The sequence below is a fragment of the Cannabis sativa genome, chromosome 9 (genome assembly GCF_029168945.1).
Source record: "Cannabis sativa cultivar Pink pepper isolate KNU-18-1 chromosome 9, ASM2916894v1, whole genome shotgun sequence".
NCBI lineage: Eukaryota > Viridiplantae > Streptophyta > Magnoliopsida > Rosales > Cannabaceae > Cannabis > Cannabis sativa.
The window spans coordinates 49,712,280-49,784,368 of NC_083609.1; the positions used below are offsets into that span (position 1 = coordinate 49,712,280).

Genomic DNA, 72,089 nt, shown 5'->3' on the forward strand with positions numbered 1-72,089 from the left:
TAATTTTTCTTGTAAAATGAATAAATAACACATGTTTTATTAAAAAGTAATCTCAGCCAAATAAACTCTATAAAATTACATTATTAAACTTAATTAAACCCACATAAAGACGAATCACAAATAGGCAAAATGACCATTTTGCCCTTCCCACACGAAAATCATAAAAGGTCACTTAGGGGTATTTTTGTCAACTCTAAAATCTTGACTATTCCCAACATTCCAATGTCTAACTATAATGTCCCACTAAACTAGAAATACGAAGATGTGATTCTAATAGCCAAACACCGCGTTCCAATGTTGTCGGACACAAAACATGTAAAATTATGAAATTTTATATATGACATATAAAATGCATTCTGAATTCAAATAAATCATCGTAAATTAATAATTCACAACTAACATGCAAGTTTCGTAATTAAACCCTAATTATCAACTAATTTCCAAATTAAAGTTAAGCGATCTTTACACCCACAAAGTTAATCAAAGTGACTCTGCCAGCCTTAGAAAGCATCTTGGCCTTCCAACCTTGTAGTTTTGATATGAGGTTGTTCAGAACAAAGTTAATGTTTGCATCTTTCTATCTTGTTTTGAACATCCTGAGGCTAAATAATTGATCTTGCCCTCAGGACCCTTTACCCCTAAAATCTCTTGGATACCTCTCCTTATACCTTGATTGGTATTGTTACTAAAATAAATATTAGTTTTGAGCTTATTAACCTATTGGCCTAACCATAAGCAAAACTTGTCAGTTCAATCCAAAAGCTCTTTGGCCTTAGCAATAGTAGCTCTCCCCACTAGAATAAGGTCATCAACAAAAAGCATATGGAAAAATTTTGGGGCCCCTACTCAACTTGATCCCAGAGATCAGACCCTCATTTATAGCATTATCGAGCAATCTAAACACCATATTGATTGCCCAAATAAATAAGTAGGGAGAAAAGGGGTCACCCTGCCTTATACCGCATTTAGGCTCAATAGAGTTCACTGGGATACCATTCAGGTAGATAGCCAATGACGAAGTAGAAATACACTAGGATACAAGTCTACGAAAATAGGATGAGACACTAAAAGCTTTAAGCACCTTCTCCACAAACTGCCAACTAAGTTTATCATAGACTTTCACTAGATCAATCTTAATAGCAAAGAAACACTCGTTTTCTTTTTTGGCCTTAAATGAGTGAATAGTCTCTTGGAGAATGACATTATTATCTTGAATATTTTTCCAAGAATAAACACAGCTTGAGCAGGACAAATTATTCTCAGGAGAACATGCTTGATCTTATTAGCAATAATCTTAGAGATCGCCTTATAAAGCACATTGCATAACGAAATCGATCTAAAATGTGATACTCTTTGAGGATTAGGGATTTTAGGAATAAGGACAACATTTGAAGCGTTAATACCCCTATTCATCTTACCGGACTCGAAGAAATCACACACAGATTCATAAAAATATCTCCCCAACACTTGCACAGTAATGCTTAAAGAAAATGTTTGACAAGCCATACGGGCCAGGAGCCTTAAGACTACTCATAGTGTTTAAAGTCTGCTTAACTTGTTAGCGTGAAGAAGAAATATTGATAACTTGTTGTTAACACTTATGGATTTTAGTTTCATTCAAATAGAAGAGAAGATATAGTTATTCTAGCTCTAAATTTTTGGTCAATTTCTAAACGACAATGTATGAAACTAATTTCTATACTTTTACTTATATACATTGTGTAATGACCGTTTTAGTAAATTGGATTAGTAAAGGCAATTAGCACTAAATTCTGTTATTTTTATAATTATTTGTGAAATTATTTATTTGTGGACCCCCATTGTTAGAAATAGACATTAGAGTTATAATTTCTCAATTCTAGAGATTTTATTAAACTCTAGGGGTATTATTTGTCTTATATGTGAAATATGCTATTTTTATAATTTTTACTCGGGGACAACGGAAAATGCGATGGATGGCTTGTTTGATCACATGAGTAAGTTTAGAATCTTATTTCATAGTGGGAAAGATATTGATAAAAATAAAATACCGAGGTTGATTAGGGTTATGGAATTTGACCATTTTACCCCTAGTTTTGGAAAATACCTTAGTTTTAAGTTAATGGGCATTTTGGTAATTGTCTAAGATTTGGGGTTAGGTGGCTTCCTTGTACGGTGACACCTAGCAAGTTAATTCAGCAAGGATTAAGTTGAATTAACTCTTTTCAATTAGGGAAAAATCAAGAAAAGGAAAACTAGAAAAAAAAAAAAAAAAGACATTTCCCTTGAAAGCTCTCTCTCTCTCTCTCTCTCTCTCTCTCTCTCTCTCTCTCTCTCTCTCTCTCTCTCTCTCTCTCTCTCTCTCTCTCTCTCTCTCTCTCTCTCTCTCTCTCTCTCTCTCTCTCTCTCTCTCTCTCTCTCTCTCTCTCTCTCTCTCTCTCTCTCTCTCTCTCTCTCTCTCTCTCTCTCTCTCTCTCTCTCTCTCTCTCTCTTTCGGCTGAGACAAAACCAGAGGAAAGGCCAGCTTTTCTCCTCAATTTTCTGAAATTAAGCTAAGGATTAAGTGCTCTTGAAGTGGAGGTAAACGCTGGAACCCATGAATATGTATTTTGAAGTTTTTTCTTTAGTTGAGTATGTGATTTTGTGAAATGGGGGCTGTTAGGGTTAAGTTATGTTGCAATTCAAATTCTAAGCTTATTTTGAGTTGAATTTAGTTTCTAGCAGCTGGTTTTGATGTTTGGATTATGTTTTCTACAAGTTTGAGCATAGAAACCTTAACTTTGGTCTTTAATGGCATGTTTGTTGATATTGAGTTTTTCTGGGAAATACCGGTTGGATTATGTTGCATATGCATTGTATAGGTGTTCTGGAAGGTATGGATGCATTTGGCGGGGTTTTGAGCAAGAAATGGATTTTTTTGGGTGAAAATGTGCAAACCAGGTAACCGGTTTTACCAGTACTTGTAAAATCGATTAGCCGATTCTTCTAGGGTTCCCCGGATGCTCCATTTTCTTAATTCTCGTGCATTCCAGTGTCGTAGTTGGGTGCTTCCCTATTTCCTAAGTTAGTGTGACCCATAGAGGTTATAACAGAACCTAGAGTTATAGTTTTGGATTTCTCGGGATTAAGGTTTTAATCATGTAATTTACTCGGTTTCATTATGTGATTAGGGCATCCATCTAGCACGAGACTTTCCGTTCAAGTCAGCCAGCACACTTGAATCTGGAAAGAAGGTAAGAACTGTATATAATGTGTGATATGGATATGCAAATGTATGTATATGTTTAGTGTATATGCATGCTTATATGTTGTGATTCATACACTACCAACACTTGTACAGTTGCGGTACAAAGTGCATTGGTAAAGTGTATGATGTGTGAAAGTACATCGTGGTGTTACCAGCACTTGTACAGAAAGGTACAAGGTGTCTGTGGTACAACACTTACCAGTACTCAAGGTGCAGTCCATACCCTACCTACACTAGTACGAAGATATACTGAGTGCATGTGGTACATGTTACATGGTCGTATCCTTAGTATGACGTTCTTACTCATTTGTTAAGCCTTGTAAATAGGTGTATGGGCGCCTATATACAAGTCGGTATTATATGATATATTATATGCTTTTCTTACTAAGTGTGTCGACTCAGAGTTATGCTTCCATGTTTAGGTAAAGGAAAGGCAAAAGTTGAACAGGAGTGAGCCTGGCTAGGATGGGATTGTACATGTCGTGGTTTCGTGACCTGGAGTGTTCAGTCTCGGGACATCTGGGAGTATTATTTTGTAATCGCTATGCGACTGATTATGTATTTTGGTATATTTTGGATAAAAGTTTAAAAATAGGATCCAGGTACTTGTAAATAGTTTGTAAATTATATAGTGTAATATTTATTATAAAAGTTTTAATTTGACATATTTTTCGAGAAAAATCTTTAATTAGCAAGGATAGAACTGTAATTGAAAAAGCACTGTAGCGTGCCTTAACATTAGGTCGTTAAAATTTTGGTATCAGAGCCGCCAGGTTTCTCTACTGAAGCTAGCCAAGACATGTACAATCTTCATCAGAGAAAGCTCGGTTCACGGTTGAGTAAGCACGTACATGTTTAGTAATTTTAATGATTATTAAAGCATGATAGGAAGCATATTAGATTATAATTATTTATTTTAAGTGTGTTTCCTTTAAGTCCATAAGAGCGGTATTAAGTTTTATGAATGCTGTCTAACCTGCTTGGCTTATGGGTTCGCAGGCTAAGTCCTATAAAATGGACTCCCAGCAAAATACAAGAAGTCAGGGTAATATGGTTAAGACTGGAGGCAGTCAGGGAAATCAAATTCCCCAGAATCCCTGTGGTCGCGGCCATGGTAGAGCTCAGGGTGGTCATTCTGTAGATCCACCACAAGCTCCTCCAGATTGGGAGCAGAGGTTTGCAGAAATGCAAGATCGAATCCGCCAACAAGATGAAGAAATTCTAAGGTTAAGACGGCAGGGTCTTCCTGCCATGCCTCCTCAATAAGATGATCAGGCCGTTGCAGCTCTAATGGTGACAGTAGAACAGCCTGTTGCTTGCAACTGCATGGAGGCGTTATACGAAAGATTCCATAAGCAAGCACCTCCAATGTTTCTGGGAGGTCCTGATGTGATGAAGGCTAAGTAGTGGCTCACTGTGATTGAATGAATCTTGAATTTTATGGGTGTGGTTGGTAATGATCGAGTGACCTACAACACATTTCAGTTCCTAGAGGACGCTCTCGTGTGGTAGGAGTTGGTGTCCCTCACCCGGGACGTCACTGTTATGACCTAGGAAGAGTTCCGAGAGTTATTCAACTCCAAGTATTATAATGAAGCCGTCCGCAGTGCTAAGCGGAAAGAGTTCACTGAGTTAGTGCAAACTAAGGGTGTGTCAGTTACCGAGTATAGCACAAAGTTTGATCGATTGGCCAAGCTCGTCGTGGGTATCGTGCCAACTGACTTCAGTAAGAAAGAAAAATACCTGGCCGATTTGAATGTGAATATTAGACATGATCTAGTGATTACTACCAAAGAAGCAACCACCTATGCGGAAATGGTAGAAAAAGCTTTGGTGGAACCCCCACTTTTCCTACTCCTGCCTATGGTAGGGATGGTAGTGATTCTGTTGGGTTTTATGCCCTAAATAAAACTCATTTCAATATAATCAGATTTGTTTATTAATATAGATCAGAAATAACATTTAATGTTGCATGGTTCACATGATTTATTTCATGATTATATGTACATAATGTATAAATTCATCTGAAACCCTTTTCACATACTTGATCCTGTTTATTGTGCCGTCAACACATTGGAAAGTAAACATGACTATGTGAATAAAGTTTCCTAGATTTATCAGACACAGGGTTTTACTGATATGATAATCTACAACAGAGTTTACTTGTATTTGGAGAAATACTATGTTCTTTCCAGAACATTGGTTAAAGTAAAGCTCAGGTTGGATGCATGGAGTATGCATCGGAAGGGACCGATATTGAACTTTGACTTAGATTTATTAAACTTACCGTAATATCTATTCAAGTCAATATCGCCTAAGTTGATCCTAGATCAAATGATCTTAATCCTGATATGATTAGGCTCAATCTTGAAAGGCTATTCGTGTTCTTTGATTTGTTAGTTAAGCCTACTTTTAGGTCAGGGTGATACGTACATTTTGGGAACACGGTAGTGCAATTGAGTGGGAGCGCTAGCATAAACATGGAATCTATAGCTTCTATCTGGCGAATAGTAAGCAAAGGATGATCTCCTTCGAGCTTGACCAAACGAACATAAATGGTGGAGTACTCATTTCACATAAGCTGAAATATCATTTATACGGGGTCAAGTGTTTTAAGGAATAAATACATTGTAGGGTGTAACGGTAATTTAATCCCTTTACAGTGTAGATCATTCATATAGAGGATCATTGATCACATTAGGATTATAACAATGGATAACTAATGATGTGTCTATATGGTGGAACATATAGAGCATTCTATATACCGAGAGTGCAATTCGAGTTCTATGCGTGGATTCAACGAAGAATTAATAAGTTAGTGAATTTTAGTGCTAAATTCTTGATCTACTTATTGGAAGCTCGGTTATATAGACCCATGGTCCCCCCACTAGTTGAGATAATATTGCTTGTAAGACTCATGTAATTGGTTTTGATTAATCAATTATAATTCACAAATTAGACTATGTCTATTTGTGAAATTTTCACTAAGTAAGTGGCGAAATTGTAAAGAAAGAGTTTATAGGGGCATATTTGTTAATTATGATACTTTGTATGGTTCAATTAATAAATATGATAAATGACAATATTATTTAATAATTATTTATAGTTATTAAATAGTTAGAATTGGCATTTAAATGATTGAATTAGGAAATTGGCATTTTTGAGAAAATCAGATACAAAAGTGGTAAAATTGCAAAATTGCAAAAATCAAGGCCCAAATCCACCTAGCATAGGGCGGCCACTTGTGTTATCTTTTTAAATGATTTTTTCATTATTTTAATGCCATATAATTCAAATCAAGCCCTAGAGGAATGCTATAAATAGATAGTGAAGGCTTCAGGAAAATTACACTTTCTGAATCAGAAAAACCTGAGCCTCCACTCTCTTCTCTAGCCGCCACTCTCTCTCTCTTTTCTTCCTCAATATTTCGAACCTCTCTTAGTGATTAGAGTAGTGCCCACACACATCAAGTGATACCTCAATCATAGTGAGGAAGATCGTGAAGAAAGATCATCAGCAAAGGAGATTCAGCATCAAAGATTCAGAGAAAGAGATCCAGGTTCAGATATTGATAATGCTCTGCTACAGAAAGGAATCAAGGGCTAGATATCTGAACGGAAGGAGTCATATTATTCCGCTGCACCCAATGTAAGGTTTCTTAAACTTTATATGTGTTTAATTTATCGTTTTAGAAAGTTCATATTTAGGATGTTAATAAACATACTTGTGAGTAGATCTAAGATCCTGGTAAAATAATTTCCAACAACTGGCCTCAGAGCCATGGTAATTGATTTACTTACTTGTAATTTGGACTTTAAAACGATTGTTTGTATGTTCTTTGGATGGTATCATGTTGTATTGAGTGTTATTTGATGATTGATTGATGATTGTGAAATTTTTGTGAAAAAATAATTGTTATTTCGGTTCTGGCATTATTTTTATTGGATAGTATGGAAAAAATTAAGCAAGTTAGCCTTTTACAGAACTCAATTTGGATTTTATTTGAATTAGTTATGATTTTTTGAAGATTTGACAAAATCGGAAATTTTGTCTTGATAGTTTCATGATCGCAGAACTGTCCGTACAGTTTCGAATTTTTTCAATTTTCTTCAATTTTTCATACTTTTTCATGGAATTAACTTCCAATTTTTTGTATGGTTTTGTATATATACTATTACTATTCCTAATTCAATTCTAATTATCATTTTGAATTAATTTAAATTTTTTTTAATTTAATTCAAGATATTAGTGTAATTTGAATTTGAATAGAATTAGTATTTATCTTTTTGCTTAAAAATCTATCTTATTTTTAAATTTGATTATATTTTTTTTAAATTTAAGGTCAGATATTTTAAGATATTTATAATATCTTTTAAAGATATTTATAATATCTTTTAAGATATTTTAAAAATATCTTATCTTTTAAGATTTTTTAATTAAATCTTTTTAGATATTTTGACCATATTTAAATTTAAAATAAGATATTTATAATCATGTAATTTTAAATAGATATAAGATATTTTGCTAATTTTTTAAATTTTGTTATTTTATTTATTTAAATTACATTTAAAAATTTGAAAAAGATATTTATTTATCTTTTCTAATTTTTTATTTAATTTTTATTTATAAAATAACATTTAAAATTTAAAAGTAGTTAGCAAATTTTTGAAATGATATTTAGGTTGGTTGAAACCTAATTTTTCAAAAATTGTAGGTTTAATTTTAAATTTTTTTAAATTTCGAATTTTTTTTTAAATTTTTAAAAATTTTCGAAATTTTTTTATTTTTTTTATTTATTTAATTAATTATTTTCGAAATTAAATCTTTATTTAAAATTAAATAAATCCTACATCCAACTATCCAACTAACCTTGTTGCAGGAGTATGTGTTTTAGCTTATGTGTAAGTTTTTAAAACCTATTATTACTTGATTGCAAATAGCCATGGTTACTTTTTGCCAGATCTAATGATCTGATGGCTCCCTTGGTCAAGTTAATAATTTGTAACGAGTAAATTTTACAATCTTCTTTCATCTGTGTATGACCTAGCAACATGATAGGACCCATCCAAAGTGTGCCTGTGTGAGCCTATGTGTTTAATTTTATTATAGATGCATATAGGTTAATGTTGCTAAATAAAATGTCATAGTCATTGATAGATTTTATTTAGGCCCATTTAGTTTTGGGCTTATTCAATTAATAACAGTTGTTCTTATTAAGGTTAAATTCCTCTCTTTTGGGCCTTGTGTGAGAGTTGGGAGCCATAGAAGTGGGTACGACATACTGAACCCAAGACTCCCCCTCACACAAACCACCCCAATTGTGAAGGCCCATTTGCCTGATTTGAATGACTGTACTAGGTTAATTACACTAGTTTAACCTAATAAAATTGATTAGCAACATAATTAATTTCATTTATTTTGAAATTAATTTAAGAAAAATATAGTTTAAGGAATTTTATATTCTAAGCTAAACTATATGTATTTTCTTGTATTTAATTAAATATAGAATTATAACCATCTAGATTCTTTCTGGAACTTAATTTAAATTTTTCATTAAATATTCTTATTTAAGTTGATATTTAGTTATCTACAACTAACCAACTTAAATCTGAATATCTTTTGAATTTCAAATTTCAAAATTAAGTTGAGGAATTTTAGGCATTGGTTATTAAGATTCTTTAGATATTTTTCAAGTTAATATCTTTTCGAATATTAACTTAAAATGGAATATTTTCAAATTAAGTGGTTACAACTTAATTTTTGATATTTAATTAAATTTAAATTTGAAAATATTTAAGTTCTAGATTTTTTCTAGTACAACTTAAATTAGATATTTTTTCAAATTTTGTGGAAAAGATACTTAGTCAAATAAGATATTTTCTAGATAGTTATTTCTAGACTACTTATTATTTTTAATATTAAATAGGAAATATTATACATTGTGAAATTAATTATTTATTAATTAATTTTGGTACAATTTATTTTAAGTATATTTTTCCTAGTATTAAACTAGAGATTAATGATTAAGCCTTCTCTACACTTAATTATTTATTTCTTGAATTTAATACATTTAATTAATTTGAAAATTAAATATCTAAGTTGATTTTTATCATCATACTTAAATATTTCTTTTTCATGACATTTAATTAAATAGAAAATTATTTTTAGTTGAAATTTAATTTTTCAACTAAATTTAAATAATTTTCAAAATATATTTTTTCTTTATTTTATTAATCAATTTTCGAAATTGCATTTCTTAAATGCTAGAATTTCGAATTTTATCTTGAAAAATAGATTAAGTTGTAAATTAATTATTTTAATTAATTCTTGGATCAACTTAAATCAATGATTTTTTCATTTATTGATTAATTTAAAATAAATTGAATTAAAGTATATTATTAGAAATTGAATTAATTAGTCAAAGAAAAATCTAGATAGATGATATTTTTGCTTGAAGTATTTTTCTAGTGTATTCAATTAAATAGAAAATTAATATTTAAGTTGATTTTCATCATCATACTTAAATATTTGAAATTTTTCTTATATATTTAATTAAATAGGAAAATTATATTTTTTGTTGTAAATTAATTTTATTAATTAATTTTGGGCCAACATTAAATTAGAATAATTTTTCCAGGATTTTTTTTTATTTTAATATGCATTTTTTGAAAATTGTATTCTTATATACTTTAATTTTTCGAAATGCAATATATATTTATAGAAAATTAAATTTGAGTTGTAAATTAATTTAAATTAATTTTGTAACAACTTAAACTGAATATTTTTCTAAATATTTATTGGAAATTATTACTAAGATGGAAATAATTCATATTATTTCATATCCATCTAAGTAAAATTTATAAATATTAAATTAAAATTTATATTTAGAATTTTTCATTCTAAATTGAAAATTTTAATTAAATAAATATATATTTAAAATAAATAGAATAAATAAAGAGAATAAAAGAAAATACAACTTTTTTTTAAATAATGAGCTTTATTATTAAGACATTCGATCTCCATTGTGGGTTTTACACCGCGTTTGTTTTAGTGAGTAATCCTCCCTAATGGAGGAACGTTCATTAGCAATTTCGCACCGTTTAACCTCGCATGATAAGTAGTTTGTAAGTGTTTTGTATGGTATGGATCACCCTAATGGTGGCGACCATACTTGACTTGCAAATTATGAAACAATGGTGGAAGCTCATAAGATAGAATTGCCTTGACTCTCGCCTAAACGGGACAACGCTGAATTCCAATCTTGATCGAATAAAAGGTTGCTAGAATGTTTAACATTTTAGACGAGCTGACAACTCTATTCAATGAATGGTAGCTTTGACTCTCGCCTAAACGGGACACTGATATCAGTTTGTTGAAAACCTTGGAAATTATTTAGGATTGTAAGTCTTAGTATTTTCACTTGTCATTCCTACTTGCTATATGTTTATAATTTCTGAATTGTGTATGAATTTATATTGAACCATGTTATTTTCTGTTATTAAGTTGTAGTTTAATTTCGAATCTTCATTGTTGGTCTAACTTGGCTTGTTTATCTAATGAGATAAATCCCTAGTGGATTTTCACCATTAGACATTCATAATAGTGTTAGATCTCGAAAGATAAATATTGTATATGCGACATCTAGCTGTTCATCAATTGATGACACCTTAGACTAGTATTTTTACGATATGAAACAAGAAGATTGTATAAATAAGATTACTTTGACTTTCGCTAATCGAAGCATCGTTGGATTCTTATTTATAAACGAAATTATCCTAATTCCTCTTAGCTTATTCATTTCGAATTAGCTCTATAATATATCATTGGATGAATGGTCTATAAATCATTTCATGTCATTATATTTTCTCTTAAGAAATTAAATGACGCATATGATTATAATCCCGAAATTCTATTCCCAATTGATAAAAATCCTCAATCTTAGAAATCTCCTACTTGTACGGGCAAATCTGACTTAGAGTTTGTATCAGTAGTGGTGGTCCAAGATAGAATTACTCATAATATTTGGTATAAATTTAAGTCTTTGACTTTAATTTTAGAATCCAAATAGAAATTTTCTTAAATTTCTAATTCCAGAATACAATACAGTTACACTTTCTCAAGTGTTTAATATCCATCTTTTATTAATGGATTAAAACTGTATGGAATGTGAGTTAGGTATTCTGTGACCAGGATCCACTTGAAGTATTCTAAGAACTCTTTGATGTAACTAAACCTATGTCATCATAGACACTACCACATTTTCTTAATCTATGGCATTTGTATCTTGTTCATAGTGGATTTGACAAGATCAATCTCTGCAAAGAGTTAATATGCCTATATCCACTGAAAGTAGTTCATCTCATTCGCAGATGGATGTACATTCACGGGTGGATATGAGTTTTTCGTTGTATTCTTAAAACGATAACTCTAGATTATACCTTATGCAAAGAAATTTGAAATGTTTGAAAAATTTCATTAATTTCTAGCAATGGTTAAAACCATTAAGGTAAGTGGTTAAAGATCTTGCGAACTGATAGGGGTGGAGAAATAGTTAGTAGATATGCAGTTCAAAGATCATTACATTGATTTTTGAATTATATCCAAACTTACCTCCCCAGAAATTTCGATTTGCATATTGATGATTAGTTACTAGTCGTTGCCTAAATCCTTCTATGGTAATACAATTTCAGAATGATGTAATGGTTGTATACTTAATGTAAATCATTACTAGATTCATGGATGACCTAATCAAAATCTTAAGAAAAGCTAGAACTGTTAACCATGGTTTCTTAGCTATTCTAAGTGATTAGGGGTGGACCATCCCATTGTCAATAGATAAGAAAGTGTTTGTTCAAACAAATACTACTTTTCTAAGAAAATGACTAAGTCCGGAAAAACAAGTAGCAAATAAAGGAGATACTTAATCCTTGATTCCAAAAGTGTTCTATCATCTTATATGACATATGATGATCCCACTGCCTCTGTTGTCTTGTCACAACCAAAGAGATCAATACCATTTAGTTTTCTTAGACATAATTCACGGTACCTTGTCGTAGTGGGAGAGTTTCTAGGAACTCACCTTCTTATGACTTGGGAGACACTAGTGATTAAAATCCATTGTGAGTTTAAACAAGTAATGGATTGTCAAGATAAGAAACTAAGAAGAAAGCCAATAGAACTATGGTTTAATCCATTCACATGGAGTAACCTAAAGTTTTCTATTACAAGGACATAAAAGGAAATTTTCGTTTATAAGTCCATTCAATGGACTTAACAAAACTTCCTGTTCCTAGTATTATAGGTTTGAGATTATCTAAACCTATGGCTTGTGGTATACCTGGTAATTACTTACTCTAATGCAAGCAACTTACTTTAGTAAGATGCTGAAGCATTTTCTTTCTAATGGAAATCTATAGAAGCTTCACAACTTCTTAGGTATAGATTTTATTTATCTAAGGAAAAGTCTTAACTATTCCAGAAAACATAAAGCCATGAAAGAATTTCTTACATCAACAGTGAGAGGTCTTAGATATGCTTTTGTATGCCTTAGACCAGACATCTGCTGTTGAGTGGGAGTAATGAGTAGGTATCAGATTAATCCAGGAGAAGAACATTGGAAGACAATCAAGTAAATCTTAAGATAAAGAAGAGGAACTATATGTTAGTCTATAAGGGTGTGTTTAAAACTCTTAGACTACACCATATCAGATTTCGAAATTTGCCTATGTGCTAGTAAATCTTTCTGATAAGATGGTGGTTACTCTGGGGGTGGAATAGTGATTTTGGAGAAGTGTAAAAACCTATCTGAAGTCTCTAGGTCTACCAGAAAGGGACTGAATGTTAAAGCTGCAGGAAAGTTACTTATTCAGTCTAAGGAAAGTTCTATACATCTTTGGCACCATTCCAAATTGCCTTAAACTACTAGTGTTAATTTTCTGATTAACCAAAAGTAGTTGCCAAAGATATAGAATCCAGTATCCCAAGAGAGTAGACATATAGAGAGGAATTTCACATTATCAATGATTTTGTGATTAAAGGAAGAGTAATAGTGGAGAAAAGGTTGTGGTTAATTCAACTTTTCAGATCCTATTACGAGGAGTTTACTACTACTACACTTGATTTGCATATCAAGGTGTTGAGATTATTTGAAATGCACTTTTTGTTTTATATTAGTGCAAGTGGGAGTTTGTTGGGTTTTATGCCCTAAATAAAACTCATTTCAATATAATCAGATTTGTTTATTAATATAGATCAGAAATAACATTTAATGTTGCATGGTTCACATGATTTATTTCATGATTATATGTACATAATGTATAAATTCATCTGAAACCCTTTTCACATACTTGATCCTGTTTATTGTGCCGTCAACACATTGGAAAGTAAACATGACTATGTGAATAAAGTTTCCTAGATTTATCGGACAACTGTGGTTTTACTGATATGATAATCTACAACAGAGTTTACTTGTATTTGGAGAAATACTATGTTCTTTCCAGAACATTGGTTAAAGTAAAGCTCAGGTTGGATGCATGGAGTATGCATCGGAAGGGACCGATATTGAACTTTGACTTAGATTTATTAAACTTACCGTAATATCTATTCAAGTCAATATCGCCTAAGTTGATCCTAGATCAAATGATCTTAATCCTGATATGATTAGGCTCAATCTTGAAAGGCTATTCGTGTTCTTTGATTTGTTAGTTAAGCCTACTTTTAGGTCAGGGTGATACGTACATTTTGGGAACACGGTAGTGCAATTGAGTGGGAGCGCTAGCATAAACATGGAATCTATAGCTTCTATCTGGCGAATAGTAAGCAAAGGATGATCTCCTTCGAGCTTGACCAAACGAACATAAATGGTGGAGTACTCATTTCACATAAGCTGAAATATCATTTATACGGGGTCAAGTGTTTTAAGGAATAAATACATTGTAGGGTGTAACGGTAATTTAATCCCTTTACAGTGTAGATCATTCATATAGAGGATCATTGATCACATTAGGATTATAACAATGGATAACTAATGATGTGTCTATATGGTGGAACATATAGAGCATTCTATATACTGAGAGTGCAATTCTGAGTTCTATGCGTGGATTCAACGAAGAATTAATAAGTTAGTGAATTTTAGTGCTAAATTCTTGATCTACTTATTGGAAGCTCGGTTATATAGACCCATGGTCCCCCCACTAGTTGAGATAATATTGCTTGTAAGACTCATGTAATTGGTTTTGATTAATCAATTATAATTCACAAATTAGACTATGTCTATTTGTGAAATTTTCACTAAGTAAGGGCGAAATTGTAAAGAAAGAGTTTATAGGGGCATATTTGTTAATTATGATACTTTGTATGGTTCAATTAATAAATATGATAAATGACAATATTATTTAATAATTATTTATAGTTATTAAATAGTTAGAATTGGCATTTAAATGATTGAATTAGGAAATTGGCATTTTTGAGAAAATCAGATACAAAAGTGGTAAAATTGCAAAATTGCAAAAATCAAGGCCCAGTCCACCTAGCATAGGGCCGGCCACTTGTGTTATCTTTTTTAAATGATTTTTTCATTATTTTAATGCCATATAATTCAAATCAAGCCCTAGAGGAATGCTATAAATAGATAGTGAAGGCTTCAGGAAAATTACACTTTCTGAATCAGAAAAACCTAAGCCTCCACTCTCTTCTCTAGCCGCCACTCTCTCTCTCTTTTCTTCCTCAATATTTCGAACCTCTCTTAGTGATTAGAGTAGTGCCCACACACATCAAGTGATACCTCAATCATAGTGAGGAAGATCGTGAAGAAAGATCATCAGCAAAGGAGATTCAGCATCAAAGATTCAGAGAAAGAGATCCAGGTTCAGATATTGATAATGCTCTGCTACAGAAAGGAATCAAGGGCTAGATATCTGAACGGAAGGAGTCATATTATTCCGCTGCACCCAATGTAAGGTTTCTTAAACTTTATATGTGTTTAATTTATCGTTTTAGAAAGTTCATATTTAGGATGTTAATAAACATACTTGTGAGTAGATCTAAGATCCTGGTAAAATAATTTCCAACAGATTCCACCACTGATCAAAAGAGGAAAGTTACTCCTGCATCTGGTGGCTCAGGGCAGAGCAAGCGGTTTCATGGAAACCGAGGCAGAGGTTGACGCCAGGGTTACTCTTACCCTGAGTCCCCACGTTGTAAGAAACATCATCCGAGAGAGTGCAACCAGAAGACATGATTTATGTGTGGTGTGGTGGGGCATTTCAAGAAAGATTGCCCTCAGGCAAAGAAAGAAGAACCAAAATCAGAGGAAAAACCTGTACCTGCTCGGGTGTTTGCTATCACCCAAGCTGATGCTGCAGCCAGTCCTTTCGAGGTGACAGGTCATCTTCCTATCAACAACTCCTTATTTACTATGTTATTTGATTCGGGAGCTACAGGTTCATATGTGGCTACGCGGGTAATTGATATTTTGGGTAGGCCTTGTGATATTTTAGAAAGAGGGTTCGGAACCCTAATGCCTAGTGGGAGTTAGTTATCTCCAATAGGCTTATTAGGTCTATGCCAGTTAGGATTGAGGATAGGGAGTTAAGTGTTGACCTTATAGAACTGGAATTAACGGAGTTTGACATCATACTTGGGATGGATTTTTTGTCCAAGTATTCGGCCAGTATAGACTGTAAATGGAAAATGTTGACTTTCCAACCAGAAGGTGAAGATCCATTTGTTTATGTTGGATCAGTTCAGGGGTCTCGGATCCCGGTTATTTCTGTGCTTAGGGCTAGGGATCTAATACACAGTGGATGTGTAGGATTTTCAGTAGTGGTGATAGACTCCAGCAGACCCGAAACATTTGGGCCTGAGGTAGTAGAGTGGTTAAAGACTTTCTCGATGTATTTCCCAAGGAGTTGCCGCGATTACCGCCGCAACGAGAAATCGATTTTGTGATTGATCTGGCACCTAGAGCCAAACTTGTTTCTAAAGCTCCATATAGAATGGCTCCAGCAGAACTCAAGGAGCTTAAGTTACAACTTCAGGGGATGCTTGATATTGGGTGTAGCCGACCCAGTGATCGCCCTAGGGAACTCCGGTTCTGTTTGTGAAAAAAAAAAGATGGTTCCCTTAGAATGTGTATCGATTATCGAGAACTAAACAAATTGACGATCAAGAAAAAGTATCTGTTACCTAGAATCGAAGATTTGTTCGATCAGCTTCAGGGAAAGACTGTATTTTCGAAGATTGACCTACAATCCAGTTATCATCAATTCAGAATCCGAGAAGAAGATATACCAAAGACAGCATTCCGAACCAGATATGGGCACTACGAGTTTTCAGTAATGTCATTCGGATTGACTAATGCTCCTGCGACCTTTATGGATCTCATGGATAGGGTATTCAAGGATTTCCTCGATAATTGCGTCATAGTGTTTATCGATGACATCCTTGTGTACTCTCAGTCAGAAGAGGAGCACGAGCATCATCTTCGAATGGTATTACAGCGACTTAGGGATCACAAGTTGTATGCAAAGTTCAAAAAGTGTGAATTCTGGTTGTCTGAGGTGTCGTTTCTGGGGCATATTGTTGGAAAGAATGTAATTATGGTTGATCCAAGCAAGATTGAGTCAGTGAAGAATTGGCCGTGGCCAAAATCTGTAACGAAAATTTGAAGTTTTCTCAGTTTAGTAGGGTATTATCGACGTTTCGTCGAGGGATTCTCTAAGATCTCAATGCCACTGACTGAGTTAACTAAGAAAAATCAGCAATTCGTGAGGTCAGACAAATGTGAAGCAAGTTTTCAGAAGTTGAAGCAACGTTTGATGACAACTCCGGTGTTAGCTTTGCCATCAGATCGAGAAAAGTTCGTTGTTTACTATGATGCATCCAGACAGGGTCTGGGGTGTGTTCTAATGCAAGCTGACAAAGTCATAGCCTATGCCTCTCGTCAACTGAAGGATCATGAGCAGCGCTACCCAACTCATGACTTAGAACTTGCTGTTGTGGTTTTTGCTCTAAAGATATGGCGGCACTATCTTTATGGTGAAAAATGTGAGATTAATACTGATCATAAGAGTCTCAAATACTTTTTCACCGAGAAAGACTTGAATATGAGGCAGAAGAGGTGGCTGGAACTGGTTAAGGATTACGATTGTGAGATTCTGTACCACCCCAGGAAAGCCAATGTGGTGGCTGATGTACTAAGTAGAAGAGGTCCCGGGCAGGTTTTCATCACGGTTTTGATAGCCCCTCAACTAGCTTTCGAGATGGTTAGTGCAGGGATTAAGTTTGTAGTTGGAAAGTTGCACAACTTGACACTTCAGTCTAATTTGTTAGAAAGAATCAGAAAGGTACAATTAGAAGATCCCAAACTAGTCAAGATTCGAGATGAGGTAATGGTTGGTCGGCCTAAAGACTTTTCAATCTCGAATAATGGAATGTTACTATATAAAGCTCGAGTGTGTGTTCCTAGTGTTGATGAGCTTAAGAAAGAGATCCTCGATGAAGCTCATACCACACCTTATTCACTGCATCCGGGAACCACCAAGATGTATCAGGATTTAAAACCTTACTTCTGGTGGTATGGGATAAAAAAAGAGATGTGGTGGACTACGTGTCCAAATGCTTAACCTACCAGCTAATCAAGGCTGAACATCAAAGGCTAGCAAGGTTATTGCAACCTTTAGTCCTTCTTGAGTGGAAGTGGGAGGACATTGCGATGGATTTTGTTACTGGTTTGCCTAGAACCACGGGAATGTATGATTCGGTATGGGTCATAGTAGATAGATTTACAAAATCATCTCACTTTCTGCCAGTGAAAGTTACATACTCAGTGGATCAGTACGCTGAACTGTATGTAAAGGAGATAGTTCGTCTCCATGGAGTTCCTAAATCCATTGTTTCAGACAGAGATCCAAAGTTTACATCGAAGTTTTGGGTGAGTCTTCAGAAGGCTATGGGTACCAAGTTAAAGTTTAGCACAGCCTTTCACCCTCAGACTGATGGTCAATCAGACAGAACAATCCAGATACTCGAAGATTTATTGCGAGCCTGTGTCATGGACTTTGAGGGTTCATGGAGCAAGTACTTGCCTTTGATTGAGTTCTCCTACAATAATAGCTACTAGAGTACAATAAGGATGGCTCCCTATGAGATGCTATATGGTAGGAAATGTCGTTCCCCTATGCATTGGGACGAAACTAGAGAAATGAAGTACTTGGGTCCAGAATTAGTTCAGAGGACCAATGAAGCTATTGACAAGATCAAGGCTCAGATGCTTGCTTCTGAAAGCAGGCAGAAAAGTTATGCTGATTCGAAGTGCAGAGATGTCACATTTCAGGGGGAACATGTTTTCCTGCAGGTTTCACCAATGAAGGGTATTAGACGCTTCGAGAAGCAAGGTAAGTTAAGCCCTAGGTTCATTGGGCCATTTCATATACTTGAGAAGGTTGGGCAGGTAGCGTATCGGCTAGCCTTACCACCAGCGTTGTCGGCTGTCCATGATGTATTCCATATTTCAATGTTGAGGAAATATGTTTCAGACCTGACTCATATCTTGAGTTATGAAGCCCTTGAACTACAGTCAGACTTATCCTACAAAGAGCAACCTGTTTAGATTTTGGATAGAAAGGAGAAATTTATTCGCAATAAGACCATTGTTTTGGTGAAAGTGCTTTGGAAAAATTATTGGGTTTTGTGCCCTAAATGAAACCCATTACAATCTGATTAGTTATCAATCTAAGAAGTTTGAAGTGATTTATGTTTGCATGAGTTTTTCATGCTTATGGTTTAATATATATGTTTAATATATGCACAAAATCAGTTAAGTCCAGAACATATATTTATTCACAATTACAGTATTGTCAACACAGTGGAATGTGATTGTGATTATATGATTCAAAAGACTAAGTCCCTGTTTCATCAGTGTTTTGGATTTACACTGATGTGATAATCAGCGATGATGTATACTTACACTTGGAGTAAGTGTTATGTTCTTTCCAGAACATTGGTAAACTATTCTAGTTTCGAATGTATGGAGTATACATTGGACTGGACCGATATTGAACTCAGTCAAGATATTATAAACTTACCGTTGTATCTTTCCAAGTCAATATCACTAGTTGATCTTAGATCAAAAGAATCTAAATCCTGATATGCTTAGGCTCAATCTCAGGAGTTTTATTCATGTTCTTTGATTTATTAGTTAAGCCTACTTTTGGGTCAGGGTGATACGTATATTTTGGAAACATGATAGTATGAATGAGTGAGAGCGCTGAACATAAACATGGAATCTATAGCTTCTACTGGTGTATAGAAGTCAAGTGATGATTCCCTTTGAGCTTAGCTAAATAGAAGTAAATGGATGAGCTCTTGTTTCAGTGACTATTTCTTAGATCACTAAAACATCATTTACAGGTAGCTAAGTGTTTTAAGGGGCCAAATACATTGAGGGGTGAAAACGGTAAATTTATCCCATCTCGATGTAAATCATCTATATAGAGGATCTTTGATCACATTAATATTATAACAATGGTTAAATGAGATAGCATATCTATATCGTGGAACATATAGAATGCTCTATATAAGTTTGAGAGTGCAATTCCAAGTTCTAAGAGTGGATTCAACAAGGAATTAATAAGTTATGGAGTTTACTTGGTAAATTCTGTTCGGCTTATTGGAAGCTCAACAATATAGATCCATGGTCCCCATTCTAGTTGAGACCATACTGCTTGTAAGACTCAATAATTGATTTATGATTAATCAATTATAATTCTAAAGATTAGACTATGTCTAATTTGTGAATTTCCACTAAGCAGGGGTGAAATTGTAAAGAAAAGAGATTCTAGGGTTATTTATTAATTAAGAGGCTCTATATGTCTAATTAATAATTATATTAAATGATAATATTATTTAATAATCTATTTTAGTTATTAAATAATTAATTTTGGCATTTAAATGGTTAGAATTGGAAAACTGGCGTTTTTGAGAAAATAGAAATAAAAATTGTGAAAACTGCAAAATCCAAGTGAGGCCCACTAACACCTATGGCCGGCCACTTGATTGGCTTTTTCCAATTAATATTTTCATGATTATAATGCCAAGTAATTACTAACCTAAACCTAATAGTTGCCTATAAATAGAAAGTGATGGCTCAGTCAAAATAACAGTTTTTATGAATTATTCAGTAATTCAGGAAACTTCCTTTTTTTGAAAATTGAGCCTTCCACTTTCTCTCTATAGCCGACCCCCTCTGTCTCTCTTTTCTTCTTCATAATTTCAAAACCTCCTAGTGAAAGAGTAGTGCCCACACACAGCAAGTGGTACCTCAATCATAGATTGGAAGACTGTGAAGGATCACATTCAAAGAGAAGGACATTCGGGCTCAGATCTTGATAATACTCTGCAACAGAAAGGATACAAGGGTTAGAGATCTGAGTGGAAGGAGACATATTATTCTGCTGCAGCCAATGTAAGGTTTTCTTAACTTTATATGTGTTTATTATCGTTTTCGAAAGTTCATATTTAGGATGTTAAACAACATACTTGTGAGTAACCTAAGATCCTGGTAAAATATTTCCAACACAAATAACAGGGTGGAGGAAGCCACCTAGGAATTAGAGTCTGACATGAGGACTCAGCATCCAGAGCTATTCAGGTTAGATTTCGAGGACGAAATCCTTTTAACGGGGGGATAATTGTAATGACCGTTTTAGTAAATTGGATTAGTAAAGGCAATTAGCACTAAATTCTATTATTTTTATAATTATTTATGAAATTAATTATTTGTGGACCCCCACTGTTAGAAATGGGCATTAGAGTTATAATTTCTCAATTCCGGAGATTTTATTAAACTCTAGGGGTATTATTTGTCTTTTATGTGAAATATGCTATTTTTATAATTTTTGTTCGGCGACAATGAAAAATGCGATGAATGGCTAGTTTGATCACATGGGTAAGTTTAGAAACTTATTTCTTAGTGGGAAAGATATTGGAGAAAATAAAATACCGAGGTTGATCGGGGTTATGGAATGTGACCATTTTACCCCTAGTTTTGGAAAATACCTTAGTTTTAAGTTAATGGGCATTTTGGTAATTGTCTAAGATTTGGGGTTAGGTGACTTCCTTGTATAGTGACACCTAGCAAGTTAATTCAGCAAAGATTAAGTTGAATTAACTCTTTTCAATTAGGGAAAAATCAAGAAAAGGAAAATTAGAAAAAAAAAAAAAAAAAAAAAAGACATTTCCCTTGAAAGCTCTCTCTCTCTCTCTCTCTCTCTCTCTCTCTCTCTCTCTCTCTCTCTCTCTCTCTCTCTCTCTCTCTCTCTCTCTCTCTCTCTCTCTCTCTCTCTCTCTCTCTCTCTCTCTCTCTCTCTCTCTCTCTCTCTCTCTCTCTCTCTCTCTCTCTCTCTCTCGGCTGAGACAAAACCAGAGGAAAGGCCAACTTTTTTCCTCAATTTTTCTGGAATTAAGTTAAGGATTAAGTGTTCTTGAAGTGGAGAACCCATGAATATGTATTTTGAAGCTTTTTCTTTAGTTGAGTATGTGATTTTGTGAAATGGGGGCTGTTAGGATTAGGTTATGTTGCAATTCGAATTCTAAGCTTAGTTTGAGTTGAATTTAGTTTCTATAGCAGCTGGTTTTGATGTTTGGATTAGGTTTTGTGCAAGTTTGAGCATAGAAACCTTATCTTTGGTCTTTAATGGCATGTTTGTTTATATTGAGTTTTTCTGGGAAATACTTGTTGGATTATGTTGCATATGCATTGTATAGGTGTTTTGGGAAGGTATGGATGCATTTGGTGGGGTTTTGAGCAAGAAATAGATTTTTTTGGGTGAACTGGTGCAAACCAGGTAACCGGTTTTACAGGTACTGTAAAACCGGTTAGCCAATTTTTGCAGGGTTCCCCGAATGCTCCATTTTCTCAATTCTCGTGCATTCCAGTGTCGTAGTTGGGTGTTTCCTTGTTTCCTAAAGTGTGACCCATAAATGTTATAATAGAACCTAGAGTTGTAGGTTTGGGTTTCCTAGGATTAGGGTTTTGATCATGTGATTTACTCGGTTTCATTATGTGATTAGGACATCCATCTAGCACGAGACTTTTCGTTCAGGTCGGCCAGCACACTTGAATCTAGAAAGAAGGTAAGAATTGTATATAATGTGTGATATGGATATGTAAATGTATGTATATGTTTAGTGTATATGCATGCTTATAAGTTGTGATTCATACACTACCAACACTTGTACGGTTGCGGTATAGAGTGCATTAGTAAAGTGTATGATGTCTGAAAGTACATCGTGGTGTTACTAGCACTTGTACGGAAAGGTACAAGGTGTCTATGGTACAACACTTAACAGTACTCAAGGTGCGGTCCATACCCTACCTACACTAGTACGAAGATATACTGAGTGCATGTGGTACATGGTACATGGTCGTATCCTTAGTAGAACGTTCTTACTCATTTGTTAAGCCTTGTAAATAGGTGTATGGGCGCCTAGATACAAGTCGGTATTATATGATATGTTATATACTTTTCTTATTGAGTCTATCGACTCACAGTTCTGCTTCCATGTGTAGGTAAAGGAAAGGCGAAAGCTGAACAGGAGTGAGCCTGGCTAGGATGGGATTGTACATGTCGTGGCAGCGTAACTTGGAGTGTTCGGTCTTAGGACATCTGGGAGTATTATTTTGTAGTCGTTGTGCGACTGATTATGTATTGTGGACAAAAGTTTAAAAACAGTATCCCGGTACTTGTAAATAATTTTGTAAATTATATAGTGTAATATTTATTATAAATGTTTTAATTTGACATATTTTTCGAGAAAAATCTTTGATTAGCAAGGATAACACTTAATGGAAAAAGCACTACAGCGTGCCTTAGCATTAAGGCGTTACATATTGTTTTTGGTAGTTGTTTGCTTTTCGTTTAGTGTTCTTTGATAAATGATTTTGGTTTTGTTTATTGTTGATCTTCTGTTTTGTAGCATTTAAAATCCATATCTTTGTACTTACACAAAACTGCAAAGTACATATAAATAAGATATAGATGCATTTAGATAATAAAGTAATGGACAATGGTTATATATTTTAAAAAAAAAATTAAAACTTATATAAAAAATTTAAAGTAATATCTATTAAAATGTATAGTTTTTATTTATTTTTTTGAAAAAATTTATATGTTATATTTAGAAATTTTAATTTAATTCCAAAAATATGTATGATGTCACACCAGGTAAATATTAAAAATTCAAAATACTTTCCAATAAAAAATTTGTGCGAGGAAGTGTTCTTTTCATTTTATTTACGAATTTGGCCTTATTTTAATTAATATAATTTTATACCGTTTATATTTTAAATTTTAGAGTACCACGTATACCGTTTAAATTGTTTTGGTATATTTTCATAGTGTCGTCTCTCACTCTCTCTCTTCCCAATCCCCAATACAACCTTTCCCCTTCAAGTCCCCAACGTCGGACACCTTCTTCCGCCTCCTCTGTCCGACATCTAAGACCGGAGCACTAATCAAAAAAGGCGGTTCAGTCATTCACCATATCTGCGACACAACCGGCGCTAGAATTTGTATCGATGACACCCATTCCTCCTCCTCCAATGAACGAGTTATACTCATCACCTCTAACTTCACTATGCCCAGGTCGAAATTCGATCACTTGGATAATAACAACAAGCAGAGTAATAGCTCTAGCCCTAGCGATGGAGAAAGCTCGTCGTCGGTAGCTCAGTTGGCGCTTTTAAAAGTGTGGAGAAGATGGTTATGGCGACAGAGAATGAGAATGAGAATGATAATGAGAATGAGAAGGAGAAGGGGAAGGATATGTTTAATGTTTTTTTTTATATATATATATATATATATATATATATTTTGTTGATAAATAAATAAATAATATTTAAATTTACATAAAACTTAATGTAACAAATAACTTAATAAGTTATTAAAAAAATATATACTTTTTATTTTTATAATTAGACATTACAAGATTAAATAAAAATAAACTTATTTTTATAAAACTTTTTTAATAGGTTTATAAAATAATTTGTCAATAAGTTGAATAGTATCTGAAACATCATATGAGTTATATTAAAAAAAAAACCTAACTTCAACGTATCTTAAACAAAAAAATAACTTAAAAATATAAAAAAGAAACAAAAAAAATTCTTTTAATATTAGTCGTCCTTTATGGAGATAGAAAAATATATGTTTCTCACATATGAAAATTAAGAAACAAACCGCGCTTCTCGTGCGGTTGTACTTTATTTACTGATAATTAATTTATAAAACTATATGAAATTTTAAATTCTTACATTTTTTATTTAATTTTTTTAATAGTATGAATAAGTATTCTAGTAAACTTTTTTTTTTATGTTTAATAACAGAAAAATTAAATAGTTGAAAAAGAAGCAACACCACGTGTATTGTATGATATATTTTTTTTTTTTTGAACAATATAATATCTTTTTATAGAAGAATAAATATCAATTTTAAAAACAATAAAAAATAAAAAAAGAGAACCAGCATCGCATAAAAGAATAAAAAAGTAAAAAATATATATATATAAAAAAGAATAAATACTTAATAAAAAATTAGAAAAATAGAGAAAAAAGAATGAGTACTTTAAAGCAATTTTAGACCGCCACATACTTCTCCTTTATATATATAAAAAAAATTAAATATGAAACAAATTTAGAGAGAACACAAATAACATAACAAAATAGTATTTTGAGAAACTTAAATATAAATTTCTTAATTCACAATAGGATATTCAGATTCTTTTTTGCAAAAGACACACCAATAAATACCATTTTTAGGTACAACTTTTTTTAAGTAAGATTTGCATGAAATATAATACCATCCAAATGTATTATCTATGCTTATAATTTTTGCTCTAATAGTAACAATATATTCCTACAATAAAATAATTATCATAAAGTAAAATTATAGGTATTAAAACTTTTAAATAATAGTATAATAATACCAAAAAATAAAAACCTTCACTTGAATATCACTTCAATTAGCCTCTAATAATTTTTAAATAGACATCCTCTTGAGAAACATATCTTCTTCAAGAGTTGTCTTCTTAACATTATAACTCTTAATAATTTCCACACTCTTGGAGTTGGCGGAATTTTTTTGGATTAATGATGCTACATAATCTATTTGAAGATTAATATAGAATTTAGTTGCACTTCTACAAGGGGAGTTAACTTCATCTATTTTAAAAAAATATATAAATTAATATATACAAACATATATTATTGTATTCAAATATTGAATGGTGGAATCTAAATAAATAATTACTTCAAAAATTTTTAACGGTAGTAGAAGTTACTATCACAATAAATGGACTACCATCTTTCTTATATCAATTTGGATTGAACATCTCACCCAATTTTCCTCATAAGGTTATCTTTGTCGAACAATTTATAAAAATTAACAGAATTTAATAATAAGTAAAAAGAAAAATAAATAAAGTAAATTGTATATAAAAAATCACAATACTTACTAATCTGTTATAATTTTAATGTCTCTTTTTTTATAACGACCTCCAACAATCTCAATATCACCGACACCACATAAGCATCCAATAATATCTATATATAATATAAAATAATAAAAAGATGGAATATTATAAAGATGAATAGTTAAATAAATTTCTTAAATATCAATAAAAGTTAATAATTAAATGAATACCTGAGAGTATTGTGTTATCATTAACACGTAAATGAGTCAAATTTGGAGTTATGAATTGAAACTCATTGATCAGAATGTTAACTATTTCTCCTTCTAGTCTCTCTACTGAAGTTGTAACCAAAAATAAAAATTTTATAGTCATTTGAAAGTAGCCTATACTCACCTGTGGTTGTCACAATTTTTAAATTTTGTAGACAGTACAAAGAGCCTTCACTCAATAGCTTCTTAAACTTAGAAATCAAATTTTTTTCGTATTGTTGCATGCATTAGATTTTTCTGTAGGATAAATGGTAGACACATTGAGTATTTAATAATTGATAAATAATTAAAGAAAACTAATAGAGGGAAAATATGAATAAAATAATAATCACATTCTCATCAATAAAAATCATATCAAGACTTATCAATTATATATATATATATAAAATATGGTTTACAAAATATCACTTCAATAAAGAAAAGTTTAATTACTTAAATGACTCTTGATAACATAAAACGTATACAAAATTGTTGGGTTTTATGACCTAAATAAAACTCATTTCAATATAATCAGATTTACTTATTAATAAAGATCAGAAATAACATTTTATGTTGCATGGTTCACATAATTTATTTCATGATTATATATATAATATATGAATTCTATTTAAGTCCAGAACATATGAATTTGTTAATGATTATAGTGTTATCAGCACAGTGGAATCTAATCTTAATTATATGTTCGAAAGTTTATTCCCTAATTTGTCAGAACACTGGATTTAGACTGGCATGGTATAATTAGCGATTGGTATTCTTACATCTTGGATAAGTGTTATGTCCTTTACAGGGCATTGGCAAAGTTTACTAGTATCAGATGTATGGAGTATACATCAGAAGGGGCCGATATTGAACTTTGATTAGATATATTAAATTTACCATAATATCTATTCAATTCAATATCACCTGTTGATCCTAGATCAAATGATCTTAATCCTGATATGTTTAGGTTCGATCTCAAGAGTATTATACATGTTCTTTGATTTGTTAGTTAAGCCTACTTTTGGGTCAGGGCGATATGTACATTTTGGGAACATGATAGTGCAATTGAGTGGGAGAGCTAACTTAAATATGGAATCTATAGCTTCTATCTGACAAATAGAAAGTAAAGGATGATTTCCTTCGAGCTTGACCAAACAAAAATAAATGATGGAGTACTCATTTCACTTAGCTGAAATATCATTTATACGGGGTTAAGTGTTTTAAGGATAAAATACATTGTAGGGTGTTACGGTAATCTAATCCCTTTACAGTGTAAATCATCTATATAGAGGATCATTGATCAAATTAGGATTATAACAATGGATAACTAATGACGTATCTATATCGTGGAACATATAGAGCATTCTATATACTGAGAGTGCAATTCTAAGTTCTATGCGTGGATTCAACGAAGAATTAATAAGTCAGTGAATTTAAGATATAAATTCTTGATCTACTTATTGGGAGCTCGGATATATAGACTCATGGTCCCCATACTAGTTGAGACCATACTGCTTGTAAGACTCAGTTAATTGGTTTTGATTAATCAATTATAATTCTTAAGTTAGACTATGTCTAGTTTATGAATTTTCACTAAGCAAGGGCGAAATTGTAAAGAATAGAGAATTCTAGGTTTATTTATTAATTAAGAGACTTCATATGTCTAATTAATAAATATATTAAATGACAATATTATTTAATAATTAATTTTTAGTTATTAAATAATTAGAATTGGCATTTAAATGGTTAAATTAGAAAATTGGCGTTTTTGAGAATATGGGATAGAAAAATGACAAAATGACAAAATTGCAAAGTGGGCCCAATCCACTATCCATGGGCGGCACACTTAGTGTGATTTTACTATTTATTTTTCTATTATTTTAATGCCAAATAATTCTAACCTAAACCTAGGTAGTTACCTATAAATAGATAGTGATAGCTCACATTCACACTTAACTTTTGTTAATTTTGTCAGATAAAAACTGAGCCTCTTTCTATTTACCCTAGCCGCCACTTCTTCTTCTCTTTTCCTCTTCAATTTTTCGAAATCCTTGAGTGAATGAGTGAGTGCCCACACACATCAAGTGGTATCTCAATCATAGTGTGTAAGACTGTAGGAGATTCCAAACAACAAGAAGGAGAATCAGCATCAAAGGAAGGAGAGAAAGAGATCTAGGTTCAGATCTTGGTGATGCTCTGCTACAGAAAGGAATCAAGGGCTAGAGATCTGAACGGAGGGAGTCATTATATTCCGCTGCACCCAATGCAAGGTTTCCTAAACTTTATATGTGTTTATTTCATTGTTTTAGAATTCATATTAGGATGTTAATGAAACATACATAGTAGTAAATCTAGATCTTGGTAAAATATTTCCAACAAAAATATGGTATTATTAGAAAGAATATTTCTATATCTAAATGTTATTAATTATATTTGGCAAAAGAGTTAGTGTTGGAATTTATTTTACCAGGATAGTGTTGGAATTTATTTTACTGGGATCTTAGATCTACTCACAAGTATGTTGTTTAACATCCTAAATATGAACTTTCTAAAACGATAATTAAACACATATAAAGTTAAGAAAACCTTACATTGATGGCAGCGGAATAATGTCTCCTTCCACTCAGATCTCTAACCCTTGTATCCTTTCTGTCGCAGAGTATTATCAAGATTTGAGTCTGAATGTCCTTCTCTTTGTGTGTGATCCTTCACAGTCTTCCAATCTATGATTGAGGTACCACTTGCTGTGTGTGGGCACTACTCTATCACTAAGGGTTTGAAATTGAGAAGAGGAAAAGAGAGAGAGGTAGGGTCGGCTATAGAGAGAGAAGTGGAAGGCTCAGTTTTTTCTGAAAAGGCAATCTCTGATTTTCTGAGAAAAAGGTTATTTTGAACTGAGCCATCACTCTCTATTTATAGGCAACTACTAGGTTTAGGTTAGCAATTATTTGGCATTAAATAATGAAAATATCAACTGGAAATATCTGCTTAAGTGGCCGACCACAGGTGTTATTGGGCCCCACTTGGATTTTGCAGTTTTTCACAATTTTATTTCTATTTTCTCAAAAACGCCAATTTTCTAATTCTAACCTTTTAAATGTCAAAACTAATTATTTAATAACTAAAATAGATTATTAAATAATATTGTCATTTAATTTAATTATTAATTAGACATATAGAGTCTCTTAATTAATAAATAAACCTAGAATCTTTTTTCTTTATAATTTCACCCCTGCTTAGTGAAAATTTACAAATTAGACATAGTCTAACTTTAGAATTATAATTGATTAATTACAAATCAATTATTGAGTCTTACAAGCAGCATAGTCTCAACTAGAATGGGGACCATGGATCTATATGCTGAGCTTCCAATAAGTGAACCGAATTTACTAAGTAAATCCCTACTTATTAATTCCTCGTTGAATCCACTCTTAGAACTTAGAATTGCACTCTCATACTTATATAGAGCATATTATATGTTCCACGATATAGATATGCTATCTCATTTAACCATTGATATAATCTTATTGCAATCAAAGATCCTCTATATAGATGATTTACATCGAGATGGGATAATTTTACCGTTTTCTCCCCTCAACGTATTTGGCCCCTTAAAACACTTAGCTACCTGTAAATGATGTTTAGTGATCTAAGAATTAGTCACTTAAACAAGAGCTCATCCATTTACTTCTATTTAGCTAAGCTCGAAGGGAATCATCACTTGACTTCAATACATCAATAGAAGCTATAGATTCCATATTTATGTTCAGCACTCCCACTCAATCATACTATCATATTCCCAAAATATACGTATCACCCTGACCCAAAAGTAGGCTTAACTAATAAATCAAAGAACATGAATAGGACTCTAGAGTTGAGCCTAAGCATATCAGGATTTAGATTCTTTTAATCTTAAGATCAACTACTGATATTGACTTGGAAAGATACAATGGTAAGTTTATAATATCTTAACTAAGTTAAATATCAGTCCAGTCCAATGTATACTCCATACATTCGAAACTAGTATACTTTACCAATGTCCTGGAAAGAACATAACACTTACTCCAAGTGTAAGTACCCATCATCGCTGATTATCACATCAGTGTAAATCCAAAACACTGATGAAACAGGGACTTAGTCTTTTGAATCATATAATCACAATCTCATTCCACTGTGTTGACAATACTGTAATTGTGAATAAACATATGATCTGGACTTAACAGATTTTGTGTATAAACATAATAAACATATTAAACCATAAGCATGTAAAATTCATGCAAACATAAATCACTTCAAATTTCTTATATTGATAACTAATCAGATTGTAAAGGATTTTATTTAGGGCACAAAACCCAACACTTAGTAGTAACTTGCTTAGTATTAAGAGACTCCCACATTCTACAAACTCTAATTTTTATGCTCCAACTATCTGTATCAGTTAACTCTTAATAATTTCCACACTCTTGGAGTTGGCGGAAAATTTTTAGATTAATGATGCTACATAATCTATTTGAAGATTAATATAGAATTTGGTTGCACTTCTACAAGGGAAGTTAATTTCATCTATTTTAAAAAAATATATAAATTAATATATACAAACATATAATATTGTATTCAAATATTGAATGGTAGAATCTAAATAAATAATTACCTCAAAATTTTTTAACGGTAGTAAAAGATACTATCACAATAAATGGACTACCATCTTTCTTATATAAATTTGGATTAAACATCTCACCCAATTTTCCTCATAAGATTATCTTTATCGAACTATACATAAAAATTAACAGAATTTAATAATAAGTAAAAAGAAAAATAAATAAAGTAAATTGTATATAAAAAATCACAATACTTACTAATCTGTTATAATTTTAATGTCTCTTTTTTGATAACGACCTCCAACAATCTCAATATCACCGACATCACATAAGCATCCAATAATATCTATATATAATATAAAATAATAAAAAGATGGAATATTATAAAGATGAACAATTAAATAAATTTCTTAAATATCAATAAAAGTTAATAATTAAATGAATACCTGAGAGTATTGTGTTATCATTAACACGTAAATGAGTCAAATTTGGAGTTATGAATTGAAACTCATTGATCGGAATGTTAACTATTTCTCCTTCTAGTCTCTCGATTGAAGTTGTAACCAAAAATAAAATTTTATAGTCATTTGAAAGTAGCCTATACTCACCTGTGGTTGCCACAATTTTTAAATTTTGTAGACAGTACTAAGAGCGCCCTTCACTCAATAGCTTCTTAAACTTAGAAACTAAATTTCTTCGTATTGTTGCATGCATTAGATTTTCCTATAGGATAAATGGTAGACAGCTTGAGTATTTAATAATTGATAAGTAATTAAAGAAAAGTAATAGAGGGAAAATATGAATAAAATAATAATCACCTTCTCATCAATAAAAATCATATCAAGACTTATTAATTATATATATATAAAAAAAATACCGTATACAAAAAATCACTTCAATAAAAAAAAAAGTTTAATTAGTTAAATGACTATTGATAATATAAAATTTATAAAAAAATATGGCATTATTAGAAAGAATATTTCTATATCTAAATGTTATTAATTATACAGTATTTGGCAAAAGAATTAGTAGTAACTTGCTTAGTATTAAGAGACTCCTACATTCTACAAACTCTAATTTTTATGCTCCAACTATCTGTATCAGTATTTAAGTCACTAAGAAAAGAACACTCCATCATGAGAGAAGAAGAGAGAATATAAGAGAAAATAGAGAAGGTAAGTAGTAAATTGAAATATGAAATTAAGAGAAATAAGGTAGAATATATATAGTGATTTGTGATAGCAAAAAAAATTATAAAAAATAAAGTAAAAAAATCTTTTTTCAATTTAGAGTTGTGATGATATTTTTTAAATATAATTTTTTTAAAAAAATAATAAAATAGTAAGAAAATAGAACAAGTATAGGGTTTAGGGTTTAGGGTTTAGGGTTTAGGGTTTAGGGTTTAAAAGTGTCTATCTAACGACAATTCTTGGTTTAACGATGTTGTTTCGTTTCCTCCGTTAACTTTAACAGAATATTCCAATTAATTTATATTATTTTTTTAACAAAAATTTATTCAAAAAAACAAACATTCCGTTAACATAATATTATTTTATTAAAAAAAACACAATGAAACTAATGCATAACCTAATTTCCTAGAAAATTGTGAGCTTGATAGCGATAATGAAACTAATTCTCCTAAAATTGTGATTCCATTCGTACCGTTTATACAAACTACAAGAATCAACTCTTTTCTAGGGGCATTTCAATTCATGCGTCCATAATTAGTTGTTATTACAGACGCAATAATTAGTGAATTGGACTGCAAAAGAGTGAAGGGATGAGATTAATTTTGTAGGCGCTACAAAAATGTCTACAAAAGTAAATATATATTTCCAGGCGCCTTAAAAGCATCCACAATTAAGTTTTTCCTTACACAGACGAGTCTTTCACTTAGGCTCATTTTATGACCATTCATCGTCATTGTTGCCACTGCCGTTGCATCTCCATTACTATCACCACTGGTTCTTCATCGCCATTGTCGTTGCCTCCACTGGTATTATTACTCTTACATTTTCCTTTTCATTTTGTGTTCTTTCTCTAATTTTCCGATTAAATTACTTATGGATGATTTTGTGTTCTTTCTCTAATCTTCGTTTTTTAATCCGGAGTCGTCGTTGGAATATCGTTGTTGGTGCTACCTCTCCGTTAACGTCTCCATTTTTGCTGCTTCTCTTCTCTATAAATTTCTCTCTCTATCTCTCTGTCACCTTATCTCCATTTTTTTTTTGGTTCCCCTATATCTTAGGGTTTTGCGATTGAAATCACTGGCTTTCCTCCTTCTTTATTCAGCCAAGAACACCAAAGAATCAAGGGATTTGTCTTTAAGATTTGCTCACCATTTTCCAAGATTCAAGGTAAACTTTGCTACCTCTCCATTTCGAAATTCCCCTCATTTCTTAGACAGAATATTTTTTCATTGTTCTCTTGATTCTCGAACATTTTTGAACTTGATGTCGGAATTATTGAAACTTGATTTGGAATTTTGACCTTGAATGGTTTGTTGTTGCTGAGTGGGTATGTTGAATAGAGTTGGAAATTTTTTACTATTTTTGTTGTGGGATTCGGATCATTTTGGAGTTTGAATTGTTGTAGGTGAAATATTTGGCTCTTTTATTGTTTTTTTTATCATGGTCGTGGCCCATGAGATAGATTTTAGAATATGGATGGTGTTGATTGGCTATGGTTGTACATTTGACAACACATTGAGGCCTTGAACTTAATGTAGGATTAAGGAGTTCACTAAGTGTTTGATGTTTGGTCTTGGTAGAGTAACTTTAAAAATATATTCTTTTGCTATAAAAATTTTGGTTATTCATAATATACCTTAATTGGTTTATTTAATCCTTATAAAAAAGGCAACCATATACGTTTTTTTACATAATTGTATACCCCTGTTTTAAAAGACAAAAGCAACAAAATTGAAGGTATGATAAACAATAAATCTTTTCTGTTTTTCTTTTAATTATGCCATTATATAGTATTAATTTTTTTTTAATAAAAATTACATGTATCCAATTTTACAGGGAACACTATATTAAATTCCAGAGTAAAGTCATAACGATTTGCCATTATATATGTATATTTATCTTTTGCTGAGTTTTGATTTTGGGAAAATGGTCAGATTAATTGCAGACAAGCAGAGGTTGAACCTGAGAGAATACGAGTTGGTGTCACTATTGAGGCACATAGCATTTTGTATGCATTATCTGAAACGTAATCTCTTGTTTCTTTGCTGGGATTTCTTTATTAAACCACTTTAGTATCATTTAGTAGTTTTTATATTGTGACTTTCGGGGTTTGAATAATATTTATGTGATTTAAAGTTCATATATACACAAGGAGATCATGTGGGCGAGGGTGTGATTGTCTCTTGGATTACTCCAAATGAACCTGGCTCAAGTACACTACTTTACTGGTCAGAAAAGAGCCACCTGAATTACAGTGCCCAGGGCATTTTTATTACTTACAGCTACTTCAACTACACTTCTGGTTACCTCCATCACTGCACCATTGACGATTTGGAGGTAAGTAGTAGTATTATTTATCAATTAATTACCCCCCAATTCATTATTTTGTGATCCATATCATATGATTGTCTTGTGCTTATAATTGCAGTTTGACACCAATTTCTATCAAGTTGGAATTGGTAATACCACAAGGAAATTTTGGTTTATTACTTTTCCAGGTCTTGGTCCGGATGTTCCCTACACTTTTGGCATTATTGGTAACCATACCTAAATCATATATTTGATTTCAATTTGTAATAAGGTTTCATTTAATGTTTGATCTTCAATATAAAATGGCCTTACTTATTTTTTTGGGGGGGAGGGCAGGGGATATTGGCCGATCTCATGATTCAAACAGAACACTTACACATTATGAGTTAAACCCTGCAAAAGGGCAAATCGTATTGTTTGTTGGGGACATTATGTATAGTACGGTGAATTAATTAAGTATTTTTTTTTTGGCATTTCACAATTTTATTGTTAAGTCTATAGAAAATTAAAAACTCCTTCAATAATGAATTTTTTTAATTTTTTTTCCTTTTCATTTAATAAATCTTCTCTCTTAATTATCAAAATTATATGTTTCTTTTTAATTTTGAAAACTTCTTATATTATTTTCTTTGATTTAATAAACCTTAAGCATTATTTTTTCTAATATATATCAACAATATTAAAATTTAATTTTATGAATTTATTATTATTGCTTTTAAATATTTTATTAACATTTTGAGTTTAATTTTTATTTCTTAAAAATTTACACAATATATATTTTTTTTTATTTTTTTTCAATATATTACATAATTATACATTCTCTTTCTTCAAATTATTATTATTATTTCTACAATTATCACTCTATATTGAGCATTATTTATTTTAAAATTACGTATGACATTTGAAAAAAAAAACCATAACTATAACTAAAACCTAAAATAAAACTAACTATACGTGGCTAGACACGTAACTTTTGCCTATTATATTTATATATATTGATTTTTTTAAAAAAATATATCTTTTTTAAATAAAAAAACCAAAACGTGAGAATTAATTTAAATTTAGAGTTATGATATATATATAGATAAATATTAATAAAAATTAAAAAATGAGAGAATTAAGGAGAGTAGAGATAGTGCTATTTGAAGTGATTTTGAACCACCACGTCACCGCCTCATACTTCTCCTTTATATATATATAGATATATAGATTAAACTAGGTGATTGTTACGTGCCAAGCCACGTAGTGTTGGTTTTATTTAATATTTTAGTTTTTTATTTGAATTAATAATTAAAATAGTATAATTTTTGAACGATTTGTTTTATAAAAATAAAATATGTGTCAGTATATTTAGTAAGTAAAATATAGTTGTGTTATAATAATGTATGTTATTAATAGTAAAATGTACATTAATCTTCTAATTGAAAAAAGTTCTATTATCTCATTTCATATCTAATAATAGCTACACAACTATATATTTATAGACTTTCACATTCTTTACAAATTACTAATAAGCACCAATAATATTTTCATATTCTAATATTTTTTAACCTTCTCCTCTTGGTGGTAAAATTAAAAATAAAACTAAAAATAAGCACAAACATATAAGGTAAATACTAATTACAGCCCATTTTATCTTTTTTTTTTTATTATTTTTTTAAGCCAAGCCCAAAATTCTCTAAGCCAACACAATCAATCTTTTTTTATATTATCTTTTCTAAATATTTTATCTATATTTTTCTTTTTTAAAAAATAAATAAAAAAATTATTAATATTCTCTCAAGATAGGTTTGTTAGAGAGATATGTGGTTAAGATGATTTTTTTAATTTAAAAAGAGATTATTAATATTTAAAAGATTTTTTATTTAAAAGATTGTTTAATTTTTTGGGTTTAATTATTGGGTTAATTTTTTAACGGGAGATCAAACCTAATCGTTAAATTTAACAGAATATTCTTTTATTTTTAAGTATATTCTGTTAAACCAAGAATGTTAAACCAAGAAATGCCGTTTTTAATATATAAAGATATATATATATATATATATATATATATATACACTAGGAGAAAGTTACGTGCAATGCACGTATACTTAGTTTTATGTTAGGTGCTCTATAATTTAATTGAGAAAGATTCAATAAATAATCATATAATTTAAAATGGTTTAAAAACTAATTTTAATTAGTGTGTCGGGTTATTTGAAAATCAATAGTGAAAAGTCAAATTTAAAATTTGTAGAAAGAGAAGAGGAGAATAGAGATTAGCTTGAAATATATTTAAAAAATAATAATGCTACACACTTACTATGGACACTTAACTCGAGCCGGACATATGAAAGAAAGAATATAAAAAACAAGAAATATGATAGCTTCCAAATAATATTATAACAAAGCAATGCTCTCCAAATTTATCTTAATATCATTCTTCTCTTGAAGCCTCTCATCAATCTCATAGCACTCCATGATAGATTCAACAAAATATATGTGTTTATGTATATCTGGATTCAACAAAATATATGTGTTTATGTATATCAAATGGACAATTCATGCTCAACTAAAGCTATATATATATACTGTTATGATTACATCAACCCAAATATTTTTACGTGCTATAACCGAATTATAAAAATTAAAAAGTATAATTTGAGATATATGGACTAAAATCATCCAAATAAACAAATAAATTAGTTACACATAGAATTATAAATGATACTTTTTTTAGAGTGTGTTTGAAGCTTATGTGAAAATAATATCACATGAGAACAATATATAATATTGTATATATATATATATATATAAATAATATCAGTTTAAATGAGATTTGTTTTATTTTTATTTTATTATTTTATTATATATAAATAATATTTTATTATTTTATTAAATATAAATAAAAAATCACACCCATGAATTTCTCATAAACCAAGAATTCAGTTATATAGACACACTTTATATAGAATAGATATAGATAGTTAGTTATTTTATTATCTATATTTATGTAAAATTTTAAAATAAATTTTTTAATAGAAAAATAACTACTTGATATCAAAAATAACTAAATAGCTAAATATCTTAGTCATATCAAAAATAATTAAATAAATAGTTATTTTTTTCAAAACTCCCAAAAAGCTTTCTGGAAATAATATTTTTTTAAATTTTATTTTATTTTCGATAATTATTTTGAATTCGGTATTTATACTAATGTGACAGAATGATATTTATGTAAATAATTTTTTTAAAAAGTATTTTAATAAATAAAATTAATTTTAAGTATAATATTTAAAAAACTCTAAAATAATAAATAAAAAATCTTTAAGTTATGGGCGAAGATAAGTGCTTAGTTGTGACTCAGTTGGATAGTGTCGGAAAGTGTGAGCTCAAGTTCACGGCGTCGGCAATGGCTGCCGTTACCTCTCTTCTTCCATTCAATCTTAACTCTCCGGTTATGTCGACAAAGCCCCGAGCTGTTCTTGACAGCGCTAGCAAAATGCGAGTGTCTTATGGATTGAAGCAGGGGCAGTCCCGTCTTTTTCACGAGCTCCCATCTGGGCTGAATATAGAGTTAATTGTACAGAAGGGTGTTGTAGATAATAAAGACCCAGATGATAAATGCCAGACAAGAATTGATAACCCATCTCTGGTTTTTGTTCATGGAAGCTATCATGCTGCTTGGTGCTGGGCTGAACACTGGTTACCCTTCTTTTCATCACATGGCTACGATTGCTATGCTCTTAGCTTGTTGGGCCAGGTTCTTTCTCTCATCTTACCTTCTCCTTTTCATCAAGGCTGTCAAATCCGTTTCTTTTCATCTTTAATGAATCGTTAAATGATTGATTTTCAATGTTAATTCAAGTTTTTCTATTACATTTTGTTGAGATAATGTTTAGAATTTGTTGTTTGTTTTATTAAATTTGAATTCCAAAAAAAAAACAGAAAGGAAAGAAAGAGTAAGAAGGAGATTGTTTGTACGACTCTTAAGTGTGAATTATGGTCACATTGAACAATAATGTCCTGTCTAAAGATCAATATATGTCTATACAAACATGCTTGATAGAAGAAATTTTAACATTGCAACTATTGATTACTACATCTCACTATAGTACTAAGTTGGACTTTAGTAATGAAGTCACATGACACAACAAACAATAGCAAGATTTTTTTCTGATTATGGTATTCTGATGCTGGTTTTACTACTCCTAATTGATCAGGGTGAAAGTGATGCGCCTACTGATTCTGTTGCCGGTACACTACAGGTATCTTTGCTTTTGGTCTGCAAGGAACATGAGTTAGTTCGATTTTTTATTTTCTTTTGTCTCAGAATTGCCATATCGGATAGAGTGATATTCTTATTTCCTTTCTACACCAATTTCTGCAGTAGACTCATGTAGGTGATATTGCTCACTTTATCCATCGTACACTCAAGTCACCACCAGTATTGCTTGGACATTCATTTGGTGGGCTTATTATTCAGTACTATATTGCAAGTATTAAGAATGGCCGAAGTTTAGGTAACCTTCTACTCCATATGTTTGTACCGTGTTATCGTTAAATGCTCAAGAGATGCATTTTCAGCCATAATTTTTGGTAATTTTTGCAATGTGAGTTTAACTGAATTACTGTTATAGAAATGACTTCAAGAAAATAATATGTACAAAAAACACAGCACAACATAGCACATTAAAAAAAAATGCCCAAGACAAAAGACCTGAAACTGAAAGAACTGCAAAGAGATAACTAAGAGTGTTTGATCATTTCAAGTGCCTCACAATCCACTTTGGTGCTCTTGATGATTCCTGTGTTATTTGTAATAAATTGACCAAGGACACTCATTGCATATGCCAAATTGATAAGCCCCTGGTTAGATTTGTTTACCATAGAAAAAGAGGGGCCTAAAGGCCACACTTATGTCTTTAGTTGAATTTTATTCAAATTGTTTTAAGGGTTGAATTGTCTTTTTGTATTGGTCACTTGGGTTTAATTAGAGCTGCTGATGTGGTAGGCTTATTATGTATATATATAAGAGATTAGAACTCATTATAGGAGGGAATTAAGTATTAAGAGAAGTCTTTTGGAGAGAACAACCCTCTCGAAAGGTTGTGTACTTGGGAGAGACTAGCCTCTCGAAAGCTAAGTGTAATTTGATCATTATTCATAAATAAAAGACAATTCTTTGAGGGATTTCATTCAGGGAATTCGAATACTTGATAGCAGATTTCTAATCTAAGAAATTCTATCAATTTGGTGCGGTGAACTGCGGACAATGCCGAAGAAACCAGCAGAGAAGAGTCAATCGGAGTCCATCCTTGAAGAGGAGGCTTTGAAGTCAACGATGCAATCGGTCCAAGAATCAATTCTGGAATCGGTCACGGAAACTGTCACAAATTCCGTCAAGAGGATTATTAATGACTAGGTGAGTGAAATGAGTCGCCAGTTTCATGAACAATTGCAGCAGCAGCTACAGCTTATTTTGGAGGCTCTAGAACAGTCAAGAAAGGTCCAAGAACGACCAAGAAATGATCACGGACAATCAAGAAGCGTCCAAGAACATATGGAAGAAGTCTTCCGCCGATCCGACACTCGAGATGCGTCTGAGGAAAAGAGTCCTGGTGCTTCCCGCATCTTCAACAGTGGCAGAAATCCAATAATAGTGGATGCCCCAATGGAACGAAATTATTACAATCCCCATCATCAAAACGATCAGCGGCTCCGTAAACTCAAGATGCCAACCTTTGAAGGGGAAAATCCCGACGGGTGGATTATGCAAGCAGAGCGATTTTTTGCTTCCTGCCATTACAGCGAGGAAGAAAAGGTAGAGGCAGCGTTTATCTCTTTTTCGGGTGACGCACTCCTTTGTATTAATATGAGAATAAAAAGCGAGCAATCTTGAGTTGGGAGGAGATGAAACGATTGGTGTTAAGGCACTTTCGAGATACACGGGCTGGTTCTTTATATGATCAATTTGTGGCGGTAAGGCAAGAGGGTACAGTGATCGAGTTCAAGAGGCAATTTATTCGACTTTTGGCTCCTCTAGAAAATGTCTCACCTGAAATACAACTTAGTACTTTCATTAATGGCCTTCGTCCCACTATCCGCGCGAAACTCCGTGTGCAACGACCAAGAAATATTGATGAGGCAATGGAAATTGCCCAAGACATTGAGGAAGAGTTGAACGCAACCACCCACTACAGACCAAAAGTTTCTGGTTTCAACCGCACCACGACACCACCACTTCATACTTCCTTTACCCCAGGGCATATGAAAGACACATACCAAAAACCAGCCGCCGAAATACGAAAATATACCGACAGTCAGATTCAATACAAGCGAGAGAAGGGCCTTTGCTTTCGTTGCGATGATAAATGGTCGCCGGGACATCGCTGCAAACAAAAAGAGATAAATATGGTAATTATCGCTGATGAAATTGAAGGTATCAATTCAGAACAAGGTTCGGAAGAGGCTAACGAGGGTGTGGCTGATTTAGAAATGGCAGAACTCAAGGGTACAGTGGAAGTCTCTCTACAATCAGTAGCGGGTCTTTCTTCAAATAAGACTATGAAATTGAAGGGGCTGATTGAACAATGTGAAGTGGTCATCTTAATTGATCCCGACGCCACACACAATTTCATCTCTCAAGTGTTGGTGGATAAACTCAAGCTTCCTATTGTTAAGACCTGTCAATATGGTGTTACAATGGGCAATGGAGATTCCATGCGCAATGAAGGGATATGCAAAAATGTCCACCTACACTTACAAGGGGTAGAAATTTTTGATGATTTCCTACCTTTAAAATTGGGGAGTGCTGATGTTATTTTGGGACTTCAATGGTTGGCAACTCTAGGGATGACACACACGGATTGGAAACTTCAAACGATGCAATTCCAAATTGGCAGCCAACAAGTTACTATCAAAGGAGACCCTTCTCTTGAGAGAAGTCTCGTCTCGCTTAAGACCATGTCTAAAACAATGTATGTAGAGGGGAATGGCCTTTTAATTGAATTTAATTTTGGGGGCCTAGAGGAGAACCAAACAGCCAGCGATACTCCGGAGTTCCTTCAACTGATTTTGCTCAAACATGAAGGGGTCTTTGCTCAACCTAGTGGCTTACCACCAGTTCGAAACCATGAACATGCCATCAATTTACAACCAGGTGCATCTCCAGTGAGTGTGCGACCCTACCGATACCCACATTTTCAGAAATCAGCAATTGAACAATTCATGAAAGATATGATGGCCACTGGCATCATACAACCAAGTAACAGCCCTTTCTCAAGTCCGGTGCTATTGGTAAAAAAGAAAGATGGCTCATGGCGATTTTGCAGCGACTACCGGGCACTCAACCGTGTCACCATTCCAGATAAGTACCCTATTCCAGTCATTGATGAATTACTTGATGAACTTCATGGTGCCTCAATTTTTTCTAAATTGGACTTGAAATCAGGTTATCATCAAATACGTGTCAAGGCTGAAGATGTTCACAAGACAGCATTCCGAACTCATGATGGGCATTACGAATTCTTAGTCATGCCTTTTGGGATGACCAACGCACCAGCTACATTCCAATCATTAATGAATAGCATATTCAGACCCCATCTTCGCCACTCGATTCTCGTCTTCTTTGATGATATATTGGTTTACAGCAAATCCGTGAAAGAACACCAAAAACACTTAGATGAGGTCTTACAAATCCTAGCCCAAAATCAGCTCTACGTCAACAAAAAAAAAATGTGACTTTGGGAAAGCTGAAATATCCTATTTAGGACACATAATCTCCAACAAGGGAGTGGCAGCCGACCCTGATAAAGTGAAGGCCATGTTGGACAGGCCTACACCTAAAACTTTGAAAGCTTTGAGAGGATTCCTTGGCCTTACCGGGTACTACAGGAAGTTTGTGGAAGGCTACGCTCGGGTGGCTCAACCACTAACTGACCAATTAAAAAAGGACCAGTTTAATTGGAACCAATTGGCAGATGAGGCATTCCAGGAACTCAAGCTTAAGATGACTCAAGTTCCTGTCCTATCATTACCAGACTTCTCAAAACCGTTTGTGATCGAAACAGATGCCTCCGGTCATGGGTTAAGGGCGGTTCTTCTTCAAAACCAGCAACCTATTGCGTATTTCAGCCAAGTTTTAGGGGCCCAAGCTAGAAGAAAATCGATATATGAGAAGGAATTAATGGCTATTGTTTATGCTATTTCCAAATGGAGACCGTATCTAATGGGCAAAAAATTTTTAGTTAGAACCGACCAACAAAGTCTTAAATACTTGTTGGAGCAGCGGGTAATTGGAACGGAGTATCAAAAATGGGTCTCTAAACTAATGGGCTTAGATTTTGACATTGAGTATAAATGTGGAGCTAGTAATAGGGTCGCCGATGTTTTGTCTCGCCAAACAGATGTCGCTGACTTGCAGGTTTTGGTGACAACCGAATGGCCACTTTGGCTAGAAATTCAACAAGAAATAGCCGTTGACCCTTTTTTGGTACAACTCCGTGCCGATCTTCAATCAGGCCAACACCAACACCATGGGTTTACCATCCTAGATGGCAGCCTCTATTACAAAAATCGTCTAGTCATTCCAAAAAAATCTAACAGTATTTTACAAATTTTGGATGCATTTCACAAGAGTCCGATTGGGGGTCATTCAGGTGAGCTGAAAACTTACAAGCGTATTGCAGCTGAATTGTATTGGGAAGGAATGCGCAGTGATATTCAAGACTTTGTTCGTAGGTGCTCAGTGTGCCAACAAAATAAACTCCTCACCACTTAACTTGCTGGATTACTACAGCCGCTGCCACTTCCAGCACAAGTTTGGGACGAAGTCACAATGGATTTCATTGAGGGTCTTCCCAAATCTGAAGGAGGAGATACAATAATGGTAGTTGTGGACCGTTTGACCAAGTATGCTCATTTTCTCAAGCTTAAACATCCTTTTACTGCCGTAACAGTGGCTGACCTTTTTATGCGTGAAGTTGTGCGGCTACATGGTCTGCCCATTTCCATCATTACTGACCGAGATAGGATTTTTGTGAGTCATTTTTGGACCCACCTATTTAAGCTGCAAGGAACATTCCTCAAACGAAGCACGGCGTATCATCCCCAAACTGATGGTCAAACAGAAGTGCTTAATCGATGCTTGGAAACATACCTCCGCTGCTTCACATATGAACACCCGAGACAATGGTCAAAGTGGCTGTCTTGGGCTGAGTATTCATATAACACATCTTACCACACGTCTCTCAAATCCACACCCTTTCGGGCATTATATGGTCGAGATCCACCACCCATATTACCTTATAAAAAAGGTATTGCAGTGGTTTCGTCAGTGGATGAGCTGCTGGCTGCAAGAGATGAGATCTTAGATGATTTGAGGATGCATCTCTTACGTGCACAACAGAGAATGAAAGCTCAAGCGGACCGAAAACGCCGTCCAGAAGAGTTTAAAGTGGGGGACAAGGTGTTTTTAAAAATCAGACCTTACAAACAACGCACCTTAGCCAAACGATCCAATGAAAAGCTCTCTGCTCGATACTATGGCCCTTATTCCGTTCTACAAAGGGTTGGGGCCGTGGCTTATAAGCTCCAGCTACCGGATTCGGCAACAATACACCCGGTTTTCCATGTCTCCCAGCTCCGTCGAGCCATTGGTGATGTCCACTCTTCTCCCACGATTCCACCGCAACTTACATCAGACCTAGAATTGCACGTTGAGCCCGAGACAGTGCTTCAACATCGTTTTACAACCACGGGCACCCTTGCTGATTCTGACGTGTTAATCAAGTGGAAATCTTTACCCGAATTTGAAGCTACATGGGAAAATTTCTCAGCTATGGATACTCGCTTCTCAAATTTTCACCTTGAGGACAAGGTGAAGGTTTTTTTGGGGGGGGGGGGGGGGGGGGGTATTGATAAGCCCCTGATTAGATTTGTTTACTATAGAAAAAGAGGGGCCTAAAGGCCACACTTATGTCTTTAGTTGAATTTTATTCAAATTGTTTTAAGGGTTGAATTGTCTTTTTGTATTGGTCACTTGGGTTTAATTAGAGCTGCTGATGTGGCAGGCTTATTATGTATATATATAAGAGATTAGAACTCATTATAGGAGGGAATTAAGTATTAAGAGAAGTCTTTTGGAGAGAACAACCCTTTCGAAAGGTTGTGTACTTGGGAGAGACTAGCGTCTCGAAAGCTAGGTGTGATTTGATCATTATTCATAAATAAAAGACAATTCTTTGAGGGATTTCATTCAGGGAATTCGAATACTTGATAGCAGATTTCTAATCTAAGAAATTCTATCACAAATATAGTCTACTATACACCATTCCAAAAAATAGAGTTTTCTTTTGGACCCTTATTTTCTATTCTTCCTTTTGAACCAGTGTGATCTTCTTTTGCTTGTATTATTCTATTGAGTTCTTTCGCACGAACTGCAAACTGTACTTCTCCCAAAGTTATGGCATGTTCCCCACCATATAACTTGGCATCTCTTAAGTGCTTATATGCTTGTGGTGAGCATTCACTAAGATTTATGGTTGGCCTTCATTATCCAGCTTAACATCAATGTTCTCAAGACATCTATTCTTTTGTTAAACTCATCAATCTGTGGTATGAGAGAGCCTATTTTTCACTCATTTTGAACGAGAAGGATAAGCCCTTAATATGTTTCCTTTTGGACCCTTATATTCTTTCGAGAAAGTATTCAAGGCATATCACTTTCAACCTTAAAGCATCAACCATTCCTGCTACACCAATATAACTCTTCACTTTATACTCCATCAACCGAAGTCATTCTTATCATAGCATGCCTCAGTGTTGAATTTTGTTGTGACCACTGCCATGATTATTTCCTACTCACAATACCACTTGTTAATTAAAATTACTTAAAGAAATGTTATGAAAATTATTTCCAACAGAGGACACCACTCCACAAATTATGAAGTCACAATTACACAGAACAAAATACCAAGACAAGAAATTGTAAACCGAAAGAACACCAAAGCAAATAAATAAACCAACACAATAGATATTGAGGCTCAATCATGATTGAACTATGTCCATGGGAGGTAGTCAAAATCCACCAACAATCAAGAGTACAAGGCTTCAAGCTTTTAGTTGTTTGCACACAAATTTCTCACTATTCTCAGTATCACAATCTCACTTATTTCACATGTTCTCATACCAAAACCTTTCACTCTTTCCTTTCTTTCAAAGTTAATCTTTTCAGCTTAATTGAAACTAATATCAAGGTACTATTATATCAAGTACTAACCATTTCTTTAACTGTCTACAGAGCAAAGAAAAAAAAAAATTCAGGATAGAGTTGAAGTTAGTTCTTTTGAGTATGGCTAAAAACTGAAAAATAGCTCACACTTTCAAGGACAAATACATTTCTGCTCAGGTCGTCATTCTCAGACAAAACAAAAAAGAAACTCAATTTATATTACTACAGTTCTCATATAGAAACATGGATGCACGTCACAAATTTTCATAATCAATGTAGTAGGGAAAATTCGAGATTAACTTTCATAAAGCCTTAAGACACAATACTTACACTTTCTGTCAAACAACGACCTGTAAAGAAATGTGTCAAATGGTGATGTTAGGTTGATATCCTTTGGGTTTATTAGTATGTTTTTTCCCTGTGTATGTATACTCTACATTGATTTGAATCTGATTGAAGGGAAGGAAAATTTGTATCCTGAGCTTGGTGGTGCAGTACTTGTATGCTCTGTTCCTCCTTCGGGTAATAGGTACTTTCTAAGCCATCTTTTTTATATTTTTGGCTGTGATTTATTTTTGCTACACATCCAAAAGTGATAAGCCTTTCAAAATCTCAGTGGCTTGGTTTGGCGCTATCTGTTTTCCAAACCTATTGCAGCCTTTAAGGTATATATATTTATAATTATATCACCCACTCTTTTGAGAGAATAATGTGTGTAGTACTTTGGCTTTTGTCTCCATTGTATAAATAGTAAATATTCACCTCTACTCTGTCAATGTAAGAGTTCTATATCTTGCATAAGTTCATGCAGATTTTCCATGTATTTTACCAAATATAGAAATTGATCAATAGTACTATTAATAAGCGTTTTTCACTTGTACTTGTTAATTAGGTAACACGAAGCTTGGCAGCAAAAGCTTTCCAGACTTCTCTTCCACTCTGTAGAGAGACATTTTTCTCTGCAAATATGGAGGATCAACTGGTTTTACGGTATGCTTATTTTGACACCCATCATAATTATTTATTTCTATTTAAATATAAGAAATTTTTCTGCTAATCAATTTTGGGCCATGATAATGTCAATTCAATTAAATCAAGCATATGATGAACTTTCAATTTCATGGAACATTTGTAGTCACCTCATTCACTGTACCTTTTAACAATGTAAAATATTTATTGATTGTTCAAATAGTTATTCTAACGAGGGACCAAAACCTGTGAAATCTGGTTTCTGAAAAGCAGTAGAGCATAATTTTAATTTGGCATTCATTTAACGTAACAACTATATTTATTTCCGTTTGACGAATGCTTTTGTGCATATGAGTTTTCTGAAGTTGCATTACTAATTTCTTTTGTTTTCTTTCAGTTATCAGGAGCTAATGAAAGAAAGCTCGAGAATGCCCTTATTTGATCTGAGGAAGCTGAACGCGTCACTTCCAGTTCCTTCAGTTCCAAAATCTTCTATTGAGCTTCTTGTGTTGGGTGCAAAGAATGATTTCATACTGGTAAACATTCTGACTTTGTGATTACTATATCTTGTCATAATCTCTAGCAGTGTCGTAAAACATTAGGTTAGATGTTTCACTTACATGCATATGGCATCTTCATGGCCACATAATAACAACCATCAAACACTACTAATAGTATCTCAGTTGAATAACTTACCGATACGTTGTCATATGGTTTACATTTTAGTATCATTTTTTGGTTCTGAGATTTGCTTGAAGGAGAGGTTATCTAAATCAATTGGTGCTGGCTTTTTTATATTTTTGACAGGATACTGAAGGCCTCAATGAAACAGGCAAATTTTATGGCGTGTCACCAGTATGTGTGGAAGGGGTTGCCCATGACATGATGTTGGATTGTTCATGGGAGAAAGGTGCAAAAGTTATTCTATCATGGCTAAATGGTCTGAAGGAAAATGTACCACCTTAGTTTAGATATTCTTTTTCTTTGGGTTAATTGCAGGCAAATCAGCTGGTTAGTTAAACCCATGTTTTAGAGAGTACTATGTAATATTTTGCTTAAACCAGACAAGTGAATAGGTCCTAATGAAGTAATAAAATAACTTAATCATACCCACCCCTGAAAAGGTATCTGGTTCAAGCCCAAATATATGGGAAGAGTTGCTGTATATAGTCTATTTTGTAAATAGGGTTCTTAAGGCACTAAAAGGCCAATTCTTCCAAAGAAGAAAAAAAAAGACATATTCACTTTCATTCAGACCCGAACCAGAGAACTATCCACAAGACCACTTCATACGCCAAACTCGAGAAGAAGCTTTCAAAGGCGCGTGTACCATTACTTGTTATTCTACTAGTGATTTTGGGCAAGATCAATGTATAGTGATCAGTTATGATTGCCGGTACATAGTTTCAAGTTAGGCCTTACTTAAGTCTGGTCTCCTCTCCCAGGTCTCAGCTTCAGGCTCCCACTGATGAACGTATGAAAACGGCAAGCCAAGCAAATGCACGAACGTATTGGAGGCTTTCTCTGTTGCCTCTTGATGATACTTCTCTGTATTTTTTGTACTAAATTGACCAGGGACACTGATTGCATGTACCAAATACAGTCTACTAAACACCATTCCCTTTTACTCCCTCCATTTGTGTGTGAAACAATTGACATTTCAACATTGTCTTCATCACTCTCTGGGGCTTGAACTGTTATAAAATGTCGTCTTAAAGGGAGACAACTCTTGTAGCTCAATGTATTTACCTTTGAAGAACCTTTTCTACACGAGTACTTTGGAGCCAAGATGGCTTTTATCATGCCAATTTCTTCTGATGTTGAAGCCAACTTTCCTCTCTGCAAGTCTCATATTAGTTATATAAATATTTCTTTTAGGCTCTCCATCTAATCCTACAATAAATCGCAATTAGAAAGTTATAGTAGCGGATATGTAAGTATCTAAGAGGGACTTGAAATTAAGATCTCATGGGAGTAAATTATATGTGCCATTTGAGCTACTTTTTTTGGGTATTTATTTCATCACCACAATTCTGAATTTGAACTTAGCATTTGAGTACTATTCAAAACTTCACTTTTGCTTCACTACCAACATAACCCTTTCTCGTTTTTTTTTAATTAGCATGTACACAATCATCAGTTGCACTCAGAGCTCTAAATACAGGCCAACCTTTTAGGGTTTATAGGCTATATTAGGCCTACTTTTTAAAATATAAGTCGACATGACATGACCGACATTTAAAAAGATAAAAAAAATTAGCACAATTCAATACAAATTTTTGGAGGTACATAAATGTAGGTCGTGTCGGGTCCACCTGACTCACATTTACACCCCTAGTTGCACTTGGTAAACTGCATTTTTATCACGAATTGATTGAACAATTTTTTTTGGATAATGTTGACAATTCCCAACAACCATTGTACACTATAAATAGTGAAGTTCTTATGAAAGCATACCAATCAAACTTAACACTACAAGAGTAATTTGCGGCATAATCTCCATAAGTCCCTAGGTTTTTGCAATTAACCCCAATTCTTAAATTTTGGTGGTAAAACCACATAAATCTCAATACCGTTAGCAAAAATACTCCCCTATCTAACAGACCCCATTTTCTGTTTATGTGGCTCGGCAGCCCAAGTGCCAAGTGGACTTGCAAGTGCCAAGTCACCAAAATACCAATTAGGTGGCATTATCCATTGAAAACCTAGAAATATAACTTACAATTAAAATTAATTAATAATGTTACCTAAATTAAAACAAACCCCATTAAAATTAAAATAAATCCACAAAACTAGAATAAGAACCCCAAACCCAGATCTCACACCCATTTTCGTTTTAAATCAAAGGAAATCGAGAGAATGGGGTCGAAATCAAAGAAGAAGAGTAAGAATATAAAGTTCGAAGGGTTGAGGTACTCCTACCTGGATTCATCCTCCATTGTCGAAGGGGAAGAACAAAGCTAGTGAACATGTCCACGGGGCCTCACCTCTGCCGATGTGATCCCCCTAAGGTTGCAGAGATGAAAACATCTTGGACGAATAAGGTTCGTTAGATGCCCATTCCATCAGGTGAGATCTTATTGGCTTGATTATTTGCCCTATTTTTTGTGTTCTTCTTCTTTTTTTTTTCTTCTGATCAGAATTTTTTTTTTTTGGTTGTGGCAGCAAGTACAAGGGTGTAGTTTTTGGATGTGGTATGACCCACCCATGTGTGAAGGATCCTCGGTTGTTATTCTCTAACTGCTAAGGAAGATTCGAAATTTAGAGATGGAAGTTTCCAATTTATTTGAAGCTTTTAACAGCAAAGAAGGACATGAATTTGTGGAGAACCATATTAACAACAAAGAACAAACTGAATGCGTGGAGAGTTGTCATGATAGTACTCCCACCATTGATGGCTATCCAAATGCAAGATAAACCTGTGAATGTCAAAGGAGTGGAAATATTAGATGTTTTGTAATATGTATTGCAATATGTATTTTATTTTATTTTTTCAAATCATGAACAATGATGTGTAACTGAAAACACAAAGTGTCACTGATGTTGATCAATGAAAGAGTATGAAATGTAGTCATCTTTATTTTGATATAATCTCCTTTCCCATAAATAAATACCAGATGTTCATATTATGTGCATACTTTTGCACTGGACATGAAAATGTAATACAAAATACCTAACAAAAAACATAAATTAGGCTTAATAGTTAATTGTTTCTGCAATCCAAAACCATCAAGTGCACTAATTCAAAATACAACATCTTGTGCACTAATTGTTTCTACAATCCTAATACATTCCTAAGGACTAAGTCAAAATACTAATTCAAAATACTACATCAAAATGCTGCATCCTATGCATTAGACCCTCCGACATTGTTCAGTGGAGCAGATTCCAGCTCCATCACCTTGTGCAACAGTTCTTCTAGCCTTTGTACAAGTTGGAGGTGGTGGCTCATCAACGCTTCTTCTTCTTCTTTTCTTAGGTCTCCCTGGCAAAATGTTTTCTCCAGGAGGAAGAATTGGATTTTCTCCCATTTTTGGCCACTTGTCAGGACTTGGGACTGGAAAAATTGTGTTTGCTTAACTCTTTTTGAAAGCCTCTTTTTTGTAATAAGGGTGTACATAGAGATGGGAATTATGGTTGCACAACCAGATTGCAGCTAAGGCATGTCCACACGGTATGCCTGTTAACTCTTCTCTCATCATCCTCCTCATCTCCCCCATCAAAGCTTGAAGTTGTAGATTTAGAACCGTAGATGGTGTAGTTTTATTACGGTTATTTTCTTCTAGATCTTTTGATATGATTAAATTATGCAAAAATAATGTTAGAACTAGGGGTGTTCACGGATCGGTTTGGTCTGGATTTTCATAGTTTTTGAACCAAATCACTATAACAGTTTTTTGAATATTGGAAACTAAACAAGACCAATAAATTTCTCAAATCAAACCAAACCGTTAAGTAATTGTTAAGAACTAGGGGTGTTCACGGATCGGTTTGGTCTGGATTTTCATAGTTTTTGAACCAAATCACTATAACAGTTTTTTGAATATTGGAAACTAAACAAGACCAATAAATTTCTCAAATCAAACCAAACCGTTAAGAACGGTTTGGTTTGGTTCGAAACCACGATTTTTTTTTTTTAAGTAATTGTACTACTTTTTACTAAGTTTTTAATTTTATTTTTCAAAATATATATTTAACATGATAAGTAATAGATCTAACATGTAAATAACAATATAAAAATATTCTTAAAAGTCAAACACAACATAAAAATCTAAAATTCATGCAATAAAAAACTTAACACATAAAAAAGTTTAAAATTATACATATAATCATATATAAAATATATGTATAAATTAATTATTTATTATAAACAGTCCGGTCCGGTTTAACTGTTAACTATTTATTACGAACCACAACCGAACCATTACGCCGTAAACAGTCTGGATTAACCAAACCACCAAAAATGGTTTCTCTGGTTATGGTCTATAATGGTTCAGATTGTCGCAGTCCGGATTTAAATCGCGGTTTTCCAGTTTATGTGAACAATCCTAGTTAGAACAGATAAAGAAAGACCTCACCACACTCCCTCATGTGTTTCACTCAAAATAATTTGTCACTCAATTTCACTTGTGTTTTCACTCAAATTCGATGGCTTTTACCCCCAAATAAGCTCACACCTCTACCTTTTTCCACTCGTATTCTTCTTTAAGTTATTTAAAAACTAGCCAAACAGTACAAGAGAGGTTTCCAACAAGCCAAACAGTACAAGAGAGGTTTCCAACAAACTAACCAAACAAACACCGATGAAAACTGAATAAAAAATGATGATTTTTTTTTTTTTGCTGTAGGTTTCCTTTTTTTTTCTTTTTTTTTTCAAGAATTTTGAATTTTTGGCTTACTAATAACACAAAGAAAATAGAATTAATTGCACATACCAACATTATTTTCAAAGTATTAATGAATTTGACTCTGCCTATTTTATTACTTCAAATACCGATGTATCTTTGTATTATTTTTGAAATGTATACTGAAACTAAAAAATATTTTTTTTTTCTATTACACTAATCATCAATATATTAATATAAAGGAAAGCACAAAGAGTGTCTATGTGTCCTCTTATAATTTTTTCTTTCCATTTTTCCTATTTTTTAACACATTTTCCTATTTTGTTTGAAAACCAAATCATATGTGCAAACTAAAAGTCCCACATTGTTTAAAGATTATTTAGGTTTAATATCTATATGTTATAAATAATATTCTTACTACGTTACTTTCCTTTGTCTAATTTTTTTTTTTTTTTATGGGTGATTGATGAACTTAATGTTGCCCAATTTTTATGGGTGATTGATGAACTTAATGTTGCCCAAGAAGTTGCAATTTTTTTTTTAAAGTGAATGCAAAATACATATGAGATTATGTGTCCTCTTATAATTTTTTCTTTCCATTTTTTCCATTTTTTAACACATTTTCCTATTTTGTTTGAAAACCAAATCATATGTGCAAACTAAAAGTCCCACATTGTTTAAAGATTGTTTAGGTTTAATATCTGCAGGTTATAAATAATATTCTTACTACGTTACTTTTCTTTGTCTAAATTTTTTTTTATGGGTGATTGATGAACTTAATGTTGCCCAATAAGTTACAATTTTTTTTAAAGTGAATGCAAAATACATTTTTGTATTTTTCAATCTTTTTCAAGTTTAAAATGATTATAAAAAAATTAATTTAATTATTTTTTATATTAAAAATTATTTTCTTATAATTCTTTATTTTAATTTTATTTCAATAATTAAAACTATATTGATTTATTAATGTATAATATTTATTAGAATAATAAGACACTTTAAATATATATTTTTATATATACCTCCATATGAGACTATTGTAAATGTTAAACTTTTAAGTTATATATATTTTTCATCAAATATATGTGAGTGATAGATATTATTTATTTACACATATTTTTACATTTTTCAATTTTTGCAAAATATTTAAAATAAAAAAAAATTAATTTTTAACAAATAAATCAATATCTATAGATCTATATATAAATATAAAGGAAAGCACAAAGGAGTCTAGGTGGCATCTTACATTTTTTTTATTGTATTTTTAAAATTTTGTGATATTTTCATATTTTGTTAAGAAATAAACTACTACACATATCTACTTAAAGTCCCACATGGTTTAGAAACACATAAGGTATTATCCATGTAGGTTATAAATAACACTTTTGTTATGCAACTTTCCATGTCCAATAAATATTTTTCTTTATTGATGTATATTTTATTCAATAAGTTTTAATAATTAAGTAATTAAGGTTTGAAGGAGTTGATGTTGCACTCTTAATCTTCTTATTTTGTCTAATGCCTATTTTTCTATTTTTCTAATTTATTTTAAAAAAATTAGTATATAACTAATAACTAAAACTAAGGTGCCGTTTGGTAACACTTTTGTTTTTTAATTTTTTAATCACAAAATGAAAGTAAAATTTTTATTTTTAAAAATTTTGCTTTTGAAAAACAAAAATGCGTTCTGTAACTACTTTTGTTTTTCAATTTTAAAAACAAAAAATAAAAGTGTGTTCTATAAAATTCATTTTCAGTTTCATTTTTTGATTTTATTTACGTCGGGTCTAGGTCCGGGGTCGGATTTGGGTTCAAGTCAGAGGCCGGGTTCAGCGCCAGGACCGTGGGGGATTTGGGTCCGGGTCATGATCAGAGTCCAAGATATTAGTTAAGAAAAAAAACTGTTTAAAAAAATATTAATATAAAGGAAAGCACAAAGAGTGTCTATGTGTCCTCTTATAATTTTTTCTTTCCATTTTTCCTATTTTTTAACACATTTTCCTATTTTGTTTGAAAACCAAATCATATGTGCAAACTAAAAGTCCCACATTGTTTAAAGATTATTTAGGTTTAATATCTATATGTTATAAATAATATTCTTACTACGTTACTTTCCTTTGTCTAATTTTTTTTTTTATGGGTGATTGATGAACTTAATGTTGCCCAATTTTTATGGGTGATTGATGAACTTAATGTTGCCCAAGAAGTTGCAATTTTTTTTTAAAGTGAATGCAAAATACATATGAGATTATGTGTCCTCTTATAATTTTTTCTTTCCATTTTTTCCATTTTTTAACACATTTTCCTATTTTGTTTGAAAACCAAATCATATGTGCAAACTAAAAGTCCCACATTGTTTAAAGATTGTTTAGGTTTAATATCTGCAGGTTATAAATAATATTCTTACTACGTTACTTTTCTTTGTCTAAATTTTTTTTATGGGTGATTGATGAACTTAATGTTGCCCAATAAGTTACAATTTTTTTTAAAGTGAATGCAAAATACATTTTTGTATTTTTCAATCTTTTTCAAGTTTAAAATGATTATAAAAAAATTAATTTAATTATTTTTTATATTAAAAATTATTTTCTTATAATTCTTTATTTTAATTTTATTTCAATAATTAAAACTATATTGATTTATTAATGTATAATATTTATTAGAATAATAAGACACTTTAAATATATATTTTTATATATACCTCTATATGAGACTATTGTAAATGTTAAACTTTTAAGTTATATATATTTTTCATCAAATATATGTGAGTGATAGATATTATTTATCTACACATATTTTTACATTTTTCAATTTTTGCAAAATATTTAAAATAAAAAAAAAATAGCTTTTAACAAATAAATCAATATCTATAGATCTATATATAAATATAAAGGAAAGCACAAAGGAGTCTAGGTGGCATCTTACATTTTTTTTATTGTATTTTTAAAATTTTGTGATATTTTCATATTTTGTTAAGAAATAAACTACTACACATATCTACTTAAAGTCCCACATGGTTTAGAATCACATAAGGTATTATCCATGTAGATTATAAATAACACTTTTGTTATGCAACTTTCTATGTCCAATAAATATTTTTCTTTATTGATGTATATTTTATCCAATAAGTTTTAATAATTAAGTAATTAAGGTTTGAAGGAGTTGATGTTGCACTCTTAATCTTCTTATTTTGTCTAATGCCTATTTTTCTATTTTTCTAATTTATTTTAAAAAAAATTAGTATATAACTAATAACTAACACTAAGGTGCCGTTTGGTAACACTTTTGTTTTTTAATTTTTTAATCACAAAATGAAAGTAAAATTTTTATTTTTAAAAATTTTGCTTTTGAAAAACAAAAATGCGTTCTGTAACTACTTTTGTTTTTCAATTTTAAAAACAAAAAACAAAAGTGTGTTCTATAAAATTCATTTTCAGTTTTATTTTTTGATTTTATTTACGTCGGGTCTAGGTCCGGGGTCGGATTTGGGTTCAAGTCAGAGGCCGGGTTCAGCGCCAGGACCGTGGGGGATTTGGGTCCGGGTCATGATCAGAGTCCAAGATATTAATTAAGAAAAAAAACTGTTTAAAAAAATATTGAAAGTGATTTTTTTTTTATTTTTAAAATTTTGATTCTCAATTAAAAAATTGAAAAGTAAAAACAGTTTTATAGAACATGTTTTTGAAAAATATTTTCACTTTTTCAATTTTAAAAACAGAAAACTGATTAAAAAAGTGTTATCAATCGGCACCTAAATTAATACATACTAATTAAAAAAATTAAACCAAAGACTTATAGTATTCTAACAAAATTATTATGTATACTAAATTAAACATTAAGGGAAAGCACAAAAATTGCCACATGGCAAGTTTTATTATCTTCTTTCTTTAATTCTCATCTCTTAATTTTTAGACTTAATTAGATTTAATTAGTGTTTTATTCTAATTCTTAGATTCAATTAGAATAAATCTAAGATTAACCAACCTTTCATCTTTTTTCAAGATTGAGTCCTTAAAAATAATTAAGTGGCAATCTCTAATAATTATCATTAACCTACAAGAAAGATGAGTAGGTCAAGCAACCGAGAGCCTTCTTCCTAACATTTTTTTTCTTTATAAATAACAATAAATTAGTGTAAAATATCAAAACTAATAGATAGCATATTTCAAGAAATATATCTATATCTATATATCAATAAATATATATATATTGCCATGTATACTAAACTAAAAGAAATCATTAAAAAAATTAAACTAAGAACTTATAGTATTCTAAAATAATTACTACCAATTTTATTATTATAAACATACATAATAATATACAAAATAATTAGAAAAAGAAAAAAAAATTGGCCATGTGTCATCACACATAGTTTTCTTTTACCTTTTCTATTTTCTCAATTTTTTTATTATTTCTATTATTATATTAAAACTATTTGTATTCTTTAAACTAAAAAAAATTATTTATATTATTTATGTATGGCTCTTATCATTTATATTTATATTAATGTCCTATTATTATGATAAAACTATTTGTATTCTTTAATTAAAAAAAGTCTATTTGTATTCTTATGTAACTCGTATTATTTATGTGTATATAATATTCTATTATGATATTAAAACTATTTGTATTCTTTAATAAATTATTGTATTCTTCCACTACAAAAAACCTATATATAGTGTCCAAGATCAAGTTAAACTTTATAGAATTTTTGTTATGTTAATTATTTTTCCTTCTAATTTTTTATGTTGATCTATTTTTATTACTTAGCAATATATATTTATTTTTACTTAGCAATATATTAATATAAAGGAAAGCACAAAGAGTGTCTATGTGTCCTCTTATAATTTTTTCTTTCCATTTTTCCTATTTTTTAACACATTTTCCTATTTTGTTTGAAAACCAAATCATATGTGCAAACTAAAAGTCCCACATTGTTTAAAGATTATTTAGGTTTAATATCTATATGTTATAAATAATATTCTTACTACGTTACTTTCCTTTGTCTAATTTTTTTTTTTTTTTTATGGGTGATTGATGAACTTAATGTTGCCCAATTTTTATGGGTGATTGATGAACTTAATGTTGCCCAAGAAGTTGCAATTTTTTTTTTAAAGTGAATGCAAAATACATATGAGATTATGTGTCCTCTTATAATTTTTTCTTTCCATTTTTTCCATTTTTTAACACATTTTCCTATTTTGTTTGAAAACCAAATCATATGTGCAAACTAAAAGTCCCACATTGTTTAAAGATTGTTTAGGTTTAATATCTGCAGGTTATAAATAATATTCTTACTACGTTACTTTTCTTTGTCTAAATTTTTTTTTATGGGTGATTGATGAACTTAATGTTGCCCAATAAGTTACAATTTTTTTTAAAGTGAATGCAAAATACATTTTTGTATTTTTCAATCTTTTTCAAGTTTAAAATGATTATAAAAAAATTAATTTAATTATTTTTTATATTAAAAATTATTTTCTTATAATTCTTTATTTTAATTTTATTTCAATAATTAAAACTATATTGATTTATTAATGTATAATATTTATTAGAATAATAAGACACTTTAAATATATATTTTTATATATACCTCCATATGAGACTATTGTAAATGTTAAACTTTTAAGTTATATATATTTTTCATCAAATATATGTGAGTGATAGATATTATTTATTTACACATATTTTTACATTTTTCAATTTTTGCAAAATATTTAAAATAAAAAAAAATTAATTTTTAACAAATAAATCAATATCTATAGATCTATATATAAATATAAAGGAAAGCACAAAGGAGTCTAGGTGGCATCTTACATTTTTTTTATTGTATTTTTAAAATTTTGTGATATTTTCATATTTTGTTAAGAAATAAACTACTACACATATCTACTTAAAGTCCCACATGGTTTAGAAACACATAAGGTATTATCCATGTAGGTTATAAATAACACTTTTGTTATGCAACTTTCCATGTCCAATAAATATTTTTCTTTATTGATGTATATTTTATTCAATAAGTTTTAATAATTAAGTAATTAAGGTTTGAAGGAGTTGATGTTGCACTCTTAATCTTCTTATTTTGTCTAATGCCTATTTTTCTATTTTTCTAATTTATTTTAAAAAAATTAGTATATAACTAATAACTAAAACTAAGGTGCCGTTTGGTAACACTTTTGTTTTTTAATTTTTTAATCACAAAATGAAAGTAAAATTTTTATTTTTAAAAATTTTGCTTTTGAAAAACAAAAATGCGTTCTGTAACTACTTTTGTTTTTCAATTTTAAAAACAAAAAATAAAAGTGTGTTCTATAAAATTCATTTTCAGTTTCATTTTTTGATTTTATTTACGTCGGGTCTAGGTCCGGGGTCGGATTTGGGTTCAAGTCAGAGGCCGGGTTCAGCGCCAGGACCGTGGGGGATTTGGGTCCGGGTCATGATCAGAGTCCAAGATATTAGTTAAGAAAAAAAACTGTTTAAAAAAATATTAATATAAAGGAAAGCACAAAGAGTGTCTATGTGTCCTCTTATAATTTTTTCTTTCCATTTTTCCTATTTTTTAACACATTTTCCTATTTTGTTTGAAAACCAAATCATATGTGCAAACTAAAAGTCCCACATTGTTTAAAGATTATTTAGGTTTAATATCTATATGTTATAAATAATATTCTTACTACGTTACTTTCCTTTGTCTAATTTTTTTTTTTATGGGTGATTGATGAACTTAATGTTGCCCAATTTTTATGGGTGATTGATGAACTTAATGTTGCCCAAGAAGTTGCAATTTTTTTTTAAAGTGAATGCAAAATACATATGAGATTATGTGTCCTCTTATAATTTTTTCTTTCCATTTTTTCCATTTTTTAACACATTTTCCTATTTTGTTTGAAAACCAAATCATATGTGCAAACTAAAAGTCCCACATTGTTTAAAGATTGTTTAGGTTTAATATCTGCAGGTTATAAATAATATTCTTACTACGTTACTTTTCTTTGTCTAAATTTTTTTTTATGGGTGATTGATGAACTTAATGTTGCCCAATAAGTTACAATTTTTTTTAAAGTGAATGCAAAATACATTTTTGTATTTTTCAATCTTTTTCAAGTTTAAAATGATTATAAAAAAATTAATTTAATTATTTTTTATATTAAAAATTATTTTCTTATAATTCTTTATTTTAATTTTATTTCAATAATTAAAACTATATTGATTTATTAATGTATAATATTTATTAGAATAATAAGACACTTTAAATATATATTTTTATATATACCTCTATATGAGACTATTGTAAATGTTAAACTTTTAAGTTATATATATTTTTCATCAAATATATGTGAGTGATAGATATTATTTATCTACACATATTTTTACATTTTTCAATTTTTGCAAAATATTTAAAATAAAAAAAAAATAGCTTTTAACAAATAAATCAATATCTATAGATCTATATATAAATATAAAGGAAAGCACAAAGGAGTCTAGGTGGCATCTTACATTTTTTTTATTGTATTTTTAAAATTTTGTGATATTTTCATATTTTGTTAAGAAATAAACTACTACACATATCTACTTAAAGTCCCACATGGTTTAGAATCACATAAGGTATTATCCATGTAGATTATAAATAACACTTTTGTTATGCAACTTTCTATGTCCAATAAATATTTTTCTTTATTGATGTATATTTTATCCAATAAGTTTTAATAATTAAGTAATTAAGGTTTGAAGGAGTTGATGTTGCACTCTTAATCTTCTTATTTTGTCTAATGCCTATTTTTCTATTTTTCTAATTTATTTTAAAAAAATTAGTATATAACTAATAACTAACACTAAGGTGCCGTTTGGTAACACTTTTGTTTTTTAATTTTTTAATCACAAAATGAAAGTAAAATTTTTATTTTTAAAAATTTTGCTTTTGAAAAACAAAAATGCGTTCTGTAACTACTTTTGTTTTTCAATTTTAAAAACAAAAAACAAAAGTGTGTTCTGTAAAATTCATTTTCAGTTTCATTTTTTGATTTTATTTACGTCGGGTCTAGGTCCGGGGTCGGATTTGGGTTCAAGTCAGAGGCCGGGTTCAGCGCCAGGACCGTGGGGGATTTGGGTCCGGGTCATGATCAGAGTCCAAGATATTAATTAAGAAAAAAAACTGTTTAAAAAAATATTGAAAGTGATTTTTTTTTGTTTTTAAAATTTTGATTCTCAATTAAAAAAATTGAAAAGTTTTTGAAAAATATTTTCACTTTTTCAATTTTAAAAACAGAAAACTGATTAAAAAAGTGTTATCAATCGGCACCTAAATTAATACATACTAATTAAAAAAATTAAACCAAAGACTTATAGTATTCTAACAAAATTATTATGTATACTAAATTAAACATTAAAGGAAAGCACAAAAATTGCCACATGGCAAGTTTTATTATCTTCTTTCTTTAATTCTCATCTCTTAATTTTTAGACTTAATTAGATTTAATTAGTGTTTTATTCTAATTCTTAGATTCAATTAGAATAAATCTAAGATTAACCAACCTTTCATCTTTTTTCAAGATTGAGTCCTTAAAAATAATTAAGTGGCAATCTCTAATAATTATCATTAACCTACAAGAAAGATGAGTAGGTCAAGCAACCGAGAGCCTTCTTCATAACATTTTTTTTCTTTATAAATAACAATAAATTAGTGTAAAATATCAAAACTAATAGATAGCATATTTCAAGAAATATATCTATATCTATATATCAATAAATATATATATATTGCCATGTATACTAAACTAAAAGAAATCATTAAAAAAATTAAACTAAGAACTTATAGTATTCTAAAATAATTACTACCAATTTTATTATTATAAACATACATAATAATATACAAAATAATTAGAAAAAGAAAAAAAAATTGGCCATGTGTCATCACACATAGTTTTCTTTTACCTTTTCTATTTTCTCAATTTTTTTATTATTTCTATTATTATATTAAAACTATTTGTATTCTTTAAACTAAAAAAAATTATTTATATTATTTATGTATGGCTCTTATCATTTATATTTATATTAATGTCCTATTATTATGATAAAACTATTTGTATTCTTTAATTAAAAAAAGTCTATTTGTATTCTTATGTAACTCGTATTATTTATGTGTATATAATATTCTATTATGATATTAAAACTATTTGTATTCTTTAATAAATTATTGTATTCTTCCACTACAAAAAACCTATATATAGTGTCCAAGATCAAGTTAAACTTTATAGAATTTTTGTTATGTTAATTATTTTTCCTTCTAATTTTTTATGTTGATCTATTTTTATTACTTAGCAATATATATTTATTTTTTGAAGTTTTTGTTATTTATTTTTTAATTCTTGATGTTCTATATTTTTCAGATTTCGAAAAAGATCAATCATCGAAAAATTATTCTCTAATGGATACTTTGCAGCAAAATTATTAGGTAATTTTTTCTCTTGCTATGAAAGATTATATTTCTTTTATTTTTATTTGGTTTTTAATTACAAATTTTTTTGTCAAAGTTTTAATTACAAATTAGGTATTAAGTTTTTCTCTAATAGATTTTTTGGTAACAAAGTCCACTCATAGTTTTGAAGTTTTTGTCATATTAATTTTATTTCTTTTTAATTCTTGATGTTGATTATTTTCACTACTCAGTAATGTATGCTCATTTTTTAAGCATTTATTATGTTTTTTCTTATTTTTTGATGTTTTATATTTTTCAGATTACTTGAAAAAGATTATTCATTCATATATTATTCCCCAATAGATATTTTGTAATATAACTATTGCACAATTTTTTCTTTTTCTTTGAAAAATTATATTACTTTGATATATATATGTATATATATATATTTATATATATATATAAGTATCAAGTTCTTCTCTAATAAATTTTTTGCAACAAAGTTATTAATAATTTTTTCTACTTTAAAATTCTATATTAATTTTATTTTTATTTAGTTTTTAATTACAAAGTATATTAAAATGATAAATTTCTATCTCTCTCCATAAAATTTATATATCTATATTATAATAGACATATATATATATATATGTATCTCTAAGAAAACCTAAAAAATAATTATATAAGAGCTAATATGATTTTTTTTAATTTATAACAACAGAAACATATGTATTAAGACATAATTTAAATGTGCTTAAATTTTATATATGATAGCAAACAGAAATTTATATATTACTCAGTTTGAAAATATCTAAGAAAATCTTTGTAATATAATATTAAGAAAATTTATAACAACAGAAACATATGTATTAAGACATAATTTGAATGTGCTTAAATTTTACATATGATAGCAAACAGAAATTTATATATTACTCAGTTTGAAAATATCTAAGAAAATCTTTCTAATATAATATTAATAAAATTTATAACAACAGAAACATATATATATATATATTATAATAAAATCTTTATTATTACATTTTTATCCAAAATGAATTTCTTCTATTTTGGTCATCATCTTCACTCTCAAGATTCCTAGGAATAACAAATTCAAAGTTATTCCTAGGTGTAACAAATTCGAAACTCTCTTCTTCTTCTGTTATATTATCGGGGATAGGATGATTAGGTTCATTAGCAAAATGATCAGACTGATAATCGTGATCACTTGCCTCTGAATTTACGGGCGCTCCTGGAATTTCCGTCTCCGCATTCTCAGAAAGGTGCTTTTTTTTACTCTTAAAAAGACCTTTGAAGATCTTATTAAGAGCTCCTTTAATTTCTTTTAAAGCTCCTTTCTTCTTTTGGCCTCTTGGCCTTTGAACATCAGTAAACTCAAAGCTTGGTGATGTGGCTGCATATCTCACGCTTTGAGATCTTGGTATATCAGAAAAAGACGACCTCCTTGTACTCAAAGTTGTTGGTATATCAGAAAAAGACGACCTCCTTGTACTTTGATATAACTATTGGACAATTTTTTCTTTTTCTTTGAAAAATTATATTACTTTGATATATATATATATATTACTTTGATATATATATATAAGTATCAAGTTCTTCTCTAATAAATTTTTTGCAACAAAGTTATTAATAATTTTTTCTACTTTAAAATTCTATATTAATTTTATTTTTATTTAGTTTTTAATTACAAAGTATATTAAAATGATAAATTTTTATCTCTCTCCATAAAATTTATATATATATATATATTATAATAGACATATATATATATGTATCTCTAAGTATTAATTTTTTCTACTTTAAAGTTATTAATAATTTTTATAACAAAGTTATTAATACTTATATATATATATAGATAAGTATTAATTTTATTTTTATTTAGTTTTTAATTACAAAGTATATTAAAATGATAAATTCTATATATATATATATTACTTTGATAAATTATATTACTTTGATAATTTTTTCTTTTTCTTTGAAAAATTATATTACTTTGATATATATATATATATATATATATATGTATCAAGTTCTTCTCTAATAAATTTTTTGCAACAAAGTTATTAATAATTTTTTCTACTTTAAAATTCTATATTAATTTTATTTTTATTTAGTTTTTAATTACAAAGTATATTAAAATGATAAATTTCTATCTCTCTCCATAAAATTTATATAGAATTTATTAAGAGCTCCTTTAATTTCTTTTAAAGCTCCTTTCTTCTTTTGGCCTCTTGGCCTTTGAATATCAGTAAACTCAAAGCTTGGTGATGTGGCTGCATATCTCACGCTTTGAGATCTTGGTATATCAGAAAAAGACGACCTCCTTGTACTGAAAGTTGTTGGTATATCAGAAAAAGACGACCTCCTTGTACTTTGATATAACTATTGGACAATTTTTTCTTTTTCTTTGAAAAATTATATTACTTTGATATTTATATATATATATAAGTATCAAGTTCTTCTCTAATAAATTTTTTGCAACAAAGTTATTAATAATTTTTTCTACTTTAAAATTCTATATTAATTTTATTTTTATTTAGTTTTTAATTACAAAGTATATTAAAATGATAAATTTCTATCTCTCTCCATAAAATTTATATATATATATTATAATAGACATATATATATGTATCTCTAAGTATTAATTTTTTCTACTTTAAAGTTATTAATAATTTTTGCAACAAAGTTATTAATACTTATATATATATATAAGTATTAATTTTATTTTTATTTAGTTTTTAATTACAAAGTATATTAAAATGATAAATTCTCTATATATATATATATTACTTTGATAAATTATATTACTTTGATATATTACTTTGATAATTTTTTCTTTTTCTTTGAAAAATTATATTACTTTGATATTTATATATATATATAAGTATCAAGTTCTTCTCTAATAAATTTTTTGCAACAAAGTTATTAATAATTTTTTCTACTTTAAAATTCTATATTAATTTTATTTTTATTTAATTTTTAATTACAAAGTATATTAAAATGATAAATTTCTATCTCTCTCCATAAAATTTATATAGAATTTATTAAGAGCTCCTTTAATTTCTTTTAAAGCTCCTTTCTTCTTTTGGCCTCTTGGCCTTTGAACATCAGTAAACTCAAAGCTTGGTGATGTGGCTGCATATCTCACGCTTTGAGATCTTGGTATATCAGAAAAAGACAACCTCCTTGTACTCAAAGTTGTTGGTATATCAGAAAAAGACGACCTCCTTGTACTTTGATATAACTATTAGACAATTTTTTTTTTCTTTGAAAAATTATATTACTTTGATATAAATATATATATATAAGTATCAAGTTCTTCCCTAATAAATTTTTTGCAACAAAGTTATTAATAATTTTTTCTACTTTAAAATTCTATATTAATTTTATTTTTATTTAGTTTTTAATTACAAAGTATATTAAAATGATAAATTTCTATCTCTCTCCATAAAATTTATATAAAATTTATTAAGAGCTCCTTTAATTTCTTTTAAAGCTCATTTCTTCTTTTGGCCTCTTGGCCTTTGAACATCAGTAAACTCAAAGCTTGGTGATGTGGCTGCATATCTCACGCTTTGAGATCTTGGTATATCAGAAAAAGACGACCTCCTTGTACTCAAAGTTGTTGGTATATCAGAAAAAGACGACCTCCTTGTACTTTGATATAACTATTGGACAATTTTTTCTTTTTCTTTGAAAAATTATATTACTTTGATATATATATATATATATATATAAGTATCAAGTTCTTCTCTAATAAATTTTTTGCAACAAAGTTATTAATAATTTTTTCTACTTTAAAATTCTATATTAATTTTATTTTTATTTAGTTTTTAATTACAAAGTATATTAAAATGATAAATTTCTATCTCTCTCCATAAAATTTATATATATATATTATAATAGACATATATATATGTATCTCTAAGAAAACCTAAAAAATAATTATATAAGAGCTAATATGATTTTTTTTAATTTTATTTTTATAAATTTTCATAATGAATAATTAAAATTTTATTATATTTCTCTCCTTCAATCATGAGCTTTAAATTTTTATTATGTTAACTGTTTTGTAATAAATTACATACATTTATATTAATTTTAGCGATGCCTTTTGATTTTTTTAATTTACACTATATAATTAATATATTGAAGATAATATTTTAGCATTTTTTTTAATTAATTTTAATCATTTAACTTTATAAAAAAAACATCACAATACATTTATATTAATTTTTTATAAATTACACCATATAATTAATATATTGAAAATGATATATGTAGTATGTATTTTTTAATTAATTTTAATTATTTAACTTTCTAAAAAATTATTAATTTAAAATTTTTTTTTGGTTATTGATAAACTAATTTTGAATTATTAATATTTAATTTTAAGTTGTCTTCTAATCGATCTATTTATCTGTATATTTTTTATATCTACATATAAATCTGAAAGAAAAATAAGTGTGGTGACTTCATCTCCTTCTAATTTTCTACTTTACCTAATTTGTGGTTTTTTTATAATTTTTTTCATTTAATAATATTATAAAAAAGTATATAACAACCCGATTAAATATATACTCATATCTTACTACTTCTTCATTTATACAATTAAATAAATCAATATCACCCTTACATATTGCACTTCCACTGAAATCAATGAGAAATTTATTAACTACTATTTATATTTCTTTGTCCATTAAATTCCTACAATTTTTTCTTTTTTTTTTAATTATTTATTTTCTAATAAATACTTTTCAACTTTTAATCATGTAAAGTAGTATGTATATAAATAGAGAACAACACAAATCAATCTCATATTAAAAGTAAATATTATTGATCACTATTTTTTATTTTTTATATATATAAACAATTCTCTCTTATATATTTTTTAAATAGATTTTCATTTTATTTGAAGGTCTGCTATAAAAATACACATAGAGATTCATTTAATTGTGGTGCTCCTTTAATAATGAAATAATATATATATATAGGGAAATTTGAAATTGCATGCTTATAATATCTTAAATTTTTTTTCCTAAATTCATAATTAATAAAATTGGTCAAATATGACCACATTATTATTTTCCCACAAATACCCCTCTCATTTAAAAAACTAAAATCAAAAGACTTAGTTCTCTCTCTCCCTCTCGCACGGTACACCCACACACCACATCGGCTTCACCTCCTACGACGATGGACGACCACCCACCGCCACCGATAGCACCGCACGATGACGGACGACCACCCACCGCCACCACCACCGTTATCGGACCACTCCGATCGAGACCCGGACTGTATCGCACAAAACCATTTTTTTCTGGGTTTTTTCTGGTTTATCTCTCTCTCTCTCTCTGAAAACGCACAAAAAAAAAAAAAATTGTCCTAGGCCGATGGTCGGACCATGGGTCCGATGGGGTCCGACCAATTGGACTTATCGGACCCATGGTCCGACCATCGGACTGGGACAATTTTTTTTTTTTTTTTTTTTTTTTTTGCGTTTTCAGAGAGAGAGAGATAAACCAGAAAAAAATGGTTTTGTGCGATACAGTCCGGGTCTCAATCGGAGTGGTCCGATAACGGTGGTGGTGGCGGTGGGTGGTCGTCCGTCATCGTGCGGTGCTATCGGTGGCGGTGGGTGGTCGTCCGTCGTCGTCGGAGGTGAAGCCGATGTGGTGTGTGGGTGTACCGTGCGAGAGGGAGAGAGAACTAAGTTTTTTGATTTTAGTTTTTTAAATGGGAGGGGTATTTGTGGGAAAATAATAATGTGGTCATATTTGACCAATTTTATTAATTATGAATTTAGGAAAAAAAATTTAAGATATTATAAGCATGCAATTTCAAATTTCCCTATATATATATAAAATTAGTGATTTTTTTGTTATATTTATGTACTTTTAATATTCAAAATATTTGTAGTATTAAGTTGTAATTCTATTATTTTTATGTGTAATAAAAAAAAGTTATATTTTGCTGTCCTAACAAAAAAAATATACTTTTAGTGTGAATAATTTTTTTTAAATTATTATACATGCCGCACGAAGTGCGGCTTTGTTCACTAGTATAAATATAAAAGAAAGCACTAAAGAAAATGAGGTAACATTTGTCTATTTTATTTGAAAACCAAATTATATGTGCAAACTAAAAGTCCCACATTGTTTAAAGATTGTTTAGGTTTAATATCTGCAGGTTATAAATAATATTCTTACTACGTTACTTTTCTTTGTCTAATTTTTTTTTTATGGGTGATTGATGAACTTAATGTTGCCCAATAAGTTGCAATTTTTTTTTTTAAAGTGAATGCAAAATACATTTTTGTATTTTCAATCTTTTTCAAGTTTAAAATGATTATAAAAAAAATTAATTTAATTATTTTTTATATTAAAAATTATTTTCTTATAATTCTTTATTTTAATTTTATTTCAATAATTAAAATTATATTGATTTATTAATATATAATATTTATTAGAATAATAAGACACTTTAAATATATATGTTTTATATATACCTCGATATGAGACTATTGTAAATGTTAAACTTTTAAGTTATATATATTTTTCATCAAATATATGTGAGTGATAGATATTATTTATTTACACATATTTTTACATTTTTCAATTTTTGCAAAATATTTAAAATAAAAAAAAATTAGTTTTTAACAAATAAATCAATATCTATATCTATATATATATAAATATAAAAGAAAGCACTAAAGAAAATGAGGTAACCTTTGTCACAAAATAAATCGATAATATTTGTCACAAAATTTTTACTTTTCTATATATTTTAAAATAGTAAACTATATTTTTAGTTTCAACACTATATTAGTTTGTTTATAATATACACGTTAAAATGTTATATTTTAAATTATATCACTTAATATAAATACAATATTTATATATAAAAATTATAAAAGTTAGGCAACACCGCGCGAAGCGCCGCTTACTTCCCTAGTATATAATAAGCTTGGGCTATTCTTTTATACTTTTTTTCTATTCTTTTTTCTCTCTCCTAGCTAGTAGTTAAAACCATTTATTTTTTGTGTGTGAATAAAGGTGACAACATATATATATATATTGATATTGTTTTCCAAAACTTTAAAAAGTTTTTTCAGCTAAACTATTTATTATTTTGACTAAAAAATTGCACTATTATAATCTATTTTTTATGATGATCATTTTAATAGGTGGGAAGCATATATGTTTTGTTGCTACAAAAATAAATGACCCGAAAGAGTAACTTTTAAGTTTCTTTTCTATGTATCTAGTTAACAAAAATATATTAACCAATTTTATAAGTTATTAAGTAATAAGCTTATACACTTAACTTATTTTGTAACAATTTTGATATGTTTCTAAAATAAATATATGACAATCACATAGTACTTAAAATTCAATACAACAACCAACATCACAAACTACTCTATATTTTTTAAAATTAATTACATCTGAGCATGTAAATATCAAATTGTTTAAGTAATTGTTGTTGTTTAGGAAATATTTTTTAATATTAAATATATAATGATAATTTTATCCATTGAAATATGTTTTACAAAATAACTACCATATACTATAGTTTAACTCAAAAGGGTAATTTAGTCAATTTAAACATTCAGATTACTTTTTTTGATAAAGTAAACAAAATAAATCACTATCATTCTATTTCCAAGCAATTTTAGTAAATAATATATTATAAATATTGATTCAAATTATTTTTCATTAATTCCATTACATTTCTTTATTATTTTATTTCGATTCTGAATAACGTGCTGGTGCTATTACAGTTTCTCTGAGGAACTTCCTATCTTTGAATTTGGAATGAAGGATGGGCTTAAAGGTTGTTGTTCAGAGAATTGTAGAATGGCCGCAAGTTCCAACGATCTTAGGTTATGAAGGTGTACAAGATGCATATACTTGGTTGGTTATACGACTATAGTTGGTTTATCTTGAAAAATTTAATGACTTTGGCAAGCCAACGTCATTCTATACAAGTTTTTTGAGAATAGCTTTTCTTTATACCATTACATGCATGATGCATATAACTACTTATCATCAGTATTTATAACTAGATTATTATAAAGAGTATCATGGTATTTTTTTTATGTTTCTTTCACCTTAAAGTGTTTTTTTAATAGTGACCCGAATAGATTTCACCATTTTGTATTTATATTCAGATGATCTATTAACAGCATTTGGCTTTTAATTCACATTATAAGTTATTGTTTTTGTAAATATGACCAGTTTTATTTTATCAATTTACATACATAAAAAATATATTTGAAAAGGATTCAAAGTTTTAATAAACCTTCATTAACTATCTCAACTTTATAATCCCTACTATTATTCGCATGTCTATAATGGATTCCAAAGAATTTTGTTTGTTGCAGAAAAATTTAAATACGTTTATGCTGCAATAGTAAAGAAAAGGAACACAGAAGTAGGCTTAATGGGAATGCATCGTAAACACTTGTTATAAGATTTAAGCTCGATTAGTAGATTGTATAAGAACCATATTGTATTAAATAATAAATAACACTATGTTAATAAAATAACGTAAGGCTCGTTTAGTATGTTGTATTAAGTTGTATTGTATTGTATTGAATTGAATTATATATCATATTTTTATATAATATTATATTAAATTTTAATTTATACTAAAATGTTATATATTTATGTGCCCATAAAAGTCAATACCATTTTACATAAAAATATTACATGAAATACATTCAATATAATATTATATAATACAATACAATGTAATACAGCGTACCAAATAAACCCTTATTGTGTTAATTATAACGACTAAAATTTTTTATACAATGTAAATTATATTATTTAATACATAATAAATAGTCCGTATTAGCTTATATTATAATATTTACAAAGAATGACCCGGACTCCAAACTTCGGACTCGGACCGAGAAACGGAACCAGAACCCAGACCAAGACATGGGACTCAGACCCCGAACCCGTAGTCAGTGTTTGGTCAAGTTTATTAAAAATATATTATAACTTTACACAATCTATTAATACAAATCAATACCAAACATGATATTATATTAAATAATACTAATACAATATTGTCCTACTTATCTTTCTTTTTGTGTCTATATGTGTTGTTATTTTTCTTTTCTAAATTTTTTTTTACTATCAAACTCGTATAATGAATTTGTATACATTTACACGAGCATTAACTGGCCGTAACGACTCTTATTGATGTGATAAAAACAAGGATGGCGGTTCAGGTGGTGAATTTGTATCCCCGTTATCTAGACATAAATTTTACTTACTCTTCTACACAGACTTGCACTTTATACACATGATTAGCAAACGAAAGTCAATAATTCATGAAAGTTTTCCTGTAATAAAACCATTCAGTTTTGAGCTATCCAATTCTCTACGTATGAATTTAAAGAGACTTAAGTGAATTTGCAGCTGATTTAAAAACTATTGGTTTGGTGATACATAGCATCATGTTCCTTGGAGTTAAACTCCTATGTTTTCACATATTTCTTTCATTCTCCTTTAAAGAAATCAGCTCAAGCCCAATACTTTTGGGTAGAGAATGATAGTAGGAAATAACGTACGAGTGGTTGTAGTCACTCATGGAAGACTGGTCAGACGTTGTACAAAAGGGCAAAAGGGCTTGTTCAAATGAGAAGATTGGACCCAAGGTACTTAACACTTCTGTCAATGTGTTTCACTTGCATGAAAATAAATATACGTGTTGGGAATATAGAGCAAAAAATATTCCTTGAATACCACAACTGACATGGAGTGCTATCAAACAACCTATTTTTTTGTGGTGAGGGCATCTCCAATGGAGAAATCCAAATTTGCTGTTAAATCAACACCAAAAAATTACTATTTTAACACTAAATTTTTTTTCAATTCCAACCACAACACCAAAAAATTACACCAAATATTATATTCTTTATTATTCTATTATTTTATTAATATAATAAGAATATTTTAATATTAAATATTTGTTAAATCCAATAAATTATATTAGTAAATATTTAACTATTTTATTAGCGTGTATATTTTTTTAGGAGTGTTAATCAATTAATTTTTAATATGCGGTTCAAACCGCACCGCACCGCACATTATAAAAATACTAATTTTTTTATTTAGTTAGGTCCAATATGTGAATGTCCAACTCAAAGCCCACTAATTATTGTACTATTGAAATTTAATTTTTTTTATATTTATTTTCAAGCCTTATGGTATTTTTGACAAGTGTTGCTCAAGCTTTATTGTATTTGTGATAGTTTAATTATTGGTGATAGTCCAAACTGCAAAAATTGCACCGCATCGCACCATTATTTGCGGTGTGGTTTTCGCAGTTTTTTAATTTCGCGGTGTAGGTGTGGTTTGAGAAATTGGAAAAACCGGACGTGTCGATTGGTTTAAAAAAATGGTCAAAGACCGCAATACCCGCCCCGCGAACACTCCTAAATTATTTTTTTAACACACTTAAAAATATAAAAATACAAACAAATACATTTATAAAAATTTTGGTTAATATTTATTTATAATTATTTAGTTTTTTTAAATATTATATAATTATTAAAAAATTAAAAAAAAAAAAAACAATTTAGTGTTGTCTACAGTGCCCACCTAAATATGGTGGGACACTGTAGACAAACCAAAAAATGAGTATACAATTGCCGTTCGGTTGGAAGAGGTTTTGGTGTGATATCACACTGTATTTGAGGTTTTGCAGCCCATCGGAGGTGGCCTAGTTTTCTGTGGTGAGGAAACATCTAAGGTATTTATGTTATTTGTTCAACCTAGAAGCTAAAAAAGTGGCTGAAGGAATCATTGTAATCATGATTCGATGGATGATAAAATGTGCTTTATAGTGAAACATTAAACCATTATCATGAATGAGTGCTTGATAATCACAAAGTCTTCAACTTGTGGTGGGAAACTAATAAATTTTTTATTTCTTCCATCTTTAGTAGTTTTTTTTCTTTTTTTTTTTCATAATTTTATTGGTTAGTGACTTAAAATTTATCTGTTCTATTTTAACACATGAATTTTTTACTGTTTAATATTTCTTTGTTCTGCTATTAATCTAATTCAA

General features: G+C 30.3%; 2 protein-coding genes across 7 annotated transcripts; both read left to right on the top strand.

Moving 5' to 3' along the window:
* Positions 1 to 32,170: 32,170 nt before the first annotated feature.
* LOC115721873 (purple acid phosphatase 2) lies at positions 32,171 to 34,515 on the top strand. Of its 6 annotated transcripts, none has more exons than XR_009684502.1 (6): positions 32,171 to 32,537; positions 32,651 to 32,695; positions 32,791 to 32,899; positions 33,667 to 33,758; positions 33,885 to 34,069; positions 34,161 to 34,515. XR_009684502.1 is itself a non-coding variant. In XM_030650966.2 (6 exons), the coding sequence occupies exons 3-6, from the start codon at positions 33,743 to 33,745 to the stop codon at positions 34,492 to 34,494; spliced, it is 426 nt and encodes a 141-aa protein (XP_030506826.1). In that variant the 5' UTR covers positions 32,231 to 32,538; positions 32,835 to 32,899; positions 33,667 to 33,742; the 3' UTR covers positions 34,495 to 34,515. The 6 variants fall into 6 exon arrangements, 4 of the variants coding, with proteins under 4 accessions (XP_030506826.1, XP_060960058.1, XP_030506824.1 ...); XM_030650966.2 differs by lacking the exon at positions 32,651 to 32,695 and having other exon boundaries at positions 32,231 to 32,538; positions 32,835 to 32,899; positions 34,161 to 34,269; positions 34,379 to 34,515; XM_061104075.1 differs by having other exon boundaries at positions 32,232 to 32,538; positions 32,654 to 32,899; positions 34,161 to 34,269; positions 34,379 to 34,515.
* A 2,821-nt stretch (positions 34,516 to 37,336) lies between these two features.
* On the top strand, positions 37,337 to 48,025 carry LOC115722888 (uncharacterized). Its single transcript, XM_030652241.2, has 8 exons — positions 37,337 to 37,784; positions 38,245 to 38,289; positions 38,415 to 38,544; positions 45,714 to 45,783; positions 45,871 to 45,919; positions 46,147 to 46,244; positions 46,621 to 46,759; positions 47,031 to 48,025. The coding sequence occupies exons 1-8, from the start codon at positions 37,356 to 37,358 to the stop codon at positions 47,187 to 47,189; spliced, it is 1,119 nt and encodes a 372-aa protein (XP_030508101.2). The 5' UTR covers positions 37,337 to 37,355; the 3' UTR covers positions 47,190 to 48,025.
* The last annotated feature ends 24,064 nt before the right edge of the window (positions 48,026 to 72,089 follow it).

Bases quoted from the DNA above. Each gene is read 5' to 3' on its own strand.
- LOC115722888 (XM_030652241.2), top strand. From the start codon at position 37,356: ATGGGCGAAGATAAGTGCTTAGTTGTGACTCAGTTGGATAGTGTCGGA. The intron at 38,545-45,713 runs GTAACCTTCTAC...ATCTGATTGAAG, and splicing joins TAAGAATGGCCGAAGTTTAG to GGAAGGAAAATTTGTATCCT. The intron at 46,760-47,030 runs GTAAACATTCTG...TATTTTTGACAG, and splicing joins CAAAGAATGATTTCATACTG to GATACTGAAGGCCTCAATGA.
- LOC115721873 (XM_030650966.2), top strand. The intron at 34,070-34,160 runs GTAAGTAGTAGT...TTATAATTGCAG, and splicing joins GCACCATTGACGATTTGGAG to TTTGACACCAATTTCTATCA. The intron at 34,270-34,378 runs GTAACCATACCT...GGGGGAGGGCAG, and splicing joins CTACACTTTTGGCATTATTG to GGGATATTGGCCGATCTCAT.